This window comes from Lipophrys pholis (genome assembly GCF_963383615.2).
Source record: "Lipophrys pholis genome assembly, chromosome: 10".
NCBI classification, from domain to species: Eukaryota; Metazoa; Chordata; class Actinopteri; order Blenniiformes; family Blenniidae; genus Lipophrys; species Lipophrys pholis.
In genome coordinates this window covers 3,068,090-3,139,258 of record NC_137640.1, presented here as the reverse complement: position 1 = coordinate 3,139,258, position 71,169 = coordinate 3,068,090, and the positions used below count along the sequence as shown (strand labels likewise).

The 71,169-nt window shown below is 42.0% G+C and overlaps 3 protein-coding genes across 7 annotated transcripts in view; 1 reads left to right on the top strand and 2 right to left on the bottom strand.

The window, feature by feature from the left end:
- Positions 1-3,382, top strand: part of phactr1 (phosphatase and actin regulator 1) — a 10,418-nt gene extending 7,036 nt beyond the window's left edge. Inside the window, 2 exon segments of the mRNA XM_080473442.1 lie at positions 397-473; positions 2,323-3,382. Of these exon segments, the coding sequence (XP_080329568.1) occupies positions 397-473; positions 2,323-2,338 (93 nt within the window). The 3' untranslated portion in view covers positions 2,339-3,382.
- A 23,319-nt stretch (positions 3,383-26,701) lies between these two features.
- Positions 26,702-34,274, bottom strand: tbc1d7 (TBC1 domain family, member 7). 3 transcript variants are annotated; one of them, XM_080473550.1, is made up of 9 exons: positions 33,983-34,262; positions 33,148-33,310; positions 32,838-32,971; positions 32,303-32,383; positions 31,431-31,621; positions 29,868-30,005; positions 29,237-29,382; positions 28,400-28,529; positions 27,439-27,942 (listed from the first exon to the last, which is right to left on the bottom strand). In XM_080473550.1, the coding sequence occupies exons 3-9, from the start codon at positions 32,947-32,949 to the stop codon at positions 27,856-27,858; spliced, it is 885 nt and encodes a 294-aa protein (XP_080329676.1). In that variant the 5' UTR covers positions 32,950-32,971; positions 33,148-33,310; positions 33,983-34,262; the 3' UTR covers positions 27,439-27,855. The 3 variants fall into 3 exon arrangements, 2 of the variants coding, with proteins under 2 accessions (XP_080329675.1, XP_080329676.1); XM_080473549.1 differs by lacking the exon at positions 33,148-33,310 and having other exon boundaries at positions 26,702-27,942; positions 33,983-34,269; XR_013935725.1 differs by lacking the exon at positions 33,148-33,310 and having other exon boundaries at positions 29,237-29,506; positions 33,983-34,274.
- A 1,492-nt stretch (positions 34,275-35,766) lies between these two features.
- dspb (desmoplakin b) lies at positions 35,767-70,218 on the bottom strand. 3 transcript variants are annotated; one of them, XM_080472923.1, is made up of 25 exons: positions 70,051-70,218; positions 68,990-69,378; positions 65,818-65,902; positions 65,003-65,124; positions 63,947-64,103; positions 62,446-62,571; positions 61,613-61,672; positions 61,316-61,483; positions 59,899-60,003; positions 59,716-59,811; positions 58,779-58,904; positions 57,944-58,093; positions 56,907-57,061; positions 56,699-56,825; positions 54,121-54,307; positions 52,639-53,126; positions 52,378-52,556; positions 51,194-51,332; positions 50,017-50,210; positions 48,540-48,702; positions 48,351-48,434; positions 48,167-48,274; positions 47,093-47,191; positions 44,823-46,640; positions 35,767-43,466 (listed from the first exon to the last, which is right to left on the bottom strand). In XM_080472923.1, exons 2-25 carry the CDS (start codon positions 69,346-69,348, stop codon positions 36,369-36,371), a joined length of 12,393 nt encoding a protein of 4,130 aa, XP_080329049.1. In that variant the 5' UTR covers positions 69,349-69,378; positions 70,051-70,218; the 3' UTR covers positions 35,767-36,368. The 3 variants fall into 3 exon arrangements, with proteins under 3 accessions (XP_080329049.1, XP_080329048.1, XP_080329050.1); XM_080472922.1 differs by lacking the exon at positions 70,051-70,218 and having other exon boundaries at positions 68,990-69,498; XM_080472924.1 differs by lacking the exon at positions 70,051-70,218 and having other exon boundaries at positions 46,152-46,640; positions 68,990-69,498.
- Positions 70,219-71,169: the final 951 nt, after the last annotated feature.

The window sequence follows — 71,169 nt, the reverse complement described above, 5'->3', positions numbered from 1 at the left end:
GATGTATCTGATTTGATAACTTATAGCCCTGGCAGATATTGGACACACACACACACACACACACACACACACACACACACACTCACCACTACTCAGAAAGCTCATAGATGATAGACAAATGACGCTACAGACACACATCTCAATATGGACACACAAAATATCTTTGTACACACACAAATATTCCAACAGACACAATGATATATCTGTACAAACACAGATAGCTTTGTAGACACAAATCTATAAGAACACAAACTTTTAAGTACATCGACCTTTTTCAATTTTTCAAATTTCTATGCACGTCAGTGGACACACACACGTATCTTATTACACACGATTACTGACACATATACCCATTATATATGTGTGTGTGTGTGTGTGTGTGTGTGTGTGTTGCAGGCTGCCATCCGTAAGGAGCTGAATGAGTTCAAAAGCACAGAGATGGAGGTTCACGAGTCGAGCCGTCACCTGACCAGGTGAGAGGAAACCTCACCGGCGCTCTGCTCCTCTCTCACCGTTCAGTTGGTTCTTACGAGCAGCCAGGAAATGTATTCAGGCGTGTTTCACAACAGTATGAAGTTTGAATGCGTCTCGTCCCACCCAGCATCAAAAATATAAAATCTTCATGTTAACAGATTGTATAACAATAAATAATTCCAAAGTCTTGACAAGCAGTAGAATGAACATATCAATTTCTAGAAATCCATTTCTACACTATTAGTTTTAAAGTTGTCTTATCGTGTTTTCACACACTTCTTGATATAGAAAACTACATAAAACTCCAAGACAAGTTATGTCAAATTTTCTTATTTCTCTCAACAGCTTTGGGAATATTTGCTCAGACTATTACAGCTGCCATTAAAACTTTTGCCTGAACATAAAGCAGGAGGCCAACCTGGCTGTAAAACGGGTTTACTCTAAATAGAAATATTCTACATGGTAATATTTTCTAGCAGTTTAACTCCTAATTAGGAGCTTCAGACAAAAATATGAGATCATTTTTTAAAATATAAAATCCTTTTATTTCTGTTAAGATTTGTACCATTTAGATACAATTTCATATATATGAAGGAGTTTCTTTTAAGTACCACTAGAGGGAGCTCTCATTATAGTTTGACAAGTTAATGACAGTATCATAACATTATAAATTAATTTTTTCCACAGCACAATCTTGATTTTTAAAAAAAAAAAAAAGGGGGGGAATATATTATCTCATCAACCAATACAAAAAGGAATAACACTTTTTACTGAATACAAATACTTTCATTTGAGCACAGAGTACTGAAGTACTTTTACTGGCTCTTGAAATTCTTCTTTTCCTCAATATAAAAATGCCAACACTCGATCAAATTGTCTTTATGTCTTTTAAGGAGTGTTGACTTTGTTCACAGAGCCATAGTGGCAATAACAAAAGTATAAGAAACCTTTAAAAAGTTGAGTTTTCTGCATTAATAGGTCATAAGAGGTGCTTGAGTCCAGTGATTTGAGTCTTTATTGAGCTAATCCATTAAAACGTCCAGCACTTATGAAAATAGTAAGTAATAGTAACAAGGTGTGTGCTGTTCACCGCCATACTGCCACTACTAGGTACGTTCAAATGGAAGTATCCCTGGTATTGTGTGTGTATAAGAGAGAGGGGGCGGATATGTACATGTAATATCAGTAATAGTTCAAAAGTATCAAAGTACCAGTAAAAGTGGGAAAAGTATAATCAAAGTACCAATTATGGTTAAAGTATGAAAAAATAATACCAGTAATGGTGAAAAAGTATGAATAAAGTACCAATAATGGTTAAAGAATAAATATAGTACCAATAAGTGAAAAAGCGTCTTTAAAACATTACTGGTCATTTTGTGATACTTTTCCACTTTTACTGGTATTTCATTAAGTATAAATAAAGTACCAATAATATTGAAAAATGATCAATAAAGTACCAATAAGTGCTTCCAGTCCCACGCAGAAGAAACAGTAAGGCCGGGCTGGAGGATAGTAATGCAGTATTTGCAGCAGGTACATGTAACAACATCCAGGGATTCTCAGGAGAAACAGACGGAGGAATAAACGACTTTCACTTCTCCTCCTTCTGCAGCTTTTCTTTCTCTTTTTAAACAAGTTCTAAACTTTGGTTTAAGATAAAAAGCCTCTGGTTTATCAACACGAGAGTGAATCTGCAGCAGATCCACAGTTTTGATCAGAAACTTCCTGCTGAAGATCAATGGAGGTTAATGGATCAAAGATTTGATTTTGTAAAGAAAACGTGTTTCACTCAAACATTCTGCTGTTTTACCTCTTGCGTCTTTATTTGGCTCGTCTCTCCTCCTGCAGGTTTCACCGGCCATAACGAGTCAGAACGCCACGTTGGAGCGCCGCCATGTTTATTTTCCTCAGCGCGTCCGTCCTACTGCGCCGCGTTGGTTTCGCCAAACGAAACAAACTGTCGCCCCTCGACTGTCATCTCTGCTCGGCGGAGGTTTTTCTCAAGACTTCTTGATATTCAAAAGCGTCTACTTGTCTTTTTTTTTTTTTTTATGATGGAAGGATTTCTTTACACCTCTTGTGTTTTGGAGCAAGGCGGCGGGACGCCGGGACACGGAGCTGTGCCAGACTCCAGGACGAAAGGTGGACTCGTTTGTCTTCTTGCCTTTTTTTTCTTTCTTTTTTCGGAAAAAGGGGGAAGAGAAGAAGAGGGGTCGTTTCTCATTCTGCCGGAGGAACGGCGACATCAAACAGTTCACGCTGTTCAGCCAGCGGAGTCTTGAAGCCAAAACACAAACTTCACACTCCTCTTCTGGGCCGTCTGTTTTCAGGAGACTTCACTTTCAAACCAAAGCAGCTGTGTGTGTGTGTGTGTGTGTGTGTGTGTGTGTGTGTGTGTGTGTGTGTGTGTGTGTGTGTGTGTGTGTGTGTGTGTGTGTGTGTGTGTGTGTGTGTGTGTGTGTGTGTGTGTGTGTGTGTGTGTGTGTGTGTGTGTGTGTGTGTGTGTGTGTGTGTGTGTGTCTCACCGGCTGTTTACAGGGATTAAAAAAAAAAAAAACTTTGCCAAATCACACAGATTATCGTCTGTTGACACTTTTTTTTTTTCTGCCGCCTCAGTTTGTATTTCCATTGTTTACAGTTGTGTGTGTGTGTGTGTGTGTGTGTGTGTGTGTGTGTGTGTGTGTGTGTGTGTGTGTGTGTGTGTGTGTGTGTGTGTGTGTGTGTGTGTGTGTGTGTGTGTGTGTGTGTGGCATCGGTAAGGCCGCCGGCGTTTGGAGAGTAAAAGAAAATATTCTCAGAAATCTAAGAGGATGTACATATAGTGAGGAGTTTTTTGTAAAGCATGTGGGTATTAATTTATTGTGAGTCTTCTATGATGTATGCAGTTTCTTAAAGAAATAAAATTATGAAAGAACAACTTGGCTGTCTCGCTCTCTCTCTCTCTAATATATAAATGAAATATTTAGGTCCCAGTTTTACTTTTTGATGTACATCTCTATTACGTTGGCAAAACCATTCTCAAGGAAATTCGTCCCCCGGGTTTCTTTACATCTTCCTGTCACGGGGCATTGTGTCACAAGATCTGGTTTCTACACACTAACAAAAATTCATCAGGAGAAAAATAATAAAACCAAATGGTCACGTTGAGGATTGTAATCTTTTTGCCTTGCCTTTTAACGAGGCAGGAAAACAAGAATGATTTAATCTATGATTTCGATTTGATCACTGGATATTGATTTGAGAGGGTTTTTTTCAATGAAAACTTAGTCTAAGTTGCATTTGCTGCATTTTAACTGATTCTATTTGATGTCAAAATACAGATGGTAAAAAAGTATGACGTTGCCATGGTGACCATTGTGATGTCATGATTTTAACATGACCATGTAGGTTCACTTTGAAGTTGCCAACAGTGACTGTTGTGATGTCATGATGTTGCCTCACATCTTCAAAGTATCACTTTGAAGATCTAAGCCTTAATCAATCAAAGGAACAGTTTGCAAGTGTGACTGCCTGAACAAACTTCATACCAGAGCTACAGATAAGCAAGATAACACAACAATCTCAAGTACAATACGAGGCAACATGAGTGTAAGTGTACCTGGACCAGTTATTTCAGAAATGGAGAGCACAGAGCAAACTTTTTCAAGGAGTACCATTGCCACAATTAAGCGATTGAAAGAGGCTCTTAACGTTTGCAACAACCTTTACCAAAATCAGGCTGCGAGATACTTAGCGCTCAGTCGTCACTGCACAAGTTTGGAACAAGACAATGAGAAACTCCTGAAAGAAAACCAGGATTTGGCCAGAGCTCTAAAGTCCAACCAAGGGCAGTTGGAAGCTGAGCTCCATGAGGACAAACAGCTTAGAGACCAGAACGAGGCAGATGAAAGTATATCTGCCCTGAACTCTAAGAACCAGTATGAATTCAGCAAGGTTGTTTCATTTGTCAGCAGTTTGTCAGAAGACAAAAATAAACTGCTGAAAGAAAAGGCAGATTTAAGCTGCCAGGTCAGAGCGCTGGAGTTCAAGCAAGACCAGCTGAACTCTGAGCTCCATGGGAAAAACCAACAGCTTAGAGACAAGGAGAACGTGGTTCAAGTCTTGGAAAACAGACTCCGGTCAGAAAGCAAAGAAAATGATAAAAATGAAGTTTTGAGCAGCCAGATGAGAGCTCTAGAGTCCGAGAAGGACCAGTTGAGCTCTGAGCTCCAGGAGAAGGACCTAAAGCTGAGAGACCAGGAGATTGTGGTTCGGGGCTTGGAAAACAAATGTCAGTCACAAAGACAAGACAGTGAGAGGAGGCTCCATGAGCTGCAGCAGGCCTTGATGGATCAGCGAAACAAGCATGATGAACACATGCTTAGAAGTCTGAACACCGATCATGAACTGCAGTCAGAAGTGGAAGCCCTCACAAGTGCCTTAGGCCTTAAGGAGGATGAGTGTGGCAACCTCAAAAGGGAAGTTGAGGTAAAGAATGATGAGGTAGCCACCCTGAGGACCAACCTGGAGAGTTCCAAGGTTGATCTGGAGAGGTTGAGTTTCATTGAGCTGGAGGAGGCAGATGAAGAGGAATCTGCCCTGCAGTCAGAAGTGGAAGCCCTCAGAAGTGCCTTAGGCCTTAAGGAGGATGAATGTGGCAACCTCAAAAGGGAAGTTGAGGAAAAGAATGATGAGGTAGCCACCCTGAGGACCAACCTGGAGAGTTCCAAGGTTGATCTGGTGAGGTCGAGTTTCACTAAGCTGGAGGAGGCAGATGAGAAATCTGCCCTGCAGTTAGAGTACAAGCATAGATCCAGTCAGCTGCTTTCAGTACTCTGTACTTTCAGTAGCAATTGGGCAGATGACAAAGACAAACTGCAGAAAGAAAAGGAAGTTTTGAGCTGCCAGGTGAGAGCTCTAGAGTCCGAGAAGGACCAGTTGAACTCTGAGCTCCAGGAGAAGGACCAAAAGCTGAGAGACCAGGAGATTGTGGTTCGGGGCTTGGAAAACAAATGTCAGTCACAAAGACAAGACAGTGAGAGGAGGCTCCATGAGCTGCAGTCAGAAGTGGAAGCCCTCACAAGTGCCTTAGGCCTTAAGGAGGATGAGTGTGGCAACCTCAAAATGGAAGTTGAGGTAAAGAATGATGAGGTAGCCACCCTAAGGACCAACCTGGAGAGTTCCAAGGTTGATCTGGAGAGGTTGAGTTTCATTGAGCTGGAGGAGGCAGATGAAGAGGAATCTGCCCTGCAGTCAGAAGTGGAAGCCCTCAGAAGTGCCTTAGGCCTTAAGGAGGATGAATGTGGCAAACTCAAAAGGGAAGTTGAGGAAAAGAATGATGAGGTAGCCACCCTGAGGACCAACCTGGAGAGTTCCAAGGTTGATCTGGTGAGGTCGAGTTTCACTAAGCTGGAGGAGGCAGATGAGAAATCTGCCCTGCAGTTAGAGTACAAGCATAGATCCAGTCAGCTGCTTTCAGTACTCTGTACTTTCAGTAGCAATTGGGCAGATGACAAAGACAAACTGCAGAAAGAAAAGGAAGTTTTGAGCAGCCAGGTGAGAGCTCTAGAGTCCGAGAAGGACCAGTTGAACTCTGAACTCCAGGAGAAGGACCAAAAGCTGAGAGACCAGGAGATTGTGGTTCGGGGCTTGGAAAACAAATGTCAGTCACAAAGACAAGACAGTGAGAGGAGGCTCCATGAGCTGCAGTCAGAAGTGGAAGCCCTCACAAGTGCCTTAGGCCTTAAGGAGGATGAGTGTGGCAACCTCAAAATGGAAGTTGAGGTAAAGAATGATGAGGTAGCCACCCTGAGGACCAACCTGGAGAGTTCCAAGGTTGATCTGGAGAGGTTGAGTTTCATTGAGCTGGAGGAGGCAGATGAAGAGGAATCTGCCCTGCAGGCAGAAGTGGAAGCCCTCAGAAGTGCCTTACAGGAAAATATTGAGGTAGTTACTAATAAGTTCAACAAGACGAAGGGAGTTCTCTGGCTTTTTCAGGACTATGGAAATACGTCAGAATTGCTTTAGTTTTTCGTTACTTCAATTGTAACAACAGATTGGACTCATTCTTAGAAAAACACAACATACTTGCAGAGAATCAGTATAGATTTAGATCAAACAGATCAACAACACTGGCAATAACTGAAGCAATAGAACTAATCACCAATGCTATAGACCACAAGAAATATGCTGCAGGGGTGTTCATAGACCTGAAGAAAGTATTTGACACAATCAACCACGACATATTAATCAATAAGCTGGAAAGACATGGTGTCCGGGGAATAGTGCTGGATTGGGTCAAACGTTATTTAAGTGGGAGACAGCAGTTTGTAAAGGTGGGTGAGAATTCCTCATCATGTCTGGAGATTGTTTGTGGCGTCCCCCAGGGGTCAGTATTGGGTCCCAAACTTTTTATTTGATATATTAATGATATGTATAAGGTTTCTAAGCTACTGCATTTTGTACTGTTTGCTGATGACACTAATATTTTTCACTCAGGGGACAATATAGTACAGTTGCAGGAGGAAATAACTACAGAAAAGAACAAATTAAAAAAAATGGTTTGACAGCAACAAATTATCATGAAATTTAGGAAAGACAAAAATAATGCTATTTGGCAATTGTAAAATGAATGCACAGGCAAAAATAAAAGTGGACGGGGTAGAAATTGAGAGAGTTCATGAAATTAAATTTCTGGGGGTAATTATAGACGACAAAATGAGCTGGAAACCACAGATCAAACATATACAGAGCAAAGTCTCAAGAAACATCGCAGTACTGACTAAAGCAAAGAAGGTCTTGGATGGAAGATCGCTCCATACTCTATACAGTTCACTAGTCTCTCCTTATTTGCAGTACTGTGCTGAAGTTTGGGGCAACAACTACAAAACCACATTATCTTCAATAAATATCCTTCAGAAAAGAGCAATAGGATCCTTCACACAGCCGCTTATCAGGAACACACAAACACGTTATTTCTGAAGTCACAATTACTCAAGCTTACGGACATTGTGCAGTACCAAACAGCACAAACAATGTTCAAAGCAAAAAATAATCTATTACCAGGGAATATTCAACAATTGTTCAAAAATGATGAAGAGTCTTACAATCTAAGGAGAAAATGTAACTTTAAAGAACCAAGATTTTGTACGACCAGAAAAGGGTTTTGTCTGTCAGTATGCGGGGTGAGACTACTGAACGGGTTTAGTGTGGAACTGGACATTAGTCCAAATATGAGACCGTTTAGAATGCTGTATAAAAATATGATTTTCAAAAGGTACGAGGATGAAGAAGGTGTGGCCAATCACGAGGCTATTTTAGGGGCAAATGTCTCGTCGTTTATTTTGGTTATTTCTACTGTTCGTTTCCTTCCTTGCACTGAGTACTTGTGTGTGGGTACAGGTGTTTATGTCTGTCTGTAGGTATGTATGAATGGACATGTATGTATATATATTCTATGTACTGCACAGAACACGTGCGCACAGGTATGTATGTATCTATGTAAGAGATGGAAGGAAGTTATTTATGTTATTTACTTTAGGACAAGGATTGAGAGTAAATAACTTTTACTTCTTCTCACTCCTTTTCGAATACTCATCTGACGATGTTTTTCTTGATGTATTTTTATGTTATTATTGCTGTTATTCATTTATTTATATATTTGAGAGGAAAACTTTGTTGTTAATTTTCTTTTTTTTTTTCCTTATTTTTTTGTATTTGTTTTCGTACCTTGATATTTGAAATAAACATTTGAAACAAACAAGAATTGGAGTTGGCAGCTTGGTGTCGCAGTGCTTAGGGCTCTCGCCTCACAGCAAGAATGTCGTGGGTTCAAAAACAGCCTTTCTGTGTGGAGTTTGCATGTTCTCCCCGTGTCTGCATGGGTTTCCTCCAGGTACTCCGCTCCCCCCCCCCCCCCCCCCCCACAAAAGAGGAAACAGTTATTGTAGCGGCTCCACAATGGAGTGACATTAAAATAATACTAAACAATAATAAATATTTAAATATTATGAAGAAAAAAAAAGAAGATGGAATTTTTACAGTCAATCAGGCCAGGATTTAAAAATAGCAGATCATTAATTAATTCAGCTATTGAGGAATTGTTTTAAAAAAAAGTTAAAGTTGATTGCTCATGTTCCTTCTCCGGGGGTCTTGACAACTTTTCCTCTGTTTTTTTTTTGCATTTCTTTGACAGGTCTTACTGTGCCTTTAACTTGAATCTTTTTTGATTTGGCAGATTTTCTCAGTATTATCTCCCTTATCACCTTATCGCCATGTCTAGTGTTCATTACTCTTTATTATTCATACTATAGAATAATCTCTTTGGTGTTTTTCACCATCTTCACTCTTTGGGGGTCTCAGTATACCTTTACTTTACTTTAGGGTGGCTGACTCCAGCTTATTGCTCTTAATGACTTCAGATGGATCCTATCTTGGATGATACATCTCGTAAAAACCAAAACAAAACAAAATATGTTCTCCAGTAGAAATTAAGTGAGGCTCAGGCACCAGTGACCTTAATCACTCGCCTTCGGCGCGCCGGTTAATATAAGACGGGGAGATTTTAAAATAAACCTCTGATATGTGTGTTTGTTTTGATCTGATCGATTTGGAAAACTGCAGTTTGGAAACGAGTGGCGATGGTCTTATTTTCATGTGTCGGTTTATTCTCTTTGCAGAAGTGAGACCGTTTACGGGTAGTGTAAGTTTTAAAGATTTTGTTCCTGGAGGAGTATCTTTAAGTCTCAAAAGTACATTGGCACAAGTACCAATTACAGATTGGTGCATGATAAAACTTGAGACGCGGTTGTTAAAACAATATAAACTAGAGCTACACTCGGTAGAGCGCAGACCTTCGCCAACGCCACGTTTGTTTGCGGAATCGAATTAGCATCGTTAGCATGTTAGCCATTAGCTCATATCGATGTTAACTAGCCTGTCAGGTAGCTACATCACCGTGTGAAACTCTGAGCAGGGAGCGTCTCCATGGCAACAGACGCCGATCTCCTCCATCATGTGCCTCAATCATCCGCTTTGTATGGGACATTAGTTTAGCAGTTGTTTTACTGAATAATTAAATCACGTATCTGTTTGCAAATAAACCTTCTGAATTACAAGTACAATGAAATTAAGCTGTAACTCACAAATTAATCACAACAAAAAAGGTAAACTAACGATTATAGATTAATTTGAGTATATTTGTGTGCATGTACGCATACTAGGATGCATGTCTATGCATTTATCAAATGCACTTTGTATATTTGTAATTTAGATTGGTTTCATGGCGAACACTGAGTGATAACAAACCGGATCAATAAAGACATTTTGACAGACGTGGCAACAGATTTACAATTTTAAACTGAAACGTGTTGAAAATGGGAGTAATGTTGGACGTTCTGGCCACTTCTAATAGTAAAAAGCTTGTGATGAAAAGATATTGATCAGTGTAAAAGCTTCTTAAGTGTCCTGGAAAGAGATTTATAGCGGTGAAGCTTGGAGGATATGTGAGAATTTCAACAATTTAGCATGAGATTTTTATTTTATTTTTTTTACAAAGAAGGAGGGTGTGAGAGGGTATAAAGGGGCATTTTCCCCCAAATCTGTTCAGGCTTTTACCACCCAGGTTAACATAACATGTTCCTGCCTTCTCATAACAACACTGCTTCGGCCCCCCAGGCGACACAACAGGCTACTGTGTCTCCGGAGGTCCCACTCAGAGTGGCTCTGTGCAGAAAGGCTCCCTGGGAAAAAGTCCCAAAGTAGAATTCAAAAAAAAAAAAAAAAAAAAAACCCCAACAAAACAAAACACGAGGCCAAGAGAATCTGGCTTCCTCCAACGCCGACTGTCTTCCAAATTGTGTAATGCGAGTTGAGATTTCCTAACGTGGAGGCCGTCGACGCACGCTGCAGTGTGTGTTCTCGTCTGTGATGAGAAGCGACGGCTCGGAGTGTGTCCATGACTGTTTGTGTTTATAAACAGGTGGACTTGGTTACAGACGGGGGTTATTTCGCCTGTCGGAGGAGTCCGGGCCAATCGCAATCAAGAGGAGAGGCCGAAAATATCCTCGAACTCTCTCAGCTGATGGCACGGACTCGGGGTTTGCTGTCGTCATCGGTTAAATACTCACATTGCTCTATTGATGTAACGGCACCACATGTTACCAGGACGAAAGGTGGACTCGTTTGTCTTCTTGCCTTTTTTTTCTTTCTTTTTTCGGAAAAAGGGGGAAGAGAAGAAGAGGGGTCGTTTCTCATTCTGCCGGAGGAACGGCGACATTAAACAGTTCACGCTGTTCAGCCAGCGGAGTCTTGAAGCCAAAACACAAACTTCACACTCCTCTTCTGGGCCGTCTGTTTTCAGGAGACTTCACTTTCAAACCAAAGCAGCTGTGTGTGTGTGTGTGTGTGTGTGTGTGTGTGTGTGTGTGTGTGTGTGTGTGTGTGTGTGTGTGTGTGTGTGTGTGTGTGTGTGTGTGTGTGTGTGTGTGTGTGTGTCTCTCTCACCGGCTGTTTACAGGGATTAAAAAAAAAAAAAAAACTTTGCCAAATCACACAGATTATCGTCTGTTGACACTTTTTTTTTTTCTGCCGCCTCAGTTTGTATTTCCATTGTTTACAGTTGTGTGTGTGTGTGTGTGTGTGTGTGTGTGTGTGTGTGTGTGTGTGTGTGTGTGTGTGTGTGTGTGTGTGTGTGTGTGTGTGTGTGTGTGTGTGTGTGTGGCATCGGTAAGGCCGCCGGCGTTTGGAGAGTAAAAGAAAATATTCTCAGAAATCTAAGAGGATGTACATATAGTGAGGAGTTTTTTGTAAAGCATGTGGGTATTAATTTATTGTGAGTCTTCTATGATGTATGCAGTTTCTTAAAGAAATAAAATTATGAAAGAACAACTTGGCTGTCTCGCTCTCTCTCTCTCTAATATATAAATGAAATATTTAGGTCCCAGTTTTACTTTTTGATGTACATCTCTATTACGTTGGCAAAACCATTCTCAAGGAAATTCGTCCCCCGGGTTTCTTTACATCTTCCTGTCACGGGGCATTGTGTCACAAGATCTGGTTTCTACACACTAACAAAAATTCATCAGGAGAAAAATAATAAAACCAAATGGTCACGTTGAGGATTGTAATCTTTTTGCCTTGCCTTTTAACGAGGCAGGAAAACAAGAATGATTTAATATATGATTTCGATTTGATCACTGGATATTGATTTGAGAGGGTTTTTTTCAATGAAAACTTAGTCTAAGTTGCATTTGCTGCATTTTAACTGATTCTATTTGATGTCAAAATACAGATGGTAAAAAAGTATGACGTTGCCATGGTGACCATTGTGATGTCATGATTTTAACATGACCATGTAGGTTCACTTTGAAGTTGCCAACAGTGACTGTTGTGATGTCATGATGTTGCCTCACATCTTCAAAGTATCACTTTGAAGATCTAAGCCTTAATCAATCAAAGGAACAGTTTGCAAGTGTGACTGCCTGAACAAACTTCATACCAGAGCTACAGATAAGCAAGATAACACAACAATCTCAAGTACAATACGAGGCAACATGAGTGTAAGTGTACCTGGACCAGTTATTTCAGAAATGGAGAGCACAGAGCAAACTTTTTCAAGGAGTACCATTGCCACAATTAAGCGATTGAAAGAGGCTCTTAACGTTTGCAACAACCTTTACCAAAATCAGGCTGCGAGATACTTAGCGCTCAGTCGTCACTGCACAAGTTTGGAACAAGACAATGAGAAACTCCTGAAAGAAAACCAGGATTTGGCCAGAGCTCTAAAGTCCAACCAAGGGCAGTTGGAAGCTGAGCTCCATGAGGACAAACAGCTGAGAGACCAGAACGAGGCAGATGAAAGTATATCTGCCCTGAACTCTAAGAACCAGTATGAATTCAGCAAGGTTGTTTCATTTGTCAGCAGTTTGTCAGAAGACAAAAATAAACTGCTGAAAGAAAAGGCAGATTTAAGCTGCCAGGTCAGAGCGCTGGAGTTCAAGCAAGACCAGCTGAACTCTGAGCTCCATGGGAAAAACCAACAGCTTAGAGACAAGGAGAACGTGGTTCAAGTCTTGGAAAACAGACTCCGGTCAGAAAGCAAAGAAAATGATAAAAATGAAGTTTTGAGCAGCCAGATGAGAGCTCTAGAGTCCGAGAAGGACCAGTTGAGCTCTGAGCTCCAGGAGAAGGACCTAAAGCTGAGAGACCAGGAGATTGTGGTTCGGGGCTTGGAAAACAAATGTCAGTCACAAAGACAAGACAGTGAGAGGAGGCTCCATGAGCTGCAGCAGGCCTTGATGGATCAGCGAAACAAGCATGATGAACACATGCTTAGAAGTCTGAACACCGATCATGAACTGCAGTCAGAAGTGGAAGCCCTCACAAGTGCCTTAGGCCTTAAGGAGGATGAGTGTGGCAACCTCAAAAGGGAAGTTGAGGTAAAGAATGATGAGGTAGCCACCCTGAGGACCAACCTGGAGAGTTCCAAGGTTGATCTGGAGAGGTTGAGTTTCATTGAGCTGGAGGAGGCAGATGAAGAGGAATCTGCCCTGCAGTCAGAAGTGGAAGCCCTCAGAAGTGCCTTAGGCCTTAAGGAGGATGAATGTGGCAACCTCAAAAGGGAAGTTGAGGAAAAGAATGATGAGGTAGCCACCCTGAGGACCAACCTGGAGAGTTCCAAGGTTGATCTGGTGAGGTCGAGTTTCACTAAGCTGGAGGAGGCAGATGAGAAATCTGCCCTGCAGTTAGAGTACAAGCATAGATCCAGTCAGCTGCTTTCAGTACTCTGTACTTTCAGTAGCAATTGGGCAGATGACAAAGACAAACTGCAGAAAGAAAAGGAAGTTTTGAGCTGCCAGGTGAGAGCTCTAGAGTCCGAGAAGGACCAGTTGAACTCTGAGCTCCAGGAGAAGGACCAAAAGCTGAGAGACCAGGAGATTGTGGTTCGGGGCTTGGAAAACAAATGTCAGTCACAAAGACAAGACAGTGAGAGGAGGCTCCATGAGCTGCAGTCAGAAGTGGAAGCCCTCACAAGTGCCTTAGGCCTTAAGGAGGATGGGTGTGGCAACCTCAAAATGGAAGTTGAGGTAAAGAATGATGAGGTAGCCACCCTAAGGACCAACCTGGAGAGTTCCAAGGTTGATCTGGAGAGGTTGAGTTTCATTGAGCTGGAGGAGGCAGATGAAGAGGAATCTGCCCTGCAGTCAGAAGTGGAAGCCCTCAGAAGTGCCTTAGGCCTTAAGGAGGATGAATGTGGCAACCTCAAAAGGGAAGTTGAGGAAAAGAATGATGAGGTAGCCACCCTGAGGACCAACCTGGAGAGTTCCAAGGTTGATCTGGTGAGGTCGAGTTTCACTAAGCTGGAGGAGGCAGATGAGAAATCTGCCCTGCAGTTAGAGTACAAGCATAGATCCAGTCAGCTGCTTTCAGTACTCTGTACTTTCAGTAGCAATTGGGCAGATGACAAAGACAAACTGCAGAAAGAAAAGGAAGTTTTGAGCAGCCAGGTGAGAGCTCTAGAGTCCGAGAAGGACCAGTTGAACTCTGAACTCCAGGAGAAGGACCAAAAGCTGAGAGACCAGGAGATTGTGGTTCGGGGCTTGGAAAACAAATGTCAGTCACAAAGACAAGACAGTGAGAGGAGGCTCCATGAGCTGCAGCAGGCCTTGATGGATCAGCGAAACAAGCATGATGAACACATGCTTAGAAGTCTGAACACCGATCATGAACTGCAGTCAGAAGTGGAAGCCCTCACAAGTGCCTTAGGTCTTAAGGAGGATGAGTGTGGCAACCTCAAAATGGAAGTTGAGGTAAAGAATGATGAGGTAGCCACCCTAAGGACCAACCTGGAGAGTTCCAAGGTTGATCTGGAGAGGTTGAGTTTCATTGAGCTGGAGGAGGCAGATGAAGAGGAATCTGCCCTGCAGGCAGAAGTGGAAGCCCTCAGAAGTGCCTTACAGGAAAATATTGAGGTAGTTACTAATAAGTTCAACAAGACGAAGGGAGTTCTCTGGCTTTTTCAGGACTATGGAAATACGTCCGAATTGCTTTAGTTTTTCGTTACTTCAATTGTAACAACAGATTGGACTCATTCTTAGAAAAACACAACATACTTGCAGAGAATCAGTATAGATTTAGATCAAACAGATCAACAACACTGGCAATAACTGAAGCAATAGAACTAATCACCAATGCTATAGACCACAAGAAATATGCTGCAGGGGTGTTCATAGACCTGAAGAAAGTATTTGACACAATCAACCACGACATATTAATCAATAAGCTGGAAAGACATGGTGTCCGGGGAATAGTGCTGGATTGGGTCAAACGTTATTTAAGTGGGAGACAGCAGTTTGTAAAGGTGGGTGAGAATTCCTCATCATGTCTGGAGATTGTTTGTGGCGTCCCCCAGGGGTCAGTATTGGGTCCCAAACTTTTTATTTGATATATTAATGATATGTATAAGGTTTCTAAGCTACTGCATTTTGTACTGTTTGCTGATGACACTAATATTTTTCACTCAGGGGACAATATAGTACAGTTGCAGGAGGAAATAACTACAGAAAAGAACAAATTAAAAAAAATGGTTTGACAGCAACAAATTATCATGAAATTTAGGAAAGACAAAAATAATGCTATTTGGCAATTGTAAAATGAATGCACAGGCAAAAATAAAAGTGGACGGGGTAGAAATTGAGAGAGTTCATGAAATTAAATTTCTGGGGGTAATTATAGATGACAAAATGAGCTGGAAACCACAGATCAAACATATACAGAGCAAAGTCTCAAGAAACATCGCAGTACTGACTAAAGCAAAGAAGGTCTTGGATGGAAGATCGCTCCATACTCTATACAGTTCACTAGTCTCTCCTTATTTGCAGTACTGTGCTGAAGTTTGGGGCAACAACTACAAAACCACATTATCTTCAATAAATATCCTTCAGAAAAGAGCAATAGGATCCTTCACACAGCCGCTTATCAGGAACACACAAACACGTTATTTCTGAAGTCACAATTACTCAAGCTTACGGACATTGTGCAGTACCAAACAGCACAAACAATGTTCAAAGCAAAAAATAATCTATTACCAGGGAATATTCAACAATTGTTCAAAAATGATGAAGAGTCTTACAATCTAAGGAGAAAATGTAACTTTAAAGAACCAAGATTTTGTACGACCAGAAAAGGGTTTTGTCTGTCAGTATGCGGGGTGAGACTACTGAACGGGTTTAGTGTGGAACTGGACATTAGTCCAAATATGAGACCGTTTAGAATGCTGTATAAAAATATGGTTTTCAAAAGGTACGAGGATGAAGAAGGTGTGGCCAATCACGAGGCTATTTTAGGGGCAAATGTCTCGTCGTTTATTTTGGTTATTTCTACTGTTCGTTTCCTTCCTTGCACTGAGTACTTGTGTGTGGGTACAGGTGTTTATGTCTGTCTGTAGGTATGTATGAATGGACATGTATGTATATATATTCTATGTACTGCACAGAACACGTGCGCACAGGTATGTATGTATCTATGTAAGAGATGGAAGGAAGTTATTTATGTTATTTACTTTAGGACAAGGATTGAGAGTAAATAACTTTTACTTCTTCTCACTCCTTTTCGAATACTCATCTGACGATGTTTTTCTTGATGTATTTTTATGTTATTATTGCTGTTATTCATTTATTTATATATTTGAGAGGAAAACTTTGTTGTTAATTTTCTTTTTTTTTTTCCTTATTTTTTTGTATTTGTTTTCGTACCTTGATATTTGAAATAAACATTTGAAACAAACAAGAATTGGAGTTGGCAGCTTGGTGTCGCAGTGCTTAGGGCTCTCGCCTCACAGCAAGAATGTCGTGGGTTCAAAAACAGCCTTTCTGTGTGGAGTTTGCATGTTCTCCCCGTGTCTGCATGGGTTTCCTCCAGGTACTCCGCTCCCCCCCCCCCCCCCCCCCAGCTCCCCGAGCAAGACCCTCGGCCCCCCCAGCTCCTCGGGACACACTTGTAAAAGAGATTAATAATCTCAACTTGGTTCTCCTGACTAAATAAAGACTAAATACAAAAAAAAAAAAAAAAGCTTTACTTGTATCCAGCTGCGGACCTGGCTGGTTTCCCGCCCTGCTAATGCTAATGTGTGCTTTGTGGACTAGCCAACATGCTAACGTGCCGTGTCTGCGCGGGTTCCTCCAGGTTTTCCCCGCGGTCCCCATTTTTGAGTGGTAAAAACCTAAATAAACATGTATATCATTTTTATTTCATTCTAAAGTTTCCATTGTTAAAATGTAGTTTTGATAGGAAGATAAGATCAGACTTTATTAATCCCACAAAAGAGGAAACAGTTATTGTAGCGGCTCCACAATGGAGTGACATTAAAATAATACTAAACAATAATAAATATTTAAATATTATGAAGAAAAAAAAAGAAGATGGAATTTTTACAGTCAATCAGGCCAGGATTTAAAAATAGCAGATCATTAATTAATTCAGCTATTGAGGAATTGTTTTAAAAAAAAGTTAAAGTTGATTGCTCATGTTCCTTCTCCGGGGGTCTTGACAACTTTTCCTCTGTTTTTTTTTTGCATTTCTTTGACAGGTCTTACTGTGCCTTTAACTTGAATCTTTTTTGATTTGGCAGATTTTCTCAGTATTATCTCCCTTATCACCTTATCGCCATGTCTAGTGTTCATTACTCTTTATTATTCATACTATAGAATAATCTCTTTGGTGTTTTTCACCATCTTCACTCTTTGGGGGTCTCAGTATACCTTTACTTTACTTTAGGGTGGCTGACTCCAGCTTATTGCTCTTAATGACTTCAGATGGATCCTATCTTGGATTATACAGCTCGTAAAAACCAAAACAAAACAAAATATGTTCTCCAGTAGAAATTAAGTGAGGCTCAGGCACCAGTGACCTTAATCACTCGCCTTCGGCGCGCCGGTTAATATAAGACGGGGAGATTTTAAAATAAACCTCTGATATGTGTGTTTGTTTTGATCTGATCGATTTGGAAAACTGCAGTTTGGAAACGAGTGGCGATGGTCTTATTTTCATGTGTCGGTTTATTCTCTTTGCAGAAGTGAGACCGTTTACGGGAAGTGTAAGTTTTAAAGATTTTGTTCCTGGAGGAGTATCTTTAAGTCTCAAAAGTACATTGGCACAAGTACCAATTACAGATTGGTGCATGATAAAACTTGAGACTCGGTTGTTAAAACAATATAAACTAGAGCTACACTCGGTAGAGCGCAGACCTTCGCCAACGCCACGTTTGTTTGCGGAATCGAATTAGCATCGTTAGCATGTTAGCCATTAGCTCATATCGATGTTAACTAGCCTGTCAGGTAGCTACATCACCGTGTGAAACTCTGAGCAGGGAGCGTCTCCATGGCAACAGATGCCGATCTCCTCCATCATGTGCCTCAATCATCTGCTTTGTATGGGACATTAGTTTAGCAGTTGTTTTACTGAATAATTAAATCACGTATCTGTTTGCAAATAAACCTTCTGAATTACAAGTACAATGAAATTAAGCTGTAACTCACAAATTAATCACAACGAAAAAGGTAAACTAACGATTATAGATTAATTTGAGTATATTTGTGTGCATGTACGCATACTAGGATGCATGTCTATGCATTTATCGAATGCACTTTGTATATTTGTAATTTAGATTGGTTTCATGGCGAACACTGAGTGATAACAAACCGGATCAATAAAGACATTTTGACAGACATGGCAACAGATTTACAATTTTAAACTGAAACGTGTTGAAAATGGGAGTAATGTTGGACGTTCTGGCCACTTCTAATAGTAAAAAGCTTGTGATGAAAAGATATTGATCAGTGTAAAAGCTTCTTAAGTGTCCTGGAAAGAGATTTATAGCGGTGAAGCTTGGAGGATATGTGAGAATTTCAACAATTTAGCATGAGATTTTTATTTTATTTTTTTTACAAAGGAGGAGGGTGTGAGAGGGTATAAAGGGGCATTTCCCCCCAAATCTGTTCAGGCTTTTACCACCCAGGTTAACATAACATGTTCCTGCCTTCTCATAACAACACTGCTTCGGCCCCCCAGGCGACACAACAGGCTACTGTGTCTCCGGAGGTCCCACTCAGAGTGGCTCTGTGCAGAAAGGCTCCCTGGGAAAAAGTCCCAAAGTAGAATTCAAAAAAAAAAAAAAAAAAAAACCCAACAAAACAAAAGACGAGGCCAAGAGAATCTGGCTTCCTCCAACGCCGACTGTCTTCCAAATTGTGTAATGCGAGCTGAGATTTCCTAACGTGGAGGCCGTCGACGCACGCTGCAGTGTGTGTTCTCGTCTGTGATGAGAAGCGACGGCTCGGAGTGTGTCCATGACTGTTTGTGTTTATAAACAGGTGGACTTGGTTACAGACGGGGGTTATTTCGCCTGTCGGAGGAGTCCGGGCCAATCGCAATCAAGAGGAGAGGCCAAAAATATCCTCGAACTCTCTCAGCTGATGGCACGGACTCGGGGTTTGCTGTCGTCATCGGTTAAATACTCACATTGCTCTATTGATGTAACGGCACCACATGTTACCAGGACGAAAGGTGGACTCGTTTGTCTTCTTGCCTTTTTTTTCTATCTTTTTTCGGAAAAAGGGGGAAGAGAAGAAGAGGGGTCGTTTCTCATTCTGCCGGAGGAACGGCGACATTAAACAGTTCACGCTGTTCAGCCAGCGGAGTCTTGAAGCCAAAACACAAACTTCACACTCCTCTTCTGGGCCGTCTGTTTTCAGGAGACTTCACTTTCAAACCAAAGCAGCTGTGTGTGTGTGTGTGTGTGTGTGTGTGTGTGTGTGTGTGTGTGTGTGTGTGTGTGTGTCTCTCTCACCGGCTGTTTACAGGGATTAAAAAAAAAAAAAAAACTTTGCCAAATCACACAGATTATCGTCTGTTGACACTTTTTTTTTTTCTGCCGCCTCAGTTTGTATTTCCATTGTTTACAGTTGTGTGTGTGTGTGTGTGTGTGTGTGTGTGTGTGTGTGTGTGTGTGTGTGTGTGTGTGTGTGTGTGTGTGTGTGTGTGTGTGTGTGTGTGTGTGGCATCGGTAAGGCCGCCGGCGTTTGGAGAGTAAAAGAAAATATTCTCAGAAATCTAAGAGGATGTACATATAGTGAGGAGTTTTTTGTAAAGCATGTGGGTATTAATTTATTGTGAGTCTTCTATGATGTATGCAGTTTCTTAAAGAAATAAAATTATGAAAGAACAACTTGGCTGTCTCGCTCTCTCTCTCTCTAATATATAAATGAAATATTTAGGTCCCAGTTTTACTTTTCAATGTACATCTCTATTACGTTGGCAAAACCATTCTCAAGGAAATTCGTCCCCCGGGTTTCTTTACATCTTCCTGTCACGGGGCATTGTGTCACAAGATCTGGTTTCTACACACTAACAAAAATTCATCAGGAGAAAAATAATAAAACCAAATGGTCACGTTGAGGATTGTAATCTTTTTGCCTTGCCTTTTAACGAGGCAGGAAAACAAGAATGATTTAATATATGATTTCGATTTGATCACTGGATATTGATTTGAGAGGGTTTTTTTCAATGAAAACTTAGTCTAAGTTGCATTTGCTGCATTTTAACTGATTCTATTTGATGTCAAAATACAGATGGTAAAAAAGTATGACGTTGCCATGGTGACCATTGTGATGTCATGATTTTAACATGACCATGTAGGTTCACTTTGAAGTTGCCAACAGTGACTGTTGTGATGTCATGATGTTGCCTCACATCTTCAAAGTATCACTTTGAAGATCTAAGCCTTAATCAATCAAAGGAACAGTTTGCAAGTGTGACTGCCTGAACAAACTTCATACCAGAGCTACAGATAAGCAAGATAACACAACAATCTCAAGTACAATACGAGGCAACATGAGTGTGAGTGTAAGTGTACCTGGACCAGTTATTTCAGAAATGGAGAGCACAGAGCAAACTTTTTCAAGGAGTACCATTGCCACAATTAAGCGATTGAAAGAGGCTCTTAACGTTTGCAACAACCTTTACCAAAATCAGGCTGCGAGATACTTAGCGCTCAGTCGTCACTGCACAAGTTTGGAACAAGACAATGAGAAACTCCTGAAAGAAAACCAGGATTTGGCCAGAGCTCTAAAGTCCAACCAAGGGCAGTTGGAAGCTGAGCTCCATGAGGACAAACAGCTGAGAGACCAGAACGAGGCAGATGAAAGTATATCTGCCCTGAACTCTAAGAACCAGTATGAATTCAGCAAGGTTGTTTCATTTGTCAGCAGTTTGTCAGAAGACAAAAATAAACTGCTGAAAGAAAAGGCAGATTTAAGCTGCCAGGTCAGAGCGCTGGAGTTCAAGCAAGACCAGCTGAACTCTGAGCTCCATGGGAAAAACCAACAGCTTAGAGACAAGGAGAACGTGGTTCAAGTCTTGGAAAACAGACTCCGGTCAGAAAGCAAAGAAAATGATAAAAATGAAGTTTTGAGCAGCCAGGTGAGAGCTCTAGAGTCCGAGAAGGACCAGTTGAGCTCTGAGCTCCAGGAGAAGGACCTAAAGCTGAGAGACCAGGAGATTGTGGTTCGGGGCTTGGAAAACAAATGTCAGTCACAAAGACAAGACAGTGAGAGGAGGCTCCATGAGCTGCAGCAGGCCTTGATGGATCAGCGAAACAAGCATGATGAACACATGCTTAGAAGTCTGAACACCGATCATGAACTGCAGTCAGAAGTGGAAGCCCTCACAAGTGCCTTAGGCCTTAAGGAGGATGAGTGTGGCAACCTCAAAAGGGAAGTTGAGGTAAAGAATGATGAGGTAGCCACCCTGAGGACCAACCTGGAGAGTTCCAAGGTTGATCTGGAGAGGTTGAGTTTCATTGAGCTGGAGGAGGCAGATGAAGAGGAATCTTCCCTGCAGTCAGAAGTGGAAGCCCTCAGAAGTGCCTTAGGCCTTAAGGAGGATGAATGTGGCAACCTCAAAAGGGAAGTTGAGGAAAAGAATGATGAGGTAGCCACCCTGAGGACCAACCTGGAGAGTTCCAAGGTTGATCTGGTGAGGTCGAGTTTCACTAAGCTGGAGGAGGCAGATGAGAAATCTGCCCTGCAGTTAGAGTACAAGCATAGATCCAGTCAGCTGCTTTCAGTACTCTGTACTTTCAGTAGCAATTGGGCAGATGACAAAGACAAACTGCAGAAAGAAAAGGAAGTTTTGAGCTGCCAGGTGAGAGCTCTAGAGTCCGAGAAGGACCAGTTGAACTCTGAGCTCCAGGAGAAGGACCAAAAGCTGAGAGACCAGGAGATTGTGGTTCGGGGCTTGGAAAACAAATGTCAGTCACAAAGACAAGACAGTGAGAGGAGGCTCCATGAGCTGCAGTCAGAAGTGGAAGCCCTCACAAGTGCCTTAGGCCTTAAGGAGGATGAGTGTGGCAACCTCAAAATGGAAGTTGAGGTAAAGAATGATGAGGTAGCCACCCTAAGGACCAACCTGGAGAGTTCCAAGGTTGATCTGGAGAGGTTGAGTTTCATTGAGCTGGAGGAGGCAGATGAAGAGGAATCTGCCCTGCAGTCAGAAGTGGAAGCCCTCAGAAGTGCCTTAGGCCTTAAGGAGGATGAATGTGGCAAACTCAAAAGGGAAGTTGAGGAAAAGAATGATGAGGTAGCCACCCTGAGGACCAACCTGGAGAGTTCCAAGGTTGATCTGGTGAGGTCGAGTTTCACTAAGCTGGAGGAGGCAGATGAGAAATCTGCCCTGCAGTTAGAGTACAAGCATAGATCCAGTCAGCTGCTTTCAGTACTCTGTACTTTCAGTAGCAATTGGGCAGATGACAAAGACAAACTGCAGAAAGAAAAGGAAGTTTTGAGCAGCCAGGTGAGAGCTCTAGAGTCCGAGAAGGACCAGTTGAACTCTGAACTCCAGGAGAAGGACCAAAAGCTGAGAGACCAGGAGATTGTGGTTCGGGGCTTGGAAAACAAATGTCAGTCACAAAGACAAGACAGTGAGAGGAGGCTCCATGAGCTGCAGCAGGCCTTGATGGATCAGCGAAACAAGCATGATGAACACATGCTTAGAAGTCTGAACACCGATCATGAACTGCAGTCAGAAGAGGAAGCCCTCACAAGTGCCTTAGGCCTTAAGGAGGATGAGTGTGGCAACCTCAAAATGGAAGTTGAGGTAAAGAATGATGAGGTAGCCACCCTAAGGACCAACCTGGAGAGTTCCAAGGTTGATCTGGAGAGGTTGAGTTTCATTGAGCTGGAGGAGGCAGATGAAGAGGAATCTGCCCTGCAGGCAGAAGTGGAAGCCCTCAGAAGTGCCTTACAGGAAAATATTGAGGTAGTTACTAATAAGTTCAACAAGACGAAGGGAGTTCTCTGGCTTTTTCAGGACTATGGAAATACGTCAGAATTGCTTTAGTTTTTCGTTACTTCAATTGTAACAACAGATTGGACTCATTCTTAGAAAAACACAACATACTTGCAGAGAATCAGTATAGATTTAGATCAAACAGATCAACAACACTGGCAATAACTGAAGCAATAGAACTAATCACCAATGCTATAGACCACAAGAAATATGCTGCAGGGGTGTTCATAGACCTGAAGAAAGTATTTGACACAATCAACCACGACATATTAATCAATAAGCTGGAAAGACATGGTGTCCGGGGAATAGTGCTGGATTGGGTCAAACGTTATTTAAGTGGGAGACAGCAGTTTGTAAAGGTGGGTGAGAATTCCTCATCATGTCTGGAGATTGTTTGTGGCGTCCCCCAGGGGTCAGTATTGGGTCCCAAACTTTTTATTTGATATATTAATGATATGTATAAGGTTTCTAAGCTACTGCATTTTGTACTGTTTGCTGATGACACTAATATTTTTCACTCAGGGGACAATATAGTACAGTTGCAGGAGGAAATAACTACAGAAAAGAACAAATTAAAAAAAATGGTTTGACAGCAACAAATTATCATGAAATTTAGGAAAGACAAAAATAATGCTATTTGGCAATTGTAAAATGAATGCACAGGCAAAAATAAAAGTGGACGGGGTAGAAATTGAGAGAGTTCATGAAATTAAATTTCTGGGGGTAATTATAGATGACAAAATGAGCTGGAAACCACAGATCAAACATATACAGAGCAAAGTCTCAAGAAACATCGCAGTACTGACTAAAGCAAAGAAGGTCTTGGATGGAAGATCGCTCCATACTCTATACAGTTCACTAGTCTCTCCTTATTTGCAGTACTGTGCTGAAGTTTGGGGCAACAACTACAAAACCACATTATCTTCAATAAATATCCTTCAGAAAAGAGCAATAGGATCCTTCACACAGCCGCTTATCAGGAACACACAAACACGTTATTTCTGAAGTCACAATTACTCAAGCTTACGGACATTGTGCAGTACCAAACAGCACAAACAATGTTCAAAGCAAAAAATAATCTATTACCAGGGAATATTCAACAATTGTTCAAAAATGATGAAGAGTCTTACAATCTAAGGAGAAAATGTAACTTTAAAGAACCAAGATTTTGTACGACCAGAAAAGGGTTTTGTCTGTCAGTATGCGGGGTGAGACTACTGAACGGGTTTAGTGTGGAACTGGACATTAGTCCAAATATGAGACCGTTTAGAATGCTGTATAAAAATATGGTTTTCAAAAGGTACGAGGATGAAGAAGGTGTGGCCAATCACGAGGCTATTTTAGGGGCAAATGTCTCGTCGTTTATTTTGGTTATTTCTACTGTTCGTTTCCTTCCTTGCACTGAGTACTTGTGTGTGGGTACAGGTGTTTATGTCTGTCTGTAGGTATGTATGAATGGACATGTATGTATATATATTCTATGTACTGCACAGAACACGTGCGCACAGGTATGTATGTATCTATGTAAGAGATGGAAGGAAGTTATTTATGTTATTTACTTTAGGACAAGGATTGAGAGTAAATAACTTTTACTTCTTCTCACTCCTTTTTGAATACTCATCTGACGATGTTTTTCTTGATGTATTTTTATGTTATTATTGCTGTTATTCATTTATTTATATATTTGAGAGGAAAACTTTGTTGTTAATTTTCTTTTTTTTTTTCCTTATTTTTTTGTATTTGTTTTCGTACCTTGATATTTGAAATAAACATTTGAAACAAACAAGAATTGGAGTTGGCAGCTTGGTGTCGCAGTGCTTAGGGCTCTCGCCTCACAGCAAGAATGTCGTGGGTTCAAAAACAGCCTTTCTGTGTGGAGTTTGCATGTTCTCCCCGTGTCGGCATGGGTTTCCTCCAGGTACTCCGCTCCCCCCCCCCCCCCCCCCCCCCAGCTCCCCGAGCAAGACCCTCGGCCCCCCCAGCTCCTCGGGACACACTTGTAAAAGAGATTAATAATCTCAACTTGGTTCTCCTGACTAAATAAAGACTAAATACAAAAAAAAAAAAGAAGCTTTACTTGTATCCAGCTGCGGACCTGGCTGGTTTCCCGCCCTGCTAATGCTAATGTGTGCTTTGTGGACTAGCCAACATGCTAACGTGCCGTGTCTGCGCGGGTTCCTCCAGGTTTTCCCCGCGGTCCCCATTTTTGAGTGGTAAAAACCTAAATAAACATGTATATCATTTTTATTTCATTCTAAAGTTTCCGTTGTTAAAATGTAGTTTTGATAGGAAGATAAGATCAGACTTTATTAATCCCACAAAAGAGGAAACAGTTATTGTAGCGGCTCCACAATGGAGTGACATTAAAATAATACTAAACAATAATAAATATTTAAATATTATGAAGAAAAAAAAAGAAGATGGAATTTTTACAGTCAATCAGGCCAGGATTTAAAAATAGCAGATCATTAATTAATTCAGCTATTGAGGAATTGTTTTAAAAAAAAGTTAAAGTTGATTGCTCATGTTCCTTCTCCGGGGGTCTTGACAACTTTTCCTCTGTTTTTTTTTTGCATTTCTTTGACAGGTCTTACTGTGCCTTTAACTTGAATCTTTTTTGATTTGGCAGATTTTCTCAGTATTATCTCCCTTATCACCTTATCGCCATGTCTAGTGTTCATTACTCTTTATTATTCATACTATAGAATAATCTCTTTGGTGTTTTTCACCATCTTCACTCTTTGGGGGTCTCAGTATACCTTTACTTTACTTTAGGGCGGCTGACTCCAGCTTATTGCTCTTAATGACTTCAGATGGATCCTATCTTGGATTATACAGCTCGTAAAAACCAAAACAAAACAAAATATGTTCTCCAGTAGAAATTAAGTGAGGCTCAGGCACCAGTGACCTTAATCACTCGCCTTCGGCGCGCCGGTTAATATAAGACGGGGAGATTTTAAAATAAACCTCTGATATGTGTGTTTGTTTTGATCTGATCGATTTGGAAAACTGCAGTTTGGAAACGAGTGGCGATGGTCTTATTTTCATGTGTCGGTTTATTCTCTGTGCAGAAGTGAGACCGTTTACGGGAAGTGTAAGTTTTAAAGATTTTGTTCCTGGAGGAGTATCTTTAAGTCTCAAAAGTACATTGGCACAAGTACCAATTACAGATTGGTGCATGATAAAACTTGAGACGCGGTTGTTAAAACAATATAAACTAGAGCTACACTCGGTAGAGCGCAGACCTTCGCCAACGCCACGTTTGTTTGCGGAATCGAATTAGCATCGTTAGCATGTTAGCCATTAGCTCATATCGATGTTAACTAGCCTGTCAGGTAGCTACATCACCGTGTGAAACTCTGAGCAGGGAGCGTCTCCATGGCAACAGACGCCGATCTCCTCCATCATGTGCCTCAATCATCCGCTTTGTATGGGACATTAGTTTAGCAGTTGTTTTACTGAATAATTAAATCACGTATCTGTTTGCAAATAAACCTTCTGAATTACAAGTACAATGAAATTAAGCTGTAACTCACAAATTAATCACAACAAAAAAGGTAAACTAACGATTATAGATTAATTTGAGTATATTTGTGTGCATGTACGCATACTAGGATGCATGTCTATGCATTTATCGAATGCACTTTGTATATTTGTAATTTAGATTGGTTTCATGGCGAACACTGAGTGATAACAAACCGGATCAATAAAGACATTTTGACAGACGTGGCAACAGATTTACAATTTTAAACTGAAACGTGTTGAAAATGGGAGTAATGTTGGACGTTCTGACCACTTCTAATAGTAAAAAGCTTGTGATGAAAAGATATTGATCAGTGTAAAAGCTTCTTAAGTGTCCTGGAAAGAGATTTATAGCGGTGAAGCTTGGAGGATATGTGAGAATTTCAACAATTTAGCATGAGATTTTTATTTATTTTTTTTTTACAAAGAAGGAGGGTGTGAGAGGGTATAAAGGGGCATTTTCCCCCAAATCTGTTCAGGCTTTTACCACCCAGGTTAACATAACATGTTCCTGCCTTCTCATAACAACACTGCTTCGGCCCCCCAGGCGACACAACAGGCTACTGTGTCTCCGGAGGTCCCACTCAGAGTGGCTCTGTGCAGAAAGGCTCCCTGGGAAAAAGTCCCAAAGTAGAATTCAAAAAAAAAAAAAAAAAAAAAACCCCAACAAAACAAAACACGAGGCCAAGAGAATCTGGCTTCCTCCAACGCCGACTGTCTTCCAAATTGTGTAATGCGAGTTGAGATTTCCTAACGTGGAGGCCGTCGACGCACGCTGCAGTGTGTGTTCTCGTCTGTGATGAGAAGCGACGGCTCGGAGTGTGTCCATGACTGTTTGTGTTTATAAACAGGTGGACTTGGTTACAGACGGGGGTTATTTCGCCTGTCGGAGGAGTCCGGGCCAATCGCAATCAAGAGGAGAGGCCGAAAATATCCTCGAACTCTCTCAGCTGATGGCACGGACTCGGGGTTTGCTGTCGTCATCGGTTAAATACTCACATTGCTCTATTGATGTAACGGCACCACATGTTACCAGCGTGAGCTACATACCACCAGAGGTGGACAGAGTACTGAAAACGTCTACCTGAAATACTGTTACGGCACTTAAATTATACTCAAGTACAAGTGAAAGTACTGAGTCTTTAATCAAATCACATTTTTGTGGGAGTTGATGTAATGTATATGGAATAGATACAAATTAAAAAAGATTGAAAAACAATTAACAGACGAATCAGAGAGTAAAAAGGACACGTCATGGAATAAAAACTCTGCATGACACACTGAGTCACACACTGTGTGAAAGGAATTGAGGGTCTAAGCTTGAGTGGGCCTTCTAATGCTGCACATGGGTTTTCTGATCCCACGGATCCGCCTGTAAGGATTTAAGCACACTTAGTCATAAATATTAACTGGACTTTCTGTGTGGCTCACAAAACTATGATTTAATAACATTTAACAACTGCTGTTAAATCAATGACATTTGAGGATTCTGGGAAGTCTCTCTCTCGCTCTCCTCCAGGACGAGTCGGTGTTGGGTGGCTACACGGCGTGCATCGGCGTGCCGCAGTACTTGTGCCAAAGGTCGATGGCTTTTGTCACGATGGCGTCTGTGTTCTCCTGCGGGATCTGGAAGGAAACACGCTGACGGTTAACGTGAAAATCAAAGCTAAAAACACAACTTTTCACAAAAGGTTTTCCATAATGTAGTTCCACCTCGCCGTGGGCGGAGTCACCACACCTTTTTCCCGTCCTGTCAAAAAGTTATCTAGAATCTGTATCTTGTGGTGCGGAGCCACAACTCCATGTTTAGTATCGGCTCAGGACAAAATGTGGATTGGTGCTTTACTGTCCGGTGTTTCGGTAGAAGCAGCTGATGTTGAAATAAGACAAACGGTATGATATTTTGAACTTTAATGGAAATGCGGTTAAGCGGTTTCCGCCAGGTTCTTAACATCTGCTGTGAGACCGGACAATCGAGGAAGACGGTCACCACTTAACAAGGACACCGGTCAATCCACAACACCGGTGGTATCCATGGCTTGGAGACAGTGTTCGGTGCTATTCCGTCGTGCCGTTCACTCACGTTACACAGGAACTTGACGACGCCGTCGGACCGGCTGATGCCCATCAGCATGATCTTGTAGCTGAGCAGGATCTCCAAGGCCACGAAGACCAGGATCTTACAGGAGCCGCTGATCACTTTGTCCCACACCCTGGGCAGAGTCAAGAGAACCGCAGTGAGAGTCATCTGACGACTTGGAGGAAACCCCCGTCACAGAGAAAGAAAGAAAGATTTCTCTAAACCAACAGATGTGAGGTCATTTGATGCAATTTAAAGGAGTCATATTATACAACTTTAACACTTTCACCTTAGTTAAAAAAAAAAAAAAAAACATTCAAAGTTTCTAGCTCCTCCTTGATTTTCCTCCATTTGAATATTGGATCATAGGAGCTGCATTCAGAATCTGCTGTGTCTGTGTGAGCTGGATTGGCTCCGCCCACACATGCCCATCTTGGGGAGAGGAGGAAGTACGTCCTCTGGTGGTGCCATGTGCCAGAGCAGAGCTGCCTAATTATGGGAGGAGTCAAAGGGAGGGCCTACCTTGATTGGGATTGGCTAAACCCCTGATGACACTATATAGGGTTTGATTTCTGATTGGCTGGTTGGAGCAACACACTTTTTAAACCAGCCAGGGAGAGAGAGGACAGACTGTCTTCACTTCTGGAGCATCATTCCAGATATGGGGACGATTAGTACTGCTGGAGAACCTGTAGAAAGTGAATTTGTTTTGCATAATATGAGCCCTTTAAGAGGAGCAGCAGATATAAAGCAACACGCAGAGACAGAACTGAACAGCAGGGGGCAGCAGTGCTTTTATGTCACTTCAGAGTGAAGCTCCCGGCGAAGGGGAAGACTGACCGCTGCAGGCTGGACTCGGGCAGGCAGCCGGCAAAGCAGCGTCTGAACCAGAGGCCGTAGGGCAGCTGAGGCAGCGCGGCGCAGCTCCTCAGGTGGCTCAGCAGCCGAGGCTCCTCCTGACTCAGGTAGTGCTCCAGGCTCTTCGGCTGCAGCGGCACGGCGGCGCCCCCGGCAGGAGACGGGGAGAACAACGGCAGCGTCACTCGCAGGGACAAGCCTTAGTACTTCTGCGGTATGTTTCTTTATGAAGTCCACATAAACCCCAAAAACCTTGAGGAAAAACCCGTGAATCTCTCGTCCTTCACTTCTACCTACTTATTTACACATTCGCTCGTCTGTTAACTTAAATACTTAATGATTCACCTGCTTAAATAATCAGTCAAAAACGATTTAATAATGCCAGTTGTGTATAACAGTATTTTACTGTCCAACAAAAAACAAACATGTAAACAAACACACGCGGTTTCGTTCATATGGAATTTTTTTTCCTGTTTTCACAGTTTGTTTTTTTGAAATGTTGTGATGTTTTCATGTAAATTAAAGGTCTTCAACAGAAGCTGCAACATGAAAAGGTGACGTAGTTTTCACTCGCTGTAAAAGTAAAACAACCACATTTCAATGCAGCACTTACGAGGTGAGGCACGGAGTCTCCGAACTTTGTGTGGAACTGATTGACGAAACACTTGACGAGCCAGTAGCAGTCCCCGGGATCGTCGACGATCTCCTCCATGGCTCGAGCGATGAAGAGGAAGTCCTCGTCCTCTTCATCCTTAAACAGGTAACGATAGTCTCACGTAAAATTACAATGAAGTAAATTAAATAGTCGGGTTTACACAAGTTTACCCAGTGGAGCTAATCTGGACCACTGCAGCAAAACTGAACGCAACGTGACTCAACACCGCCCCCAAGAGTACAACAGAGGCATGACGGAAGGTTTCACAGAGCGCCTCTTTAAAGCCCCGTTTACACGTTTCAAAGGTTTTCAACATATTCAAATGAAAATTGAAAACTTCTAATGCATTTTGGGGGTTTGTTTACACAACGGCGCTCAGACACTGAGGGGATGTCCACAAGAGAACGCCGTTTCACGAAAACGCACCGTTTTTGGCTGATCATTCACACGGGGCGGCGTTTTAGGGAGCCAAAAACTTTATTTTTTTATTTTATTTTTTTTTAAACACACAGGTCCTGGAGTGGTGAAATTCTAAAACCTAGGCTCTGCTTTGAGGTGTGGAAGACAAAGATTATCATCTGTGGAAAACGATGACGTCACAGCGCCCCTAAAGGTCTGGTATATGTACTACATGCCCTTAGACATGGTGTTTTTCTGGGGAGAAAAAAGAAGAAGATTGTTTTGTCTCCTGTGGGTAGAGGCTGAAAATGCTACTTTTTGAAAATAGCTCCCAAGGTGGAACTTTTCAAAAATGGTCCGTCTCAGTTGTTCCGTTCTAACGGGGAAAAACTCAACTTTTTGAAAATGTTCTGCCTTCGTCTGTGTAAACACAAAACTTTTTGAAAACACTTGGGTTCTGTCTCCATGGAAACAGGGAATAATGCAAGTTTTTGAAAAGAGCTACAACTTCGTAAACGCAACTTTTTGAAAACATTCTGCCTTCGTCTTTGTGTAAACAGAAACCTTTTGAAAATACTCGGATTCCATCTCCATGGAAACGGGGGGAAATTAACTTTCCCTAAATGATCCGACTTCATCTCCGTGTAAATCCAACTTTTTTGAAACGCTTGGGGTGCATTTCCGTGGAAACGGGGGGAAAAACTCAACTTTTTGAAAAATGCTCCGACTTCCATCTCCATATAAACACAAACTTTTTGAAACGCTTGGGTTCCCTCTCCCTGGAATCGTTTTCAAAATGTTGCCGTGTAAACACAAACCTTTTCTGAAATGAAAACTCAAACGTGCAAATGGGGCCTGAAAGAAGAAAAACTATCAACATCAAAAAGTGCCGACCAACAAACAAAACAAACAATAACTGCTGTGGAAGAATCAGCGATGCAGCACATTCGTTTGATCCCTTTCCTCATCTGATGTTGTCAAACATGACAGACTCAGGTTCAATTCATTCACTTATTAAGGGTTTTTGAAGTTTTAAGATGTTTGAATTTTAATCCCTGTCAGGATCTGGAACTCCCGTGCGTCGGTCGTGAGGCTGTGAAGCGAGGACCTGAGCGGTCGTACCGGCGGCGAGGTCTCGGAGCAGCGCGGCAGGACCTGGCTCTCCAGCTGGAACATGCGCAGGTAGATGTGGGTGGACGGAGTGGAGGAGTTGATGTACCTCATCACCTCCAGGGCCTCCAGGATGTCCTGGTACTGCTCCCTCCTGTAGCCTCCCACCAGAGAGTGAGAGTCGCTGTGGGGCGGGAGGATGCCTGCAGGGGGCGGCAAAGAGAGGCAACCGAGGATCAAATTAATGCTTTGGTTTGGCGTCGAGGCGCCAGACGCAGTTTAGACAACGACATGTTAAAAAAACGCATCTTTTTTATGTTTGTGTTTCAGAAAAGTTTCAGGTTTACATTGAAACGTTCTGTAGACGGCGCCCGATTCCACATCAGAACCAGAAACGCGTTTTTGGAATGAAACTGCACAAACAAATCGCTGAAAACAATATCTAGAATGGGCACTCGGTAGAACGCAATACCTTCGCCAATGGATTCATCACCATGGTAACGAGTGCATTACAAAGTGCACGCAGACAAAAACACATAAGCTTCACTCCGACCTTTTCATGGCAACGGTAAAAATGGGGAAAACACGAACATTTGTACGGACAGACAACGAAGTTGGATTGTTATTACGATGACTGTCAAAATAAAAGTACCAAGTCCCAGGACAATATGGACTGGGAGTCATGATACGACAGAAGAAACTTTGTTGTTATTGTCCATCTACTGAGCATGTGCAGAAGTTACTCCAGCTGTAGTGCGCATGACCAGAGGCAGCGTTTCCGTCGTCAACACAGTTTCCATAAAGACGGCGCTCAAGCGTTTTGAAAAAGTTTCCATGGAGACGGGAGTTGGAGCATTTTCGAAAAGTTGGCGTTTCGCTCTTACCCAGAAGCACTTTCCACACGTGGATGCGATACATGGAGGGGAGGGGAAACCTCTGACTGAACGTGCTCAGCTTTTCTAAATCTGCAGGGAAACAAAACGAGCATTTAGCAAACAGTTCCACTTCAATAGAAGATGTTTAATGTATGACGGTCTCTTTTAGCCCTTTTTATGTCGCCGTGGCCTGATTTTTATATCGTTATATTACTTTTTAAACACTGATTCACCTTTTCCCCCCCACATTGTTTAAATCCTTTTTACATTATTTTCCAGGTTTACATCATTCAGCCCTTTTTGCTCTGTTTTGGTCCTTTTTCTAACCCTGTTAATATTGATTTACCCTTTTGTCGCCATGTTTTAACCCTTTGAACACTGCTCTTGTTTGTGTGCATGTCTCCCATGGTCTATTCTCTCTCTTCTCTTTCTCTGTAACTTCCTGCAGGATCTCCGACACTGAAACTGAAAGTTCCACCTTGTTCACAGTTCAAGTAAACGCAACACTCAGACTCCTGATCTGAAGGATTTCACTCAAACCTACCCAGAGGATTGTCCTTGAGCAGTATTTCCAGCGACTTCTTCTCCTCCACCCCCCTGAAGCCCACCTTCTCATAGTACGCCGAACGGAAATTTCTCTGTGGGTCGTCAGCCATGTTGGGAGCTGGACAGGAAAACCTGCACATTCCCAAAAGAAAAGAAAATGTTAATGTTTAGAGGAGCATGCTGGGCGTGTTGTCTCCTTCGTCTTCTCCGCGTCCAGGGAGAGAGATTGTTGACACTGCATTGCCTGGCCAGGCTGCTCATCGCACTTCCTGTATTTTGTAATCCTCTCCGTTGCTGATGAGACCCACCACTGGTGTGTCGTCTGCGAACTTGATGAACAAGTTGGAACTGTGCATTGGTGTTTTCAGTCTTAGGTCATCAGGGTGAAGAGTAGGGAGCTCGGTACGCATCCTCGAGGGGCCCCGCGTTCAGAACGATGGTGCTGGATGTCTTGCTGCCAATTCGTACTTCCTGTGACCAGTTGAGCTCAAGTTGGTCTAGATTGTGAATGAGCTGCTGGGGAATGATGGCTTTAAATGCTGAACTATGGTCTATAAATAGCATTCTAACATACAAGTCCATATTTTCCAGACCAGTGAGGACTGAGTGGAGGGCAATGTTATAAAAGATGCTGACTTTTCTCTGTCTCAGTATAAGACTGGGGGAAGTGAATTTTCTAATCAATACAAGGAGAAACAGAGTTTCTGTCATGAGATGTTAAAACTGTATTAGTTAGATTATTTATCTGGGTTTTTATCTGCTTGTTGTATTTACATATTTGACCTTTTAGAGGAAATTACAGTTCCCTTTATTGTGATAGTGCTTTGTCTTATAAGCCTTGTTTACGCCTGTTGTGTTTGTTGTTGTTGCAGATTTCTCTCACACACAGAGACAGAGAGAGAAATTGAAACACTATTTCTGCGTTGGACTATGAGGAAGAAACACAGGTAAACCTCATTAATTAACTATATTTTGTAAGTTTTTCTATGTTTACAACATGAGTGGAGATGGGAGATGTAAGAAAAACAACACTAAGTTTGCGGCTGCTTGCGAAGGTTAACTTTGACAAGCTGATAATGACACTTTGCAGACCCTAACCAGCAGAAGATTAAAGAAAGAATGAGTTCTTAAGTCAGCTCCTACCTCTGTCGGGTTCAGGTTTTCAGCTGTGAGGTTTGTACCTGCATAGCGCCACACCAGACGCTAACCTTAGCTTAGCCGTTGGCTTCGCTTAAAAAAAAAAAAGAATAACCTTTAAACCTCTTCAACCTGCGTTTCTATTAACTATTAAAACCAGACTATCACTTAGCTGTTAGTCTCAGAAGTATCGACACACGCCTGGTTATTTAAACGCGGTTATTTATCACTCCAAACGCTACATGTCACATCATAGCTAGCTGTAGATAAAACACTTCCGGCTGGCGCTTGTCAAAGTAAAACCCACAGCGTAACACGTGAACTGCGAACGTCTTAATTTGAAGTGAATGTTCCGCATCACGTGACTTGTTTTACTGTCGCGCAGAATTTTCACTTACTTTCTCATCTTGGAAAAAAAAAACATCCTTAGGTTTTGAAGTTATTGAAAAGGTTGAATAGAATATATTCTGACTTTGGGACAAAAATGATTAAAGTGATAACACACTCCTCTTTTTTCTCTTTTTTTCTTTCTTTTTCTCCACTTCACTAAATTTCAGAGTACTGTTCCAAGTTAATATTATACATGTACGCAGCAAGCTTTGTCTTTATTAACAGAGCCACATGTCATTTGTTTCCTTTTCTTTGTTTACACTTTAAGATGTTGATCACAGTGATTATATAAGCAGTCAGATTGGAGAGGTGGATTTGTTTTTGGAGATGTGCATATCGTGGTGGACAAACCTGTTATTTATTGAATCACTATTGTTTGTCTATATTTCTATTATATAGTCATTTGTAATTATTATGATTAATTTTATTGTTATTTCCAGCTCAGATATTTATGTACAGGATAGGTAATACCTGGATGATGGCATACATAAGGTTTGTAATAATTATTTTCTTTTCATTTTTTACGTTTTGTTAACTAATTTATTTGAACGCATTCATTTCACCTTTCAGTTCTATTTCATTCAGGTTAGGCGTTAAAGAGTGGTGAGATGTGCACAAGTGTGAGTAATCTGTGTTCTTGTTTTTCATATAAAAAGTTTAATAGCAAAACAAACCCCCCATGAACAGTTATAATTCTACAGAAGAGGAATAGAGCCACCTAATAAAAAACAAACATATGTATTTATATATATATATATATATATATCAGCTTTATAGCATTTAAATTAAGCACTCGTATCAGCAAGCAGCTAAAGGTTAGTACTTTTATTTGATCTTTAAAAAAAAGTAGTATTAATACAACCCTAGTTTAAAAGACACTTTGGGTTTATCACATCAGTAGAATGTTCCTTTGTAATGCAATGTCAAAAAGTGAAAAGGGATAGAATCAGACATCAATGTCATTATTATAGCTTAAAAATGTTCTCTTAATAAGTGATTTCCAATAGGTATTTTCATTTAAGCGCCCCCTGGTTGCCTGTAAGAAAGGCTGCAGATATCGTCTCTGGTTGCTTTGTAAAATTATTACAGTGAATTGAAACACCGTTCCGTAATTCCTCTTCCGTCCCCAAGAAGAACCATTCCAGATTTGGAAGCTCTAGGTTTACTGAATACATAATTATATAAGTAATTGTCTAAACTTGCTTCATCCATCAATGCCCATGTTTTATCAAAAAGTATTTATTGCATGAAAATCCGACCACTGTTGTTATGAAATAACCCAAAGTTTAATTTAGTTGTTCCACTTGAACAAAAGCTATGAGCAATAGCAACAACTTCCTGCCTTTGGTATGATAAACACTAGGTTATGAAATGTGAGTAAAAACAGTCATGAATCTTGGTGAGCAAATATAACTCAGGTTTTATTTTGAGATTATGAAAAACTTACAAAAACTGGAAGCATTTAGACCAAGACACCAACGGTTAACAACTGATTCAGTAAAAACTTGCTATGAAGCTATTGTAAGAATCCCTCCCCACAAAACCAGGCCCAGAAGACATTTTCAGTAATTTGTTTTTTTTTAACCATGGAAGTACATGAAACATGATTAATACTATACTATTGAGAAGTGACATTATATGCAGTTTTTTTTTTCCAAGTACATTTGAAGTATATGCATGCAAACAAATGCGGCAATCATTTTAACTCTCCTTTATAGACTCCGACAATCGCTTTAATTTCCACTCCAACACATTAAGATGGTTTCAGTTTGTTCTTGAGGAGACTTTCACAAACATATCTTGGCAGTGTTTCTCATCACAACCTTTTAAAAATGAAGCATTTCGAAGCGCAGCAGTACCAAAGCGTGAACCTAAATCTATGGAAAAGGCATAGGAAGTTAACCTTACTTTTATTCTTTTATTAATGCAAACATAGCGTAACACATTTTCCCAAGTTGTTTATAACAATGAAGACTTTGAGTTGTTTGTAAGAAAGGAGGATTTATTTGGTGGAACTGAAGGTGCTGAAGGTGCTAAGACTGTAGTGAGAGCTCAGTGAGGAGGGGGAGCCCAGGTCCAAACTGCTCCTGCGAGAGGATCGCCGGGACCCGCTCCTGGACCCAGTGGTGGATCCTGGCGCAGAGGCCATGTTGTATGGGCTGCTGATCCCTCTGGAGGACATGGATGACGCCTGAAGTATTCTCACCCCGGTGCTGTCCTCCACCATGCAGTTGTCCAGAGCGTCTTTGTAGGATATCCTCAGTTTGCTCTTGGGACACGTTAGGTTCTTTGCATGGTTTTTGATATCCTGGAGCTTCTGCGCCGATCTTCCATCCAGCCAACCCATTTTCAAGGCCTCTTCTATGCTTCTTCTGGTCCCCGCTTCTGGGTCATGGATCCCCCCTGTGGCAACCTGGTACTCCAAGAATCTCTGTCCTGCCTCATAGGGCAACCACATCTCCTTCATGGCCTCAGCCGCAGACATCTTCCTTCGGGTTTTTACATCCTCAAAGCCAAAAAAGGCTTTCTGAGCAGGCTTCAGCTTCGCAGCCATTTTCTCATCTATTATTCCCATGCGGGAAGCTTCTTGAATCCCGAGTCTCCGTCCATTTGTGGGGTCAACAATTCCTCCAGTGCACGCTTGGGCTTCAAGCAGTCTCTGGGCAGTGATAGAGTCCACCAAACCACGGTCTTGGGCCTCCATGATGGTTATTTTCTCCACCGTGTCCGTGTCAAAGATGGCACCCACAGGTTCCAGTTCACCGGTTGTTTCCGTTGGAGATGCCAGACTGATCGATACGCTTGAAATGTGCTTATAGCCATCAGGCACATCTTCCGCACTACTGCTACTGATTGTGGAACTCCTTTCTGAAATAGTTGTCATTTTTGTCGTGGTCATCTTAGTGAGGGTAGGTGACAGGGAGCGTGACACAACTGATGAAGAAGATGATGTAAATGACGAGGGATTCAAGGATCTTTCAACACTTGCTGTTTTTGAGGCTGAAGAGGGTTCTGAGGACTTAGATGAAGAGGATGTTTTTGAAGTTATTGTTGTTGTTGACATGACAGAAGACGTACCCGAGGCAGCCGATGGTCTTGAAATGGATGATGATGATGATGATGATGATGATGAGAGTGAAGCTGATGAGGCTGCTGAAGGTTTGGTCTTATTGCTGATGATGTCGGCAAACTGAGTGAGAGTCAGTTGTCGTGATCGGTACTGGTCGAAAATTGACTGATCGATGACTCGCTGTTCAAGCAGCTCGGAAATGTCAAACTCCCGCTTAGTTTTCTTGTCAATGATAACAAGCCGCACTGAACCATCCGGAGCAGTGATTGTAATCTCCTCCCATTCGCACTCCTGCTCAGACAGCTCTAAGTAGGTTTCCTTGTCAATATACCCTTTGTCATATGCTTCACGTACTGTCATTTCTTTATTGGTGTCTGGGTCCACAATTACCACTCTCCTCCTTCTTGTAGTGTTCTTCAGTGTTGACTCAAGCTTTTTCTTGTCCATGATAGGCAGAAGGATGAGACCAGTCTTCTTGTCTGTGATGCAACGTTTCTTAAGCTCCAAATAGCTTAGGTTTTCCTCTGTGTTAGGGTCAAAGAAACCTTTGGTGTCATCATTTGGATTACTCAGGATGTCATTCATTTCCTCATCAAAGTAACCTTTCTTGTAAGCAACATTTACATCAATGCGATGGTTGTGTTCAGGATCAATTAGACCACCGCTGGCAATCTGGGCCTCTAGTAGGCGAATGCCATGCCCCTTCTCCACAAGACCTTTCTCAATGGCCTGAAACAGGGAGATGACCTTGTTTGTACCTGGGAGTTTGTAACCAGTCACAGCCTTTTCTGCCGACAGCAAGCTGTCCTTAAACTCTGGTCCAAACAGCTTTTTATTGTAGGCATCGCCAACACTCAGATAGAGGTTGTTTATGGGATCGACCACAAATCCTGAGGCAGCCTGAGCCTCGAGCAGCTCAAGGGTAGTTCCAGGCCGCAACAGTCCATCTCTCATTGCCTGATAGATTGGTAACACCTTTTCATTGGCATCATCATAAACCCCTGCAATGCAGGTGGAACCTGTCAGGTAGATACGCAGACCCTCTTCGATGTCCTGACATTTCAGTTTACCTTCATACAGTTTGTCCAAATCAGATCGTTTCAGCAAGTTTGCATCTACTAGGTCGATGACAGAAACCTTACCCCTGAGCCCCTGGACAGTTAGTGGCTTTTTAGGTTCAGGGAGAAGCAAGAGGCCCGTACTTGGATCAGCTTTGCATTTCTTCTTTAAAGAGATGTATGTAGTTCCTTGTTGGGTGTCTGGGTCCATGTAACACTCAGGACCCTGACTCAAAGCCTCACATAGATCCTCATCGATGAGACCTCGATCCAAAGCAATGTTTCTGGGTAGGAATACGCCAAGGGCAGGGTCCAAAATGCCCCCCGCAGACTCCTGAGCTTGAAGTAGACACAAAGCTGAGTCTTTGTCAATTATTCCCTTTTTCAGGGCCTGGCCAACTGACAGAAGATTGGCACTATTTGAGTCTCTGTAGCCGATAGCAGCAGCTTCAGCTGCAAACAGTTGTGATTCATCCTTTTTATCCACAATTCCTTTGGCACGTGCTTCTTTTACAGTTAATTTCTCATTCGTCAAGGGGTTAATAATATTACCTGTTGCTGCCTGGGCAATCAGTAGCAAGTCAGCACTCTCAGATGACATTATGTTTTGCTTCTTTGCTTCTGCAAATGACATTTTCTTCAAAGGCCCAGCTGCCACACCAGCAATTGACCCTGTACCCTTCAGAAACACTTTTTTATCCACGGCCACGTCTTGCACTGTCTTTTGTCCATTCAGCAATTGTTTCAACGTTGATTTGTCAAGGACGCCACAGTCAAACAACTGTTGTGCTGTGACAGTTTTACGAACACCTTCAAAGATTATTTTAGAGGGGTCAAACTTCTCTGTGATTGGCAAAATTTGTAGGTCTGTACGGGGGTCTGTCTTGCATCTGTCCTTCAAATTCCCATAGCTAACATCACGTGCTATTTCTGGGTCAAAATAACAAGCAGGATTCCGGCTTAAAGCTCGACTGAGGTTTTCGTCCAACAGGTTGCGCTTTATAGCCATGTCTTTCGGCAGGAAGACACTGAGGTTTGGATCAATAATGCCCCCTGCAGACTCCTGAGCCTGTAGTAGACATAGCAAAGTTTTCTCATTTATTATTCCTTTCTTCATGGCCTCAAAAGCCGAAAGTAGCTTGGGTGAATTAGGGTCCCTAAAACCAACAGCAGCAGCTTCTGCTGTCAATAGTCTTTTGCGATCTTTAATATCAACCAGACCTTTGGCACATGCCTCGTCAACTGTCAGCTTCTGATCATTTTTGATGTCTATGATGTAACCTGTGGCAGCCTGCGCTTCGAGCATCAGATCCGCACTATCCTCTTGTAGAATATTTTGTTTTTTTGCTTCTGAGAGAGACACAATTCCATGAGTGCCAGCTGCTATCCCAGCAATAGGTCCAGTACCTTTCAGGAAGACCTTCTTCTCCTCAGACACCTGTGAAACAGTTTTCTCGCCCTTCACTAATTTATCAAATGTTGGCTTGTCAAGGACACCACAGTCAAACAACTGCTGTGCTGAGACTGGTTTGCGAACACCATCAAACATCATTTTGGAGGGGTCTTTCCTTTCAACAATCGGTAAAAGACTGAGGCCTGTTTGAGGCTCTGTTTTGCATCTTTTCTTCAGATCCCCATAGCTGACATCTCGGTCTGTGTCTGGATCAAGGTAACAGAGAGGATTCTGCTTTAATGCACGATTCAGATCGTCATCCAAAAGGTTACGCTTCATAGCTGTCTCTTTGGGAAGGAACACACTGACATTGGGATCAAGGATGCCCCCCGCTGACTCCTGGGCCTGCAACAGGCGTAGTGCAGTTTTCTTATCAATTAATCCTTTCCTCATCGCCTCAAACACAGAGAGAGGGTTACCTGTGTTGGGATCGCGGAAGCCCACAGCAGCAGATTCTGCTTTCAATAGCCTTTCTCTGTCTCTGGTATCAACCAATCCTCTTGCACATGCTTCCTCTACCGTCAGCTTTTGGTTGTATGTAGGATCGATAATATGACCTATGGCAACCTGGCCTTCCAGTAGAAGAATTGCACTCTCAGGAGTCATTAGCATCTGTTTCTTCGCGTCTGACAAAGGCATTTTCCCTGAAAGTCCAGCTGCCACACCAGCAATTGATCCTGTCCCCTTGAGGAATATCTTCTTTTCCTCAGACAACTGTGGGATGGATTTTTCCCCCTTCACTAGCTGATCGAATGTTGGCTTGTCAAGGACACCACAGTCCAACAGCTGCTGCGCTGACACCGGTTTGCGAACACCATCAAACATTAATTTGGAGGGGTCCTTCCTCTCAGTGATTGGCAAAAGATGCCAGCCTGTGTGAGATTCTGTTTTGCACCTTTTCTTCAAAGTCCCATAACTGACATCACGCTCCGTGTCTGGATCAAGGTAACACTGAGGACTCTGGTTCAATGCCCGACAGAGGTCGTCATCCAAAAGGTTACGCTTCATAGCTGTCTCTTTGGGAAGGAACACGCTGACATTGGGATCAAGGATGCCCCCCGCTGACTCCTGGGCCTGCAACAGGCGTAGTGCAGTCTTCTTATCAATCAATCCTTTCTTCATTGCCTCAAGCACAGAAAGGGGGTTACCTGTGTTGGGATCCCTGAAGCCCACTGCAGCAGATTCTGCTTTCAAAAGTTTATCACGATCCCTGTTGTCCACCACTCCTCTTGCACATGCTTCTTCTACTGTCAGCTTCTCATTGTTTGTGGGATCAATAATGTGACCTATGGCAACTTGGCCTTCCAAAAGAAGATCTGCACTTCCTGCAGGTATTAGCTTTTGTTTCTTGGCCTCAGATAAAGACATTTTTCCCATTGGTCCAGCTATTACACCAGCAACAGGTCCTGTCCCCTTTAACTGGGTCTTCTTTTCCTCAGACACCTGTGAGACAGTTTTCTCTCCTTTGATTAATTTGGTAAATGTTGGTTTGTCCAGGACTCCACAATCAAGCAGTTGCTTTGCTGTTACTGGCTTACGTACACCATCAAAGATCAGCTTAGAAGGATCTAGTTTCTCTGTGATCGGCAAAAGGAGCAGACCTGTATGAGGATCTACTTTGCATCTTTTCTTCAAATTCCCGTAGCTTATGCTACGTTCTGTTTCTGGGTCAAGATAACACTCAGGATTCTGGTTTAGAGCTTGTCGAAGGTTGTCATCAATAAGTTTTTTCTTTATAGCTGTGTCTTTGGGAAGGAAGACGCTGAGGTTGGGATCGAGAATGCCTCCAGCGGACTCCTGGGCCTGAAGCAAACGCAAAGCTGTTTTTTTGTCAATGACTCCTTTCTTCATGGCCTCAAACACAGACAGTGGCTTAGTTGCACTATGGTCTTTGTAGCCAACTGCAGCAGCCTCTGCTGCCAACAATTTATCCCGATCTTTAATATCGACCACCCCTTTGGCACATGCTTCATCTACAATCAACTTTTGATTGTTTTTGATATCAATGATGTGACCTGTGGCGGCCTGGGCTGCCAGTAGAAAATCTGCAATGTCCTCAGGCAGTAACATTTGTTTCTTAGCATCTGACAAAGACATTTTGCCTTGACTCCCAGCCAAAACTCCAGCAATAGGCCCAGTGCCCTTCAGCGGGATCTTCTTATCCTCAGACACCTCTGGAACAGATTTGTTTCCCCTTTCCAGATCAGAAAATGTTGGCTTGTCAAGGACACCGCAATCCAGCAGCTGTGTGGCTGCAACAGGTTTCCGAACACCATCAAAGATAAGTTTGGAGGGGTCTATTTTCTCAGGAACAGGAAGTAGCATAAGACCTGTGTGTGGCTCAAACTTGCATCTCCTCTTCAGTGATGTATAGGTTACCCTTTCGTCGTTTTCTGGGTCAAGGTACAGTTCAGGTTTCTGATTCAAAGCATGGAAGATGCCATCATCCATAAGACCTCTTTCAATGGCTGTGTCTTTGGGAAGAAACACACTGAATATAGGATCTAGAATGCCTCCCACAGACTCCTGAGCTTGCAACAGTCGCAGTGTTGTGTCTTTGTCAATCAATCCTTTCTTCATGGCCTGGAACACTGAAAGAGGTTTACTTGCACCAGGTCCACTGTATCCTACAGCTGCAGCCTCTGCAGCCAGCAGCCTATTCTTGTCCTTATAATCAACCACACCTTGATTACATGCCTCATCAACTGTCATTTTCTGGTCAGTTCTGGGGTCGATGATGTGACCTGTAGCAGCTTGAGCATCCAACAGTAAGTCAGCACAATCCGGTGGAAGAAGATTCTCGTTCTTGGCTTCGGTGAGAGTCAGTTTGCGAATAGGTGTAGTGAAAGGCCCTGTGCTTCTGGGACCTTCAATGAAAACCCCTGCTATGGGCCCTGTCCCTTTTAGAGGAACCTTTTTGTCTGTAGACACTCCAGGGACAGTTTTCTGTCCCTTCACAAGCTGGGTAAATGTTGGTTCATCCAAAACGCCACAGTCTAGTAACTGATTTGCTGTGACTGGTTTACGAACACCATCGAAAATGATAGTGGAAGCGTCCATGGCTGGAGGCTCTCTTGGTTTGCTTAGCTCAGTCGCCATGGTTTGTCTCGCAATGTTCACCTCTTCCATTTCTCTCTGGATGGATATCAGCTTACTCTTATATGATCCCTCAAGATCCCGGAGTTCCCTCATCAGCTTCTCCATTTCACTTTTCAAATAATCTCTTTCCTTTATCAGGCTGTCCTTGTCATTGTCGTATTGCTTAATGAGAGACTGTTTACCATCACACTGGTCCTTCCAGTAACTCGCATCCTTCTTTAGTCTGCCATTCTCATCCTCTAGTCGTTGTTTATCACGAAGTCCAGCATCTGAAGACAACTTGATGCGGGTGAGTTCCTCTTCCAATCTTATGCTGCTGTCTCTGTCCTTTACTGACATTTGCAGTTTCTGCAAAATAGAATCCCTCTCACTTAACATGTCATTGTACTGTGTCTGAAGGGACTGCATCGTGGCTTTCATCTGCAGGAGAATGGAAAATAGACAGGGAGAAATAAGATTAGCCATCTTATTAAAATACTGATAAATTAATGCACATTAAAAAAAAAAAAACATTTGCACTGCACAACCAAGCAAACAATCATTGAGACTGGTACATCCCGGAAGAATTCACACATACTTGCTCTTTTTGTCAAGAATCAATATATGAAGCATAGAACGAGTCCTTGTAAATCAAATGGTTTGGTTTTTGCTTTCTGTTGTGTTAGTGTGCAACTATTTGTGACTAAGCCAATGGCATAATTCAAATAGTAAAATTTAAAAACGAAAAGTTAACACTGATAATAAATGAAGCCATAAAGAACATAAAAGGCAAGTTTGTGAGTATTCTGCCAAAATTCCTTTAGATACACTCACCAACATATGCAGTGAACTGCTAAGTACAATCAGGGCAGGAAAAAACTGTCTTGCCAGACTGGGAAGGACCTGTATTGATTTTCTACTGGCTTCTACCATAAAGAGAGTGATCATATCTCAAAATGCTAGTCATATCATTGTCAAATCTTCCTTCCCAATCTAGAAGACAATTCTTTAGCACTGCAACAACAAAACAAACACAGCAGGTGCTTCAGAAAATGTTTTTCTTTAGAAATAGAGCAGACACAGTTTACATCCTGCAAACTGGTCAAACAGCACCAATGCATATCTCTTGATCTTTTTCATTCGCAAGATGACAAGTTTGTTTTTGGCAGGCGGCGTCAGAAACGTTACCACAGAGATAATTGGCTTGTGGCGGCCAAGTGTTCATAGCGACGCCACTTTTTTAATCCTTCAATTTCGGCTCTTTCTATCATTGTGAAGCAGAATTCAACAAACGTTGGATTGTTTGGCCACAAACAGTGGACCTGAGCTGGGTTTAGACAGTCGTGAGACAGGTTAGTTTTACCCTAGAAGATGTGTTGTTGCCATAGTAATCTAATGAATTGAATGCCTGCATCAGTGCTGTTTTACAATGCTTACACGATTGGAGACTACTAGAGATAAAACAGAGGTTTCATTGATGGCAGTGATCATTGTTGGCAAAAGGAGTGAAGAGGAAAAAGTAACCACAGTGCACATCGTTGCACAAAGTGGACAGGCAGAGAGGAATGCGTAACATTTGCATGCAAGTGACGAGATTATTCAAACACATACAGGCGTATGTGTTCAAATCAGAGTTATCGGGTGGGTTAGCTCTACAGGGGGAATCTAGAGGGCGTTCCAGCATGCAAGGCAAAGGTTTGTCTAAAGATGGTTGGTCGCTACATGAAGGATCAAATTTTTGACTCTGATTTGGAAAGATGAGAACAGTCCAGGGCTAAGAGCCAAACCTCCATGTACCTCTGTGGCTTGCTTTTGTATTTTCTCAGTCTCTTGCTTCAGTTTCTCCCGCTCAGTGGAGAGCTCTGACACTAGGTTGCGGTAGTCTGTGTTACTTCGCTCGCTGGCCTGCAGCTGCAGCCCCACGGCAGTAATCTGTGCCGACAGCTCATCGTCACTCCCCTGTTTGGCTCTCAGGAGTTCTTCTTTATCGTGCCGCGTTCTCCTCAGTTCTTCTTCCAGGCGCAGCGTCTCTTTGGTCTGTCTTTCTGTCGTCTCCTTCAGCCTTTCAAGCTCAACAGAGTTCTCATTCAGTGCCCTGCTCTTCTCCTCTATGGTTTTGTAGAGACTCTCATTCCTTAGGTTTGCCTCTTTGACCCGGAGCTGCTCCTGGAGTAGCTGTTGCTGCAGAGCGTGGAGCTCGCTGCCCAGCTGCGTAGTGCGCTCTTCAGAGGTCTTGTTCTTTCTGATGCTGTTCTGGAGCTCCTCCTGCAGCCTGAGATGCTCTTCTCTGCTTTTCTTCTCTGACATGCTGGCATGCTCATTGCTCTGATGTAGTGCAGTGATGGTTCTGGTGTGGTCTGACAGGGTCATGGTTGTAGTTTCCAACTCGGCTTCGACTTGCCGCCTTCTGGAGATTTCTTCTTGATTCGCCTTCCGCAGATTCTCCACCTGGCACTCGAGACTATCTCTCACTGACTGAAGATCCTTGACGCGTCCCTGCAATCCGCTCGCGTTTTGTTCTACTCTGTTTCGCTCCTTGCGCTCTCTCTCCAGCTCCAAGCGCACTGTCTGAAGTTCCTGGTCACACTCCCTCAGCTGGGTGATGGTCACGGAGGAATCGGTGAGCTTCACCTGCAGCTGGGCCACAGTTTGCTCAAGTACTCCCTGACCATCTTCTATGGTCTCCCGCCGCCGGGTCTCCTCCTCTAGACTGTGCTTGAGATAAGCTACCTGGTCGGCCTTCTCTTCAAGGGCCTTCAAGACCTGAGCCAGATCCTCTCTATGTTGGCTGCTTTCTTCATCCCTCTGGCTCATCAGTGACTCCACCTGACTTTCAAGCTCTCGCCTCCTGCGCCCCTCCTCTAAGATCACAGCCCGTTGACTTTGAGCCTCCTCCTCTGCCCTCTTTCTATGCTCCTCATCCTGGATCAAGGAGATCTTTAGCCTCCTGAGCTCTTCCTCCAGACTCCTCCTCTCTGCCTCCATCTTGTCATACTGTATGTGAAGCCCGGCAGTATCGTCTTCCCTCTGGGCCGCCAGTCTTTGGATGTCTGCGCGACTGACGTCGATCTGGGTTTCGTAGCTGACTTTAATGTTATTGATTTCCATACTGCATTGGCTCCTTACCTTTGCTATCTCCTTCTGTAGCTCCATCACCTTTGCTGCCTCCTCATCCAGCTGCCGCCGCAACTGTTCGATCTCACGGTCTTTACTTGCCACAGACTTCTCCACCTCCACCTTGGACCAGCTGACTGTCTCCAGCTCACTCTGCCTCTTATTCAGCACTGATTCATACTCCTGCCTCTGCTGAGTGTAGCGCTCCTCTGCCAGCTTCCTCTTAACCCTTTCTTCCTCCAACAAGTAGGTGAGGCGCGCCACTTCATCCTTCAGGTCCGCCAGCTGGCCCTGGGTGCTGTCGAGGCTGGCGTCGAAGTCCAGCGCCGCGTTTTGCTTCACCGCCTCCATTGACACCAGCTGGTCCTTCGACTGGGTCAGCTCCAGCTCGTAACGCGCGAGAGCGTTTTCCAGTGATTTGTTCTTAGCGTCACGTTCACTCATATCGTCCCTCAGCAGGCGGAGTTGTTCTTCCAGCATGTCAATCCGGGTGTTACGAATCTGGAAACGAGACAGAGCAGCAACGAAGGTGAAATAAGTCATTTTTGTGAGGCCAACTTTGGCTCAAACTGCTAACTTGTCAACAAAACATTCTCCTAACAACATAACAGCACCAATGCGTTTGGCTCTTAGTAGATATCGAACAACAAAAACCCCAAGTATTACACCAAATGTACCTAACTTATTTAGTGCATACGTTACATGACCAGTCACTTTGTGAAAAGCCCCATTAACTCACTCACACACCAATGGAAATGGCTGCCATGCAAGGTACCCTTTGACACATGGGCAGGGCAATATGGGAGATTAAACCGCCAACCTTGGTTTTAGAAGACGACCTGCTTTTAACTGTTTAACTCTTACTGACTTCTGAGAAATATACATTGGATATTTAGCTTCTTCTTCAAAAACAACACAAGAAATGGCAGCTAACATCAGCAGCATCAAAGTACCTTGAGCTCCTCCATGTTCTTCAGTAGCTCTCCCAGAAATCTGTAGTAGTCACCGGACTGAGTGAACAGCTCCAAGTAACGAGTCTGCAGCTGGACAGCCTGGAGCAGAGAAAAATTTAGATAAAAAAAAAAAAAAAAAAGAATGTGAATCCGTGGATTCCCATTCACAGACATCACAGACTTTCTTCACTTCTGGGCCTCATATGGGCTATGGGGACACATTACTGGCAGAAAACCTTGAGAAAGTGAATTTTGCATAATATGGGACCTTCAACATGTGGGCTGTAGAATGACTGGAAAAAAACCAGGCTTAACAAATCTTTCATCTGAGACATAAATCTCTTGTCTTGTAAATATATCTGTGAACCAAGTTTCCTCATGACAACTGAACTGGTAATACCAATTTGACTGACAGGATAAGGTTACAAGTCTAATTTGGTCTCTGTTTGACGAGAGAAAAAAGCAACAAGTGGTAATTACTGGTTACTGTTAATGACACAGTTTGGATAACATTATGTAAAAGATCTTAGAAAAATTAGGATTATTACTAAATTTGGCATTTGACAATTAATGTCAATAATAATACATTTCAAAGACAATAATACAATATGTTAGTACCAATAATAATATGAACATAGAGAAGAAAGAAAAGTGGTAAATAAATACAATATTAATATTATTAATACTCAACCATAACAATAATAATCATAATGATCAAAAATTACTCATCAATCATAATAATAGTGTATACAAAGCTGTTCAAACACAAATAGGGAGAAGCAACTTGCTTATCCAGCCCTACCCCTATTCTATCCTAATTATCTAAAATACAATAAAATAATCCATCTCTGAAACTAAACTACCATATCAGTGTCCTTAATATCACCCTTACTGGGCTTTAAATTAATCTTCCTCATATCTTTTGACAATATTGTCTTTATATAACCTTTTAAAATGCCTAGTATTTGTGCTGTGTTTGATTATTGTACATTATAGCCATGAAAGAGCTGATCCTTTCAAACCCAGAGGCTCCTTCATTATTGTAATAAAGTACATTTGAAACTGTTTTCTCACCTCTTGACTGAGATCCATTGCCGGGGATTTCAACATGGTCCTCTTAATGGGAATGTTGAGCAAAGTCTCCAGACCAGAGGCATAAGAGGAAAGGTCCGACTCGTAGTCCTGAGAAAAATAAACATGTGTGAAAGGCAGCAGTGAAAATGTGTTAATGCTCATTTTAACCTGTGGGCTCGTTTACCTTGACAGAAAGTCCACAGGCCTCCATGTCCTTCAGCGCGCTGTCCACTTCCACTCTCTTTGCCTTGATTTCTCCATTCAGAGTCTGAAGGAGGCAGAAAAGAAAAAAACCCGAAGCCGTGAGACGTCTTACAAGCGTGCAGGACACATACGCTCAAGACAACAAGGTGAATGAGTAGCAAGCGAGCACCTTCTGGTTTTCAATGTGGTCTATGAGGACTTGCAAGTTGTCGATCTTTGCGGCCTGCAGAGCGTCCTGCTTCTTCCGTGTGGCGTCGATCCAGTCTCCCAGGCTGGTGCTGGTCTGCTGGTAGCGCTGCAGCTGGGGAAGATACAGCTGCAGATCCTGGAGTCTGATCAAAACAAAGAATTCAAGAGACGAAACGGAGATCAAAGTTGTTTCTCTTTCATCCAAAGTTATAATCTAATAACGGTGGGAGGAGGAGAGCCGTCTCCTGTGGAAGATCCTTGTCTTTGTTATAAATTTATCGTAATTTTTTTTACACAATAATTTATCCTAGCCAATGGTTGGCTTCTCAAAAAAACAGTGTTCGAGTTTCTGTACTACAAAAGAAAAGCAGCAGTTTGAGGGAGGAAGATGCTCTAAAGTGCTCTAAAAGTACAGAAAAGGCACAGAGAACTTTCCTCAATCATCACTAATTTCTAGGAATGCAACAATAGCACAGTTTTAAAGGACAAGTACGAGTACTGACCTCTAACTACTTGCTGATACCGAGTACTTCTCTAAATTCTCTATTGTGTACCTGTGGGGGACATTCCTGATGCATGACCTCATCACGTAATACTCGCCAGGTTGTATTGGGGATCCAAATACTGGTATCGGTATCGGTGCACAAAGTACTAATGTCATAATCGTAATAAAAACGTCTCACAGCAACGTTATACAACGTAATAATCCAAAAATATTTAACTCAATGATATAAAACAAAAAGAAAACCAAGAAATAATAAATGTGGAGTTACTTCATGAGAAACTGAAACGTAGTGATTAAATACACTAAAGATTTCTAATTACTGCTATAAGTACTGTCGTAATGATTGCTTTTAAAAAATAGTTCTTCAATACAATTTTATCAACTACTTTGTAGTGTACTTATCAAAGTAATTTACTAGTACTGAAAATGAATACAGCTATGGTTACTTCTTTCAATGCCGTAAGAAAGAAGATACTTTAATAGTTACTTAAAATCAGACCCTGATAACAGTTTTACTGGTTACTGCTCTAAATACTGTAATTGTGGATTCACCTTATGAGAAACAGAAGTTACCACTTAAATACAGTTATACTTACCTCTTTAAAAATTTTAGCAGTAAAATAACTATACTAGTCATTGAAAAACAATACCTGATTACTGCTATAGTTCAGAGTTACTTCAATACTGTAGGAGTGAATTTACTTCACTAGTTACTGACAACTAGCCTATGATTACAGTCACAGTACTGCTTTGAATGACATAGCAGTGGAATTATTTTACTAGTAACCAAGAAAATAGTACTTTATTGCAGATTTAGTTACTAGCTACTACTTTGAATTGTAAGGGAGTTACTCTTCCCTGTGGCCAAAGGAAAAATATTGTTTGGACCATCAACCAATCGTTTAATATGCTGTTAATATAAAATGGGTTTGCGTGAGAGACAGGAACATGCCTGGTGTCGATCTGTCCCTGAAGACGTCTCCAGCGGTCCGACAGCAAGCCCACGTCCTCCGAGTACTTGGACAGCATCAGGTCACACCTGTGGAAAGGTGCCTCCACCTGGCTGTTCCAGTGGCTGGCGTTGGCGAGCGCCGCCTCCATGGAGGCCAGGACGTCCTTCTTCTGGTCCAACTCCACCGTGACATTCTGCACGTCAACAACAGCACAGTCAGAGCTGCATGGTGAGCACACACACACACACACACACACACACACACACATACACACACACACACACGTACACATGCACACACGCGCACACACACACGTACACACACACGCACACACACACACTCACACACTCTCTTTTATGAAGTGAGAACCTGAGATAGCGTGAACATTAATCTTAAAAGCTCAAATCACACGATAACGTTTCACGCCACAAGGTGGCACTGTCTGTTGTTTATGAAATGAAACCACACGCATGTGCACGCAGAGAGCAATACACAACAAATCTAACAATGGGAGTCAACGTACATTTTTATGGACAGACGACCAAGTACAATTGTTATTACGGTGACTGTCAAAATAAAAGTACCAAGTCCCAAGAGAATATGGACTGGGAGTCATGACACTCTGGAGGAAACATTGTTCTTATCGTCAATCTACTGAGCATGTGCAGTAGTATTTACTACGGCTGAAGCAGCGTTTCCTCTGTCTCCACGACAATGGCGCGCGAGTATTTTCAAAAAGTTCCACCTTGAAAGCCTCACCTCAGTTGCTCTGAGCACCACTGCCATGTAAACAAAACCCCCAAAATGCAACAAAAGTTAGCGTTTTCACTTGAGATCATTGCCGTGTAAACGCGCTCTAAATACACGGACAGATAGAAGCGGAACATTTTGTAAATCTGTGAACATTACGTGCTTAACTTGGTAACATTTCCAGGCAGACTAACAAACAGTAATACCACGGATGACCTGTGGGGGGCAGTGTTGTGTCGCATAGCTCATGTAAGAGAAGAGAAAGGAACAAAGAAGACAATAGTGGATGTATAATAATGTAATAATGCAATACTGGAGTTACTCTATAAGTAAAGATTAGTACTTGAGTACAGTCAGAGTTGCTATTAACTGTTTTAAATATTGGTTCAATGTTTGAGGTGAACGGTGAACCGTCGTGTAAAATACCTTGAGGGCCAGCATGTATTCCTCCACCTCGTCGGGGGACAGCGAGGTCGTCTCCTTCTCCGTCAGCCTCGCTTCATGAACTTTCACAATGTCCTCCGCCCGTGCCATGCTCTCCAGCACGTCCCTGAGAGCCTGCAGCCTGAGATTAAAAGCAAACAAACAAACCAAAAAGCTAAACTTACACAAAATTGATTTTACAATAACCATGTGATAAGTGTGGGTTTAGTCTTGCGTGAGTAAAGTGATAAATCTGAGAAAGAGTGCAAAGTACTAACAGTCAACTACTTCCCGACATGAGTTCTTTTTAAATGCCAAATATGGATGTAAATAAATAAGTTTTACTTCTTCCTATCCCTTTTCAGGCATGTTAACCCTGATATATGTGTTGTACAGAGAATTATGTATGTCTATATAGGTATGTGTATTCTTGGGTACAGATTATTATATACCGTGTATATATATATATATATATATATATATATATATATATATATATAGGTATTTTTCTTGTGTTGTCGTGTTTGGAATTAATTAACAATGAATTAACAGGATATGTGTTATTTACGGATATCAATAGTATAAAAATGTATATTGCATTAACTAAACATGATATGTTATTATAATTGTGTATTTTAAAGAAGAGGCAATTGTTGCATATTAAGTTTGTCTTTTTGTACTTTTTGGTTCTTTTTCGTAAAATATCAAATATGATCAAGGAAAGTAACTTTTAAGAAATATTTATTAGAATCTTTATGTTTTTATGTTCCACGTATAGACCAAACTGTTTATCCATCCAGTAAATTTAGAAGAAAATACAACAAAATCTTCCAGTTCCTTTGTTACTAAATAGACTAAACGAAATAGATTTAATGTTTACATGATTTTAAGAGGTATAGGTGCAGAAAATAGAGATTTATACTTTTTTCCATGATAATTTACACAAATGTTAAGGCTGCATTCCAGGTTCTGAGTCTATAAGCAGGTATAAGAACAGACAGCATTTAATAATGAAAACTAGCCTGCATAGAGCTCTTTTTAAATATATAAAAAGCATACAAACTGTACAATTAAACCAATTTAACTACAGTGAATAAATGTATTTATGTATTTGCCTTCATGATTCTTGGAGTGTCACTGGATGTGAGCTCCGTCGGGTTTGATCTGAGCGTGTTGGCGTTTCGTACCGTTGTATGTACACGGCCGAGCTGCTGTCCATGCTGCCCAGTCGTTGGTCGATCACCTCGAGCTCAGCGCGGAGGAACTGGGCTTTATCCGAATCGTTCATGCCCTCCAGTTCCTTCAAGACGCGCTCCCTCAGCCGCAGGTACTCCTGGCGCGTGGAGTCGATGGTCTGCTGCACCGTCTGCGTGGAGGAAACACCGTTTGTACAGCGGGAACAGTGTTGTTGTCTTTGTTGGCTTCATTGTTTGAGTTTGTGCGTCTACCTCGAGCTGGGTGATGCGCATGCCGCAGTCTCGCAACGAGTCCTCGCCGATGCAGATGTGGACGTGCTGACTCAGCATGCCCTCGGCGGCCTCCAGCCTCAGCCTGAGCGAGTGCAGCTCCGACAGGCTGGTGGAGGACACCACCACCTTCCTCTTCAAGGGCTCCGACTTCTGCACTTTCACCACTTCCCTCTTAACCTCCTTCTTCTTCTCAGACACTTTCTTGGCCTCTGCCTTTCGCCTCTCCTCTTCCAGCCGTCGTCTTTCTTCTTCCAGCCTCAGTCTCTCCGCCTCGGCCCACCTGAGCCTCTGCTCCTCTTCCTCCTGCTGCTGCTGTATCAGTAACAGCTGCTGCTGCTGATCCTGCTGCTGCTGCTGTATCAGGAACAGCTGCTGCTGATCCTGCTGCTGCTGCTGTATCAGGAACAGCTGCTGCTGCGGCTGCTGCGGCTCGGATTCTTGCACCTCGATCTGCTCCTGACGAGCAACTGTGGAGGAAAAAAAAATGTTTCTATTAATCGAAAAAAACTGAATCATATAACAGGTTTACTTTCATATATGAGTGATAACAGTCAAATCGGCACATTTCTATGTTGGCCAAGGAGGGTTTACACCACAACCAGACAATATCACTCCACCCCAACTGTGGAGGTGGTGCAATAACAATAATAATCTATAAAAACGTATTTACTATGTGCAATACAGCCACCCCCATATTCTGTACATGTCCACACTTATAGGCACCGTGTGCATATTTTTATTATATTGTATTTCTATCTGCTTTTTTTAGTTCCTGCTATGTGTGCTTCTTTCTCTTTCCTATCCTGTTGTACCGCTGCAAGTTTCTCCACATGTGAGATAAATAAAGGATATCTTATCTTATCTTATCTTATCTTAAGAAAAAGCTGCAATGTGGATGCAAAAGACGCAACACTCATACAAAAGACGCAACACAAATACCAAAAGTGACAATACAGATACAAAACTGAAAACACAATTACAAAAGCCACACTTGCAGAGAGTTTCTACTGACAGAACGTTTTGCGGTGTAAGTTTATCTTTTGCTTTAATGTTGTGTAGTTTACATTATTTTGACCCTGTGGGCCACCATAGTTTAGAAAGTCATAGTTGGGATATTTAGTATGCAAACCAATGTTTTTTGTCATCATTTGATTGGTGGAACTGTTCCATGGACAACGTCCGTGTAAAATATAGAACTTGTATAATTTGAAGAAACACTTTATAATCCCAATATTTTTAGATTTTTAAGACAAACATCTGGTTGCATTTTTTATTTTTTTTTTTGTACATTAATGTACCAAAGTAAATCATTACACTTTAAAGACAATGACAATGACAACATCTGTATGAAATGCGAAACAAATACATGACAGTCACTCTGGAACAGTCTACTAAGTTCACATATTTTACCCAGTGGCAATGGAAAGTAGTAAATATATGATAGCTGATCAATATACTGACTGTAAGTCGGGAGCTGCACCACCAGCTGGTCGTAGTACGTCTGGGCGCCAGTGAACTGGTTCTCCATGCTCCTCTTGTCCTCGTCGACAAACATCTGGGAGCCGTGGCTGCTGCGTATGAACTCATCGTAGTGAGTCTCCAGGTTCTTCACGATCTTCCGGTACTCCTCGGGACGCATCTTAGCCAACTGAGCACACAAGCATAATGTTGGGTTTTAATTGAATCAACCGCACTGGAACCAATCACGTCAATATTTCTGTGTCCGTTCTGACACTTCCAGCCTGTTTGATAAACTTTAAAACTTCTCAATACCTGAGAACCTTCGCGAGTCCATGGGGTTCGGTTCTAGGAGTTCAGGCTTATGTTAGAAAGTACCAATTCAAATGATAAGAATCCGGGTTCAGTTTGAAGAGTCCAGGAAAATATCAAAACACAGATCTGGGGTCTCAAACTCATGGATGTAGAATCAGAAGCAGAATATTTAAAAATTTTATTTTATAAAAATGCTCTCGCTGTCATGAACTAATATGTATACTTTTCCCATTTTGTTAGATATATAAGAATAGTAGTAAAGTTCACTTGGGTTCTGATTAGTTGCTAATGATGACGATCGGCACCCACGGTTTTCAGTTTTGTTTTATTATACAGTATTTGAAATAAAGGAACATATTTTTGAGGAATAAATGTAAATTTTTTTTGATCTAGACCTCTTGTCTAGATCGTGGAGTCTGAGTTTGTTTTATAGAACTAGAGGTTTATCTAATGAGCATCCCAGTGTAGTTTAAAATGGTCACGCCGAAGGGTCGAGTATTAAAATCAACCACAAAACGACTCACATTAAACAATCCAACGCTAATCTAACATTATCCTTGGTGAAAGCCTTGAATATTTATGTACCTCAACTCCCCCGGTTAAAAGTTTATCAATGGGCAAGCATGCCAGAATCTCAAAGATACACTTACAGAAGTCTAAAACGGAGGGAGGATTGGGCCTGCCAGTCTTTAAACATTTTTATTGGGCTGCCAATGTTAGGGCGTTAATGTTTTGGCAACAAGGTACTCTGGACAATCAGACCCCCTCTACCCCGCTGTAAATTTTCCAAATTTGAGAAACCAGAGTCCTTTAAGAACCTGTGCTATACGTTAAAGCAGTCTGTTAGGATTTTAACCCAAATAAGAAACCTTTTGTCTTTACCAAACACATCAGTACAAACGCCTATATGCCTCAATCATTGTTTTGCACCTCCCTGGCATGACAAGTCTTACAATGACTGGAGAAGGAAGGGCTTGATGTCAATCAATGACTTATATGTTGATGGTAAATTTGCATCATTCAATCAATTAAGGGAAAAATACAATTTGCCCCAGTCACACTTCTTTCGATATTTACAGGTCAGGCATTATATTCAATCGAAAATTGGACATTTTCCAAATCTTCCAGTTGAACATGAAATTTATCAAATTCTCAAAAGCCCTCCCGATTCCAAGCATCTTGTTTCAAAAGTGGTATGCCTATTGAATGATTGTATTACCGCTAGTACTGTGAAAGCGAGGGATACTTGGAGAGAAGAATTGGGTATTGAATTATCTGAATCCATGTGGACCAAATGCTTATCTAAAATTCATTCTTGTTCTGTGAACAGCAGACATCGATTGATCCAATTTAAAATTGTCCACCGCTTGCATTATTCTAAAGCCAGATTACACTAAATCTATCCGTCGGTTTCCCCAATGTGTGGCAGGTGCAACGTGTCAGAAAGTACTTTGTCTCACGCTTTTTGGTCCTGCCCTTCACTAACAGGCTTCTGGTCAAAAATATTTGACTTCTATTCCAAAGCATATAAGACGCCCATTCAACCTGAAGCTGGACTTGTTCTCTTCGGCTGCACTCAAACTATTAGGACTATCCCTGCTGTAATGCAACAATCACTGGAACTGGGTCTAATTGTTGCAAAAAAAATAATACTGAAAGAATGGAAGTCCCCCATTCCTCCTTCGTTCCAGCTGTGGGTCACTGACATGTTGTATCTAATACAAATGGAAAGACTTCGTCATGTCTCCATGAACACTTTTGCCCACTTTTGGAATCCATTTCTTTCTCATTTTGAAAAGATCAAGATACAGTAGCTGCTGACTGGACTCCTTTTCTTTTTCTCTGCATCCCTTCTGTTATATTCTTGTGTATACTCATTTGGTAACAATTTATGCATCTGAGCCATGTTGTTTTGTACTGTATTGTCTTGAAAAAAATAATGTAAAATGAAAATAAAATATTGAAAAAAAAAAAAAGTTTATCAATGGATTTAGACGTTTCCTAAAAATGAAACTGAATTTCAAATCATTGGAAATCCGTGAATCCAGGGAAACTTGGCATCCCTGAAGAAACTGGGTCCGTATGGAAAGAAACTACAAGTCAAACTGGAGTCCAGATGAGGTTTTGAAAAAGTCCCGGTCGTATCTTAAGAGACAGCGTGAAGCTTTAAGTGTCTTTCTCGGGTGTTAAAAGGCTGAAAGTACATTTTGTTGTGGCCACGCCCCTCAAACCCGTCATTCAGAGACAGACATGATTTGTCTCTTACCATGGAGATGGTGAGGGAGTTGATGTATTTGATGTCCCGGATGCAGTACTGCCAGGCGATCAGACTCTTAACGTTGATGTACAGCTGATTCCAGATGGACAGGATGGCCTCGTAGTACTGCTCGTTCCTTTCAGTGACACAAAGAATAAATCAAATCTTTCACTCAAATCCAGTGGAGGGACGCAAACGGTGTGTTTGTGCTTCCTACTTGCTGGCGAGGCTGACGCTGAGCGGGTTGGGCGGCGGTACGATCAGGCACACGGACGGCACCAGCATGTCCAGACCGCCGGGTCCGGTCACCTCCCACTTACTGCGCTGGCTGTTGTCCTTCAGGATGGCCTCGTTGTCCTTACAGATCACCTTCTGTAGAACAGAAACGTCTTACTTGAAACGCCTGGAGGAGCTTTTTGAGAAATGGAAAGTAAATATAGTTTCTGAAGAAAAGAAAGCAAGAAACAGAAAACACTCTCTGGACGGTACTGGTAATGAATGTTTCATCCAAAGCAACAGTGACTCTTGAAATCATGATCGATTTGGGAATGAGTGGTAATGGTCTTGTTTTGGGGTTTTGGTTCATTCTCTGGGCAAAAGTGATACCTTTTATGGAAAGTATATTTTTTTTCTGGGAGAGTAACTTTAATAATGATTTAGCTTTGGCATCTTTAATAATTAATTTCAACATATAAGAGCTATTTTTTCTTTCTTTTAAATTTTTTATTTTTTTTTGTTATGTGTTTTGTTAATATTATGGAATCATATAATGAGAAAATATGATCAAATAAATACAAATAGAATAGAATAGATAGATATATTTAGGGTTAAACATGTAAATATACAGTACATCGTCATCTTATCTTTAAACCATTTAAAAAAATATCTTTCGATGTTCCTTTTTAAACAGTTTTACGTTTGAACATTACTTAATTGGCTACTTATGTATTTATTAACCAACTCTGTTATTTCGTTAAGAACGTATTCACTGATACAGCATTGTTTGAGTATGGAATAATAATTATACTTTATGGTATTTAATAAGTAACCATTTTGGTACTCAGTATTGGCAAGTAGTTAAAGGTTAGTACTGCCATTTCGAGTACTAACACAAATGGAAAGTGTTTTATTAATCAAGTTTGGTGTTTTGGCAAATGATGGCGTGTGACTGAACATGTGACTGGCGGCAGCCTGGACACCCGGCGGTGCGGCGGCGGTGCGGCGGCGGTGCGGCGGCGGCGCGGCGGCGCTGACCTGGTCCTGTTTGAAGTCACACAGAGCCTTGACAAGGATGCCGCTGCTCTTCTCTTCTGGGTTTCGTGGCTTCAGCCTCACGATGCTCTTTGACTTGGCCACCAGGTGCTGCACCTGCCGCTTGTTGTCCATTGACCTTTCCTTTTCCCTCTGGAATCACAGTTCATGGTTAAACATGTAGTTCCTACAGAATACTGAATATCATATAACTGTCATGTCGTTCAGACGGTAAGTCAGTCAGTTACTAAGTGAAGGATTTATAAGGAAACAAGCCAGTTCATATGTTAGTGAATTAATAAGATAAATGGGTAAGTAAGCAATATGAGTAATTGATTAACTCACTGACTAAGAAAATAAGTCTGTCAGTAAGTTTGTAGGTAAAATGGTAAAGGGATGGAACTAACTAATTACAACAAGGATGTAAGAAAGTAAATAAGTAAAATTACAAATATTCCACTCAATGAGTTCGTAAGTAGATAAAGTAAATCAGTAACTCAGCCAGTAAGTTAGTGGAGAAACGAGTAACTAAAAACTAAGTAGATGAATCAGAAAGTGACTCGGTTAGTAGCTTAGTCAGTAACGGTGTAATTTAGTAAGAGTATAACTTGGTGAATAAGTATTTGAGTCAGGATAACAGTTAGTAATCGTCTGACTAAAGCATAGGTAGGTTACGTGGATGAGTAAAACAATAAGAGCAGTTTGTTAATGAGGTGAAAATCAAACACTGTAAATGAAACATTGCTGAGATCTGACTTTGGAACCGCAGCGAATAGAATATGAAAATTAGAACAGACAAATGAAGCCAAAAAAAGTGAGTGAAAGTGAGTCGCAGTACCTCCAGGTCCCTGAGGATCTCCAGCAGGTTCTCCAGAGGGGTGTTCTTGTCACAGGTGAACTTGGTACGAACTTTCTCGTGCTCCTTCTGCAGAGCGGCGTACGTCTCGTTGGCCTCCTTGAAGAACTGATAAGAAACAGGCTCGATGAGGACGAAGCGGAGGATTGTGAGGCGTTCAGTTCAACACGTTCGACAAGACAAAGTGGATTCAGACGCACGCAGTTCGAACGGGTCACTGGAAAGACGTGACAGAAGTTACATCTTTCCAATAGTTGTGCAAGCTGATCTCCTGAAGGTCCTGGCTGGAGGTTCTAAGTGAGGTGATGCAACAAAAACTCCCGGTACCCACGGCGCCCGTTGATCTAACGGTTGGTTAGTTTAGTCCCTGATAGAATTAAGGCTTTATAATGTAAAATACTTCTTTTTTTTAAGTAATCGATCCATCCATTTATAATTCCATCCATCCATCCATCCATCCATCTATTTATCCATCATTCATCCAACAAGCCATCCATCCATTTATAAGTCTATCCTTCCATCTGTCTATCCATCCATCCATCCATCATTCATCCAACAAGTCATCCATCCATCATTCATCAATCATTAATCCAACAAGCCATCCATCCATTTATAAGTCCATCCTTCCATCTGTCTATCCATCCATCCATCCATCATTCATCCAGCAAGCCGTCCATCATTCCATCCACTCCACATAAAAAAGCCTTGGTCTGGGAATCGAACCAGGTTCCTCTCACTGTGAGACGACAGTGCAGAACGCACTCTGTTCTGTCGCTGCATGAAACCACCTCCATGCAATGACAATAAAGAAAAGCTTCAAAGCAATAAAACTGAAACTGCTCCTCCATGGTGTCGAGCTGAGGATTCTCTTGTGTGTTTGATGCTGAAGGTGACTCCTACGTTCAGTGTGTTGAGTTACCTGGCTGTAAGCGCCGTTCTCCTTCAGATGGGTATCGATGCATTTGGTGATTTGGAGAAGCCAACTCCACTGAGTCTGCAGAGTGTCCTGGTAGGCCTGGGGAGGAAATGTCCAAAGAAAAAGATGAGGAAAAAGAAACTGGAGTTCAGAATAAGGCTTTCACCTTCCTGATTCTCCACACACCTGAATCTTGTCTGCCGCCGGGTGGTTGTTGCTCAGGAGGTTATCCACTTTGAGTTTCAGTTTATTCAGGTCTTTCTCTTTGTCTTCCAGGGCCCTCATCAATTCCTGTTGAAATTTAAATAAGCGTTGGCAACACACAAAAGCATAAAGACACTGAGTGGAAAGCTCTACTACAAGTGGATGACTGGGTGTCAGAATATAATCTACCACAGACGCTTCATCCTGGGACCCAGATTAACTATGTACAAGACATTGGCACTGAGAAGAAGCAGCAGCAAAACAAGGGATTGCACTGTTCTAGTAACAATCAGGCACATAGCATAAGACTAAGACCTGAGATAAAAGATCGGTGATGAAACAGTGAAATGCAGCTTCATGTTGCCAGCTCAGTCGCAATTAGTATCAAAATCATAATGTCAGGGTGAATTTATGAGAAGAGGCAGAGAAGTGGCCAGAGTCCATTTCAGATCTTCCAGCTAAAGTCACAGATAAGGTATTTGTGCAATACATCCACCCCCATACCCTGTACATGTCCACACTTACAGGCACCGTGTGCATATTTTTCTGTTATATTGTATTTTTATCTGCTTTTTTTAGTTCCTGCTATGTGTGATTCTTTCTCTGTACTATCCTGCTGTACCACTGCAAATTTCTCCACATGCGAGATAAATAAAGGGATATCTTATCTTAAAGATGGTGGATTTACATTAATTTCATTTTGATTAAAGATGAGCAGATTGAACAAATTAACATTATATCAACTTTAAAATCACTACAACTGAAAGTAACATTGCAATAACTGACTGCTGAGTGTGTTTTTTTAAGCCATTTTTTTACTCTTATTATTTTTCTACCTCTTGATACGTCTCTATTGTGGCACATGCACGGACGACACTTACGATTTTGTTGTTTTTAACAGTGACAATAACGACTATTCTGACTGCGAGTCCTCTGAGTCTGAGGCACCAGTTACACAAAGTTTTCAAGTGAAAATGCAAAAACTTTTGGAAAAGTCTGTGTGAGCTGGACTGGCTCCGCCCACACATGCCCATCTTGGGAAGAGGAGGAAGACCTTCCTCTCGTGGTGCCATGTGCCAGAGCAGAGCTGCCTGATTGTGGGAGGAGTCAAAGGGAGGGCCTACCTTGATTGGGATTGGCTAAACCCCCGGTGACACTATATAGGGTTTGATTTCTGATTGGCTGGTTGGAGCAACACACTTTTTTAAAAACTGAAACAAGCCAGGGAGAGAGAGGACAGGCTGTCCTCACTTCTTCACAAGAGCTCTGTTTTATCTTGCACTTGTTCAAATAAGTAAACAGCGTTGAATAACGAGGTTGTTATTAGACTTGTTGCTGATACACTGGAGTAAAGTAAAGACATGCATCTCTTCGAAGAGAGTGTAAAAGAGTTTCTAACCGAGTACGCCTCCTGCTTCCTGGGGATGTACTGCTCGATGTTCTTGTCGCCCCAGTCGAACACCAGCTCCTCCTCCTCCCTGTCGTTCACCCACATGATCTCCTTGCAGATCTCCATGATGATCTGCATGAGGTCCCGCAGCTGCTCGGTGCGACCGTGTGACATTTGCTGGCAACCAGAGAGGAGAGGGCGTTAAGGTACGAGCACCAGGAAGTGTACACACACACACACACACACACACACACACACACACACACACACACACACACACACACAGCTGATGGTCGTTTCTGTCACCTGCAGCGTGTCCCACTCCTGCTCCAGAGCGTGAAGATTTCCTTTGTCTCCTTTTTTACTCTGAGCACAGAGAGGAAAACAACTTTGTTCACACACAAACAGAAGCGACTCGACACTTTGCAGCGCTGAGGCTGAGACTGGCAGGACGCGTACATAAAAATATAACGCCTTCTGCTTCATGTCAGAACTTCTGTGCATGTTGCTCTGAAAAGTACTGCGTGCATTTGATTTGGCTGTTCTATGTGCACAAGTGAGTGTAGTTTCATTAAAAAAAATAAAACACCCAACAGCGCCAACTCGTGGCCACGCATGCTGATTACATCGATTCCATGCGTTTCTGCCGTTTCCATGTAAACAGACATTGTTTTCAAAATACTGCCATTTAAATGTGAACTTTTTGTCAAATGACGATACTAAAAAAAAATTTATTAATTAATTTCACTTGAAACGCTGTCGTGTAACGGGGCTTTAAGAATACATGTCGTTAAAGCAGGTTACTCCAGGTCTTCCAAATGGTATTGTGTATTCTATTTTCATATTTGATTGATTTAAGATTACAAGGTTAATCAACATCACCGAAACTTTATTTTTATGGGTTTCTGTTCTTTTCTAGGAAAGAAATACCAGCAACATCCTCAGCATATTTATCAAATTACTGTTTGTTTTGATTTTCATCATTTCAGGTACTTGATTAACACTCACTTCAACCCCCTCAGCAGCTACAGGTGATGGAATAAAGAAGGATTTTAATAATTGCAATGAAAAGCCACGAAAAACTAAATTCATTGAGCTTGTTTTCGCAGAACTAATGTGTACTGCTGAACTGAACCGACCAGCTCGTCTCGGGCCCGGTCCACCTCGGGGCTCCTCTGGATGGAGCTGTGAAACCTCTGGTGGCTGATGAGCTGCTGCTCGATGGCGGCGGGTTCGTCGCCCCAGGAGGCCGTTTCAATCAGACGCTGCAACGTGTCAGCACAGGAAAAAAAAGAAAAAAAAAACTCAATGGAAATACGCGAGGAACAAATCTGCTGAGTCGGCTCGGCCGCCATCGGGCGGTGGCAGAGCAACGAGGTGAGACGCTTGGTGACATAATGAGCTACTTAAGGTCAAACATGTCAGAAATACACCCAGAATTAATAGAGTTACCACCAAGAGTTCAAAGATAAACCTTTTTGCACATCATCACGACTCCACCTAAATCTGATTCCCTGAAGGACACGTTTGATGCTATGAACTGAGGTTTCAATATCCTTGTTCATCACATCTGCTGTATGTTTGCGCCGTTCACAGTTTTCCAACACAAGTCTTGACACTTTTGATTCCATCGCTGATGCCTTGTCTCTTGGAAAGTTAGATTGCACCTTTCTAAAAGAAAACTAAAAAAAACATGATAAAACACTTTTTGTTTATGTCCTCAGCAAATCTGCGAAACAGACGAATATGCTGTGTTTGACGTCTGTGGTTTTTTAATAATTTTTTTTTTACAATTCAGAGGTCAGACAGCAGAGTAATTTCTTTTCCACATAAGATTCAAGGAAGAATGTTGACAGCCACGCCACTAAAACATGTGAAGCACAGCTACAATTATATCTGAGCAGTAAAATCATAGACATGGTAACATGTCATTGCCTTCTCTTCATTTTTTTGTATTATTGCTGCATTCATTGGCTGCTTTGTACATTTCCTACTATGAGTCACGTTTCACCTGCCCTGACCTCCAGGTTAGGTGAAGCCTACGACAGCAAAAGGGGAAGTTGCAGTTTATTCTTAATAGGTCAGTTCAAACCAACAACTTGTATAGTTTTCCATGTTACAACACAACCAGGCTTTTCCTGAGATGTTTGAGTGATTTAATAGAAAACAGCTGTTATTCATTATGGACTTGTTTGCTTTATTAATGACATAAAGAACCTTGTTAGAATGAGCTTAAACTGTACTGCTTTGTATAGTGTGGCTGTGGCTGGTGTGATGGAATAAATGTAAACATTTCTCCACTCTAACGCTTCACATCACTCATTGATAAACAATATTAAATAGAAGTAAGAGATATTATATCCAAAATAAAAAGAAAACTGATACAAGTCAATGTGAGGACACCGTAGAATACGGAAACAGAACTGATTAGAATTATAAAATGGCTTTGTGAAAACCAAATGTCAGGAAAAAATATTTATTAATTTCTTAAGTGATATTTCTTTTTGTCATTCTTTCACCACAATTCAACATCAAAAGTCAGATTTTTAAACCCTTCAGAGAGAGTGGACACCAACAGGTTGTGTTGAGCTACGTGACCCAACTTGGTAATGAAAACAAGAATATGTGTGTGTGTCATACCTTCTGCTGTGCGATCCAGCCTATAGCATCATGGAAGCTCCTTCCAGGGTCTTCCCAGGTGCCACTGGAGCTCCCTCTGGTCCTCCTCCTCGTCCCCTGCAAGGTGCCGGTCATGGCCATGTGGACTCCCTTCAGCTGGTCATTATACATCTCCAGACTGCAGGTTGAGTACGGAGACAGGTCAGTTATACATGAATCCTTTCCACTAAACACACACCGAGTCGTCCTTATTACTGGTGTCAGTAAAATCCAACACTTAACATAAGGGTTTCTGGGATATCAAAGATGGCGTTGCGGCAGCTCAAGTGAAAACATCAACATCTGACTGATTCACCCTGAAAGAAGCGAGACTTTCTCAAAGAAAGAGTCTTCAATAGTCTTAAATGCTGAGAAACTGACCGTTGATTGTTTTTCCAGTAGAATATTCAGACCAGTACCACGTCATAAAAACCTCATATCGGTATCGGTGCATTCTTAGTTTTGATGCATTTAATTCCAATCACCATTGGTGTGACATAGTTTATGTGATTAACGATGTAAAGCACTTTGGGGCTGCTCACGTGGTTGAAAAGCATTTTATAAGTGAAGTCTATTTACCATTTAATATTAACTATAACTGCGGGCGTGCACGGTTGTGATTTTAAAAGTAAGTAGGCAGATTCAATGGTGTAAGTTTAATAACAATAATAATAATAACAATGCATGGGCTTTATATTGTGTATAACTCAAAGCGCTTGCATTGCATTATTCATTCACTCCATACTCAACATATAGAAGCAGCGTGAATTGAAATGAGACATACAATGCTGAGCCAAATTGGCAGGTATAATGTAACTACTACTTTAAGTAATTTTAGAGTATTTTAGCGTAATTGAGATCAATTGAAGCGTTGCAACAGTCGTTGGAATTGAAACACAAAACCACTGTACTCTTTCCACCTCTGCCAAGCTTCTGTAAATCCACTGGACTGAATGGTCTCTTGTGCATCTATACAAGCTCTGTGTTATTCCGACATTACACCCTGGACATCAAAAGGAGTGGGAGAGTCTTTCTTACCTCCTGACTACATTGTCAGTGGGCTGTCCCATTTGTCTCATGTCCCTTGCACAGCTCTTCAGCTTCTCTATGGACTCTTTGGCCATTCCCATGTAGTACTCCGCGTCGTCGTGGGAACTGCCCTGTCAGGACACAAACACAGCGATTTCCAGAGGTGTGCAAATCACTGTGCAGAGCACAAAACGTACAATGTGTGTAACCTGAAATGAACCGGAATCAGGTTTTGATGATTGCATGGGCTTTTCTTATTTTTTAAATAGCAGATTTCGCCTTCTAAAAAGCTTCTCAAGACTTTTCTGTAGGAAAATCTGGATGATTTCTTGACTGTGGTGAGAATGAAATGCGTCAGGTTTTTTTGTTTTTTTTACAAATGTTACCTAACCAGTGTTGCACAGATGTGCGGAGAGGTCAGAGCTGTTGGAACAAGTCTAATAAATCTAACACCCACGAGCTGTGGTAAAATGTCGGGAATAAAGCGCATAATTCACAAAGCCGTTGCTCAACCGTAGACGGAATGTTTTCTGCAGCTGAGTGTTTGTGGGTCTCTGACCGGGGACGGTCGAACTCAGGGGGCTTCGGTTGTACAGACAGACCCACCAGGACGACGCTAAACAAAAAAAACCTTTCATTATCTGCCTGGTTTCTGTTACCGGAGTACAAACGCACTCTTCCAGTTACTCGGATTACAGCCGCACAACATTGCTCTCATTCTTCCCGCAAGCCTGTGCCAGCGAGCAGCAACAATGCGTTTGTATTTTTAACCCTGATAAGTGAAGCGGAGGAGCTGGTGAGTGGTCGCAGCAGAATGGACTCACGGACTGGATGGAGAATTCGGCCTTCTTCAGGTACTCCTTGCACTGGCTCTGCAGGACGGCGGCTCTGTGGTTGATGGAGGCACCACTGCGGGGGGGGGGGGGGGGGGGGAGTAAAGTCATCATCAGACATATTATTTCAATCCAGGACACATAAAAGTCACAGATCAAACGTTCTTTTATTTAAAACAGATTCAAATGATCTAGAGTCAAAGTGAAGAAGGGCGTGGCATGGCGGGCTGCCTCTCGAGGGCGCCAGAGAGCAACAGAAAAAACAAATCTGTGGGTCCGGGGATATATTATATTTTTAGGCACATCAGGAAATCTAATAAAAGCAGAGACAAATGAGAATATCTGGACATATATATATATATCAAACCAAGCAGAGGAATAAGAAGTATGCTTGTTTCAAAGCTTTAACCGGAATAAAATATGAGGCCTCATTTACGTGACAACATTTGAAGGATAAACACAGTTTTTGCGTTTTTGTTGCAGAAAAGTTTCCCGTTTCCATGGTAACATTCTGAAAACAATGTCCGATTACACGCCAATGACAGAGACAGTAAAAACAATGTAGTTACCACGCCAGGCCACAAGTTGTTGCCGTTGTTTGTATTTGTCATGAAACCACACACACACACACACACACACACACACACACACACACACACACACACACACACACACACACACACACACACACGCGTGCAGACCACAACACGCTGTAAACATGTAAACAATGGCAGTAAACAGACATTCGGCCAAGTTGGATTGTTGCTACGGTGACTGTCAACTATAAAACTACCATTGCGCATGTGCGCAAGAACTATTTACTACTTCTACTTGCTATTACAATTTTGTTTACCAACAATTTATATCTTCACTGTGAAGCAACATTCAAATATGAATTTATAGTGTTTAACACGTTTAAGCCCATGTAGGTAAAGCACATTTAAGGTATAGAATTTAACCAGATGGGGGATATTTTTTTTTAAGGTGTTGAAAGATGATGACATAATAGAGCAATAAGAAGAGTGGAAAAAACAACGTATCATTACAAGACAAATATTTGAAACCACATGTTTGAGTAAATAAAAAACTGCCGACTGGCATCCATTCACAAATATCATCTCGCTTTCAAGTGTCAGGAGTTGAAAATCATATCTTCTGATTTGTAAATACTGGAAATACAGCCTTGAAACGACGTCACGACTTCATGTGAGTTTAGTTTATACACGTTTTGCTCCCGATGTGTGGAAGTTGGCGGCTCTGCTTTAATTTGTAGATCTAATCACGGTGAGACTGGGACTCATTTCAATCCTCCACTGTGTAAAAAAGAACAAACATGCAGCTACAGAGACCAGATGGAGGGCCTAATCCAGTAAACCTAAAATTCACCTTTTCTACCAGATGCACAATAACAGGTTTTCAGATTTCGCATTCTGTGTAAGTAGAGTCCTCAAACCGACTGCATCGTTTTCTCTCTGCTGCATTAGACGTAATGACGTTCTATCTGCATACCAGGAACATTTGGTCAAACATCTAAAGGAGCGTCCACGTGTGATCAAGACATCCTTGCACTCATTTTTGGACCGATGCCAGTATTTCAGTACGAGATAAAACAACGACGTGCCGACACTGAACAGTCGTGGACGACTAACGAAAGTTAGTTTAGTTTTGCTGTTCGTACTTTTTGAAATCAATCGCGTCGCCTCTCAAGTTCTGTCGCTAAAATGCCGGGTTTCATTGTTTGAAACGGATTATTGTCGTGCATTAATGAGAGTAAACTAAGGATCGCTCATAGTGGCACAAGTTCTCAACAAAAACTGAACTTATTTTTATATTATCTTTTGTGGCATTTCTCTTAAAAAAAAAATACTTTACTTGTCACTGGTCAACACGTTGTATTTAACAATAAATATCAGTTTGGATGTTAAATCTCTTTAGTTTTGCAAAGTAATGTTCCTTTTGAAAGCAGCTTTGCATTTTCAACTTTAACCATTAACATCAGAAAACTCTGCAACTATTGGACCTCAAATGACAGTTTTTCTTGCTTCTTTTTTTTTTTTGGTTTTTTTTACTCGACCGCAGTAATAAACTATTTCTGTGTGATTACTTCTGCTTCTATTGAGGATTTTGAACTGCACCCCAGTGACACATTTCCTCAGTGGGTGCTAGTCTGGACGCTCCGGCACTGACACGCGAAACGAAGACAGTGTGTGAAGCTGCAGCAGCAGAAAGAGCTCAGGAGTTAAATATCTGCTTGTGCTGGTTTATATTGGGGAAGTGTGCAGTCTCAGTACCTCATTCATCATTCGGATATAAAAATGTTTCACAGTTGTGCAGCTTTGTCACACGTCTCTTTAGTTGTTTCTTGCATTTTAGCTGTTCAAAATGTTCTTTTCAAGAAAATATTATAGATTTTTTCCTCTTTTCAATAAAAAGGTGAAGATTGTTAGTTCCATCTATAAACTACTATAGAATTTATAACGCAAATAAGATTATTCCAGAAGTGGCAGTTAACACTCTCACATTTCGAGGCAGGATTTGCATGCTTTTCCGTTTTCTTTGTTTCCTCCCAGCTTTTATTACATGCTCCCAAAACAGGCATTGTTCCTATTATCTGACTCTAAAACGGAGTGATTGCCCGTCTGCACAAAGTCAGTGGATAATGGCTCAGGTGGATAAAGTAACGTCACCAGATAATGCGCCATGTGCAGGAAATGACATGCAAAACTTTTTCTTTTCTTTTTTTTTAATTAGTGGGGAGAGCCAGGAGGGTTAACACTGTGTGTGATGATTTATGTAACATAAAGGTCAGGTGATGTGGCAACACCCTCAGCAAACAGGCCATGAATGCACACAGGTTCATTATAACATCCCTGCAGTGTCACTCTGTTTTTGCCATTATGGCAATATTAAGTCAATACCAAGCACACTTAAATATTTACTTTGCAAAACAAGAGCAATAACTCATGCATTTCATTAGCATGCATTTGTTCTGAATGCACAGACTTTTGCTTTCTTTAAGCCGGAGGCCTTTTTGGTCTATCCGGGTGTTGCGTGGCTGAACTGGATACTGAGATGAATATTTGATGGATGTGCAGCCGGCCTGCAGCAACACGGAGACCAACAGGTGGCAAGTGAAAGATAGACAACTTTAAAGTGCGCTTACCCCATTCCGCCTCCTCCCATCATGCCGCTCATCGTTGCGCTGGACATGCCGCCCCCTCCCATCATGCCGCTCATCATTGCGCTCGACATGCCGCCTCCCATGCCGCCTCCGCCCATCACGCCGCTCATCGTCGCGTTGCCCATTCCGCCTCCCGCCATCCTGGTCATGGTCCCGCCGCCCATCGTGCCGGACTTGGTGTAGCTGTAGGTTTTGTATCCGTCCATGTACGGCTCGTATCCATTACCGCCTCCCTGCACCACATCGCTCCGTGCGTAATAGGCGCCTCCGCCGCCCAGGTCGCCTTTGGAGCTGACCCTCTGGCCCATGTCCAGGCCCTGCTGGGACCCGTACATACTCATACTGGCAAGCACGCGACAGCTTCAACTAGTCTGCAAAAAAAAAAAAAAGAAAGAGAAAAGAAAGTGCAAGCTGAGCTGGCAGGACAGAGCCGCTGCGCACAGGTTGCGTCTCTCCTTCCTCTCTCCCGCAGCCTGCGGCGCGGACTGCGAGCGGAATGAAGGGAGGTGCGCTTTTTTTGGGAGGCTGTGACCACACCTCTGCGCTCTGCCCCACCTCCACCAGCAAAAGATCCCTGTCACGCTACGCCCTTTCTGACTCAGCTGGAGGCAGAAGTGTGTGCGTGAGTGTGTCCACACTCACGCCTTGGCGCATTTTGTTAAGTTTGTTCAAACACACACACACACACACACACACACACACACACACACACACACACACACACACACACACACACACACACACTCATTCATTTCTCTGTTTCTCATCCTGCTAATCATGTATAGATTCCTTTGCTGTTGCAAATAGCAACATGGATTATAATACAGATATGTATTGTCTTTTCAAAAAATACAATAAGAAACCCAGTTTTTCTTTTTTTTTGGAAAGAAATTCTTAAATTAGAGAATCTTTTGTTAGTTTTTCACTTTCCAATATGTACCTCTCTGCATAATTGGCAAATCAACATGTTGATTCAATTCTCAAAAGTGGAAATATTCTTATAAACAGCAGAACAGACTTGTAATATTGTGCGTTTACTTTACCCAGTGGCGGGCCTTCAGGGCCTACAAGGCCTTCTCTGCAGGCCTTAGAAAAAGATCTGAATCACTGATGTTGATTATATTTTGTCCATGAATACTTATAAAATAATTCCAAATGGTCTGTCCGCTTCTTCTCACGGCTTCTCCTCCGGCTGTGCAGCTTCCAGACACGTACTTTCATTTTAGAACTTTGAACCAATCGCATTTCCGCCGTCACCTGTTGCCGGGTAAAGAAATCTGCCTGAGGCCTTTAGATTCAGTTCTGCAGACTTCTGCATTGGAAAACAAGCGTCGGTCACGCTGCTGCTTCAACCAATCGGATTTTGATATTGACAACTCAGGGCCCTATAGAACATGTCTACGTTCTAGAAGGCCTAGGATGACGTCGGCATATTCAAGCCCTCTGATTGGATCTTCAGAGAGTTCACTCTCCAGCGTCAGCTGACTGCATCTGTAGCGAGCTGCACGAACAAAAATAGAGTTGTTTTTATTTAACGGCGGTTTTGTCAACCAACAATGACTAAAGGAGAAGATGAAGACATTTGGCTGCACATTTATTGTCAAAACAATTTACAAGAGGGACTTTTCCAAGAGGTCATTGAACGCACCGCGGCGCTTGAGGCCGGAGGTCTGGTGTAATTTATCTGCACCCACAACGAAACTACACTACAAACTACCTTATTGGTAAAGTCTTTATCAATAAGGTCTTTACCATTTTCAGCATATTTGGAAAGTTTAAATTTTTTTTTTTAACCAAATTAACATTGTTCAATTTATCACAGTAGTAAAATACTCAATGAAATAACATGATCGATGCTTGAAATACTTTAATGTGGGGAAAAAAACTAAACAATAGAGAAGACATTTCTGATTATAAGCTTTGCACATGAAAATAGTTAATTGACAAATTTATATTTGCATTTATATAAATGAGCCCGAAGTGAGTCAACATTTGTGTACTTTGTTTTTTGCAAATTATATTACGGAACCGTTTAAATCAAATAGTTAATTGTGGTAATAGCATCAAAGAACATTTCAAACGAATGAAATCAATCTAAAACCCAGGAATTTAAAAAAAAAAATTCAAAAAGGCAGTTGGTCAATTTTGTACCAAAATACGTT

What these genes read in the sequence shown, in the direction of transcription:
- dspb (XM_080472923.1), bottom strand. Translation starts at nt 69,348, where the DNA reads ATGAGTATGTACGGGTCCCAGCAGGGCCTGGACATGGGCCAGAGGGTC. An exon ending in AGGAGTGGGACACGCTGCAG is followed by an intron (nt 61,484 to 61,612) that starts GTGACAGAAACG and finishes TCTGGTTGCCAG; the next exon opens with CAAATGTCACACGGTCGCAC. An exon ending in CGGCGGCAGACAAGATTCAG is followed by an intron (nt 59,812 to 59,898) that starts GTGTGTGGAGAA and finishes TTTCCTCCCCAG; the next exon opens with GCCTACCAGGACACTCTGCA.
- tbc1d7 (XM_080473549.1), bottom strand. Translation starts at nt 32,949, where the DNA reads ATGGCTGACGACCCACAGAGAAATTTCCGTTCGGCGTACTATGAGAAG. An exon ending in GCTCAAGGACAATCCTCTGG is followed by an intron (nt 32,384 to 32,837) that starts GTAGGTTTGAGT and finishes GTTTCCCTGCAG; the next exon opens with ATTTAGAAAAGCTGAGCACG. An exon ending in CCCGAGTCCAGCCTGCAGCG is followed by an intron (nt 28,530 to 29,236) that starts GTCAGTCTTCCC and finishes GACTCTGCCCAG; the next exon opens with GGTGTGGGACAAAGTGATCA.